Source organism: Myotis yumanensis, unplaced genomic scaffold (genome assembly GCF_028538775.1).
Source record: "Myotis yumanensis isolate MYYU_CA2020_CCGP unplaced genomic scaffold, mMyoYum1.0.hap1 SCAF_13, whole genome shotgun sequence".
In the NCBI taxonomy this organism is placed as follows: Eukaryota; Metazoa; Chordata; class Mammalia; order Chiroptera; family Vespertilionidae; genus Myotis; species Myotis yumanensis.
In genome coordinates, this window is record NW_027223764.1 from 52337354 (window position 1) to 52409442 (window position 72089).

Here is a 72089-nt window from a genome sequence, read left to right on the forward strand (position 1 = left end):
GACTCATGCATTAAGTTTACATAGTTTATTGGGGATACAACACCAGGAAGCACTGCAAGGAAGTGAGGAAGAGAGACAAGAAACAGAAAGAAGCCACAAAACATGTAGTGAAACATGTTACTGCTGTGGTCAGCAAGCTCTTAATCATGGTGGGGACTCTCCAAGCGAGTGTAGAATGTGGGCCTCGGAGTTTTTCCGCCCAAGAAGCAACTGAGCGGGTGTTTATCCATCAGTGAGGACCGCTGCCCGGGGCACTAACTCCTTGGCTCTCAGCCAGGTCCAGCCACAGGTCACAGAGAACGGGGCCCCATCTCCCAAGTCAAAGAGGCACATGTGCCAGCAGCTGGATAAGCACAGAGAACATGAGCGGGGCCAGGACAGCACCTGCTAAAAGTCTGTTTTGATGTAAAACTGAACAGGGGTCAGCAAACGTCTGTTGTAAAGTCCAGATGGCAGGTATGTTAAATTAGGTTTATGTGCCACATATGGTTTCTCTCACATATTTTCCTTTTTTTTTCTATTTAAAGATGTTAAGACATTCTAGCTCATATAAAAACTGGTGCTGGACCACACTTGGTCTACAAGTTGTAGATTGCAGACTCTTGAAATAGAGAATTGTTTTTTAAAAAACACTAGTTCAAAAGGATGTATGTACCCACCACTATGTGCACTCCAGCGTTATTTGCAATAGTCAAGATTTGGAAGCAGCCTGAGCATCCATCAGTAGATAAAAAAGCTGCAGTACATTTACACAATGGAATACTATTCTGCCATAAAAAGGAAATTTTACCCTTTGCAGTAGTATGGATGGACCTGGAGAGCATTATACTAAGTAAAATAAGCCAGTCAGAGAAAGACAAGCATCATATGACTTCACTCATATGTGGAATCTAATGAACAAACTGAACTGCCAAGCACTATAGAGACAGACTCATAGATAGAGAGCAGGCAGACAGCTCTGGGGGTGGGTGGGGATGTGTAAGGTGAATAGATAGAGCAAAAAGAAAGAAAAAGAAGAGAGAACTCATGGACATGGACAAAAGAGTGGTGATTGTGGAGGGTAAGGGGAACGGAAGGTGGAAGAGGGCATAGAGGAGATAAATGGTGATGGGAAAAATAAAATTTCAATAAAAATGTAAAAAACAGACTAAAAATTTAATCTATTTGATAATATGATCAATCAAAATGAGTAAAATCTTTGGGATGAAGTTAATCTTTATATGAAAAGCATTTATTTTATATTGTTTATATAATACACTTAAATAAAATGATTATTTTAGAAAAAACAATTGTGCAGATGTTGGATGTTATAACAGATAGAGAGAAGGCAAGAACAAACCAGATAGAGGTTAAGATATTAAAAGAGATGAGTCCTTTTATAGTAGTCAGTGTAGTAAAATGTAAAATCCACAATGAGACATTGTATCCACAGTCTTTTATTCAACATGTATATATTCAACAAGAAATAATGGAAGACAGAATAAAACAAACAATAACATTATTAAAAATAGAGATAAACAGAAATACCATTGAAGTGGTAGGGTTTAGTACTATTCCAAGTCTTTAACATATCAACTATTAACAAAATTCAAAAGGATATAAAAGAGCAGGCTTATTAAATTATAAGAAAATATTGCTTATCAATTTCAGTGTAGAATTCAAAATTTAAGGAAATATTATTACTGGTGACTTAACTACCTGTGATTCCTAGCCTTCATCTGCATGGTGAAAGAAACAGTCAACTTTGACCTCCCATTAGGCTTCTAGCTTTCAGGGTATGGAATTCTGGGAACCTCTCTCAATTAGTTGGGAAGACTTCTCTGTCCCCAGGCATCAGTCAGCCTGACAACCATGAGATGTCATATTCTTCCAGTTCTAATTGTATTCAAACCCATAGATTATCTGCTGGAGGCCAGAAAACTCACTGCTACCCTTCCCTCCCGCCCACCCCCATCAAGAGCAACCTCTTTCTACATCTCTTTCAGCCTCTTCACCCTCACTCTGTTCTGAATCATACCTGGAAGTTCCATATAATCTCCTAAACAGGTTTAAGATTTTTAAAACCAAAATAAACAGGAGAAAGAAAGCTTGCAGGTGAATTCTGCTCTCTGTTCCACATTGTTCTTGCTTAAAATATGCAAACACCCATTCCAGCAATTTGTTTTTGAATTTGGATCTTTATAAAAAATGGCACATCAGGCTAAATCCAATGAATGCTAGATCAAGGTTAAAGATCATTTACTTTCTCTACATCCAGTGAGTTACAGCATCACTTTAACAATGATTAAGGTTTTGAAACATAATTTTTATTCTTCACTAAGTTTTATAAAGTAATGCAAGAGAGCAAATAAATGATTCTAATAACTGCACTAACACTCCTGCCCAAAGAGATCGATAGTGCTAGAGCTGATAAAAGAGAAAGCTCCGCGTAATAGATCATGGGGTGTGTTAGACTGCTCGTCTAGGTAGGTGTGGATTTGGTCTTCGAAGTGCAGTTCAAGAGTGACAATGTGTGTGGAACCAAAGTGCTGAAAGTACACAAAAGCAGAAAATCCCAACAGAGCGTATTATCTGTGAGAACAGCATATGCCTCATTAATATGTTATTACTTTAAAATAGAATTATGCAGCCATGGCCAGCATTGGTTAAAGCATCAGCCCACAAACAAAAGGGTCACAGGTTCGATTCTGAGGAAGGGGACATAGCTGGGTTGCAGGTTCCCTGCCCCAGTTAAGGTGCTTGTGGGAGGCAACCAATTGTGAGTCTCTCACATTGATGTTTCTCTCTCTCTCTCTTCTCTACCCCCTCCTTTCTCCCTTCCACTCTCTCTAAAATCAATGGGAAAAAATGTCTTCCAGTGAAGATTAACAAAACAACAAGAAAAACAAAAACAAAGCATAAAATAATTATACAAGATCATTTATTTTTCAAAATAAATATTAGAACTTTTTATTTCTATAAAAGAATGCAGATATAATTTTCATAGCTGAGTTTGATAAGAATGTATATCTTAAATTACATTTCCTAAATTTCCATTGTTTTATCATATATGGCTCAGTAATTTGTTTTCTGCAGATAGTCACTATAATTTTCTCCTATATTTATTCTTACATATTTTCTTATAGTTTATCACTGATCACTATTACACATAGAAAGATAGTTGATTCTGTAGTCTTCATTTATAAGCTGTTAACTTACTGAAATTTCTTACTGTGGTTAATACTTTTTGTTGATTTATGCTCTTAGGTTTTTATGGTAGACTCATATAATTTTCAAATAATGATAAATCTCCTAGCCATTTCCAATTACATATTTCCTTTTTCTCTTACTTTGCAAATTAGACTAAATACAATTTCCAGAAAATTCTTTAAGAGGTTTATATATGACATGTCATGGACCTGATTTAATGAGAGGGAATGTTTCAAACATTAAAGTGATTATTATAATTGTCATTATTATTACTATATGGTTTCAGAGTGACATTTATCATCTAAAAGAAGTAGTGTGCCTCATAGTATTACTAGAAGAAATAGATAATTTACTTTGTATTGTTGAATGTCATTTTATTGCAAAACTAAATAACCACATTTGTTTTCTTCTTGATCCAATAAAATATCTTTAGCTGTTACCAGATTTCTGAGTTCAACTACTAGTAAACCTTTTATTTATTGGATAAAAAGTACTTGGTTATGATGCTTTGTCCTTTTAACATATTATAAAAATATTTGGCTTATTTTTAAATAACTATTTGATCTCTAAAATAATGAGAAATGCTTTAGATTTTTCTCTTTTGTTATCTTTCCCATATTTTAAAGTAGTATGCTCATTTCTTACAATGAATTGAGAAGCATTCTTTTTTATGTAATCCATAATGTCTATAAACATATTAAATATTTGGTTTTCAAAGTTATAATCAATTTTTGTCTGAATTAACTATTTGGACTGGGCAAATTTTTTAAGTGATCATATTTTGAAAACTTTAAAAATTGCTCTCACAGATGCCTGGTAAATTTTGGGGGAAATGAGCTGTTTATTTAACCTTCTCTCTTCAAAGTAATACTTTTGAATAAGTATAAAACGTATTTTGCTGTACACAGTAGCATTAAAATTAAATGATGAAAGTGCCCAGGTGTTATAAAGGAGGAGGACTCTAAGAATTAGGGTGTGGATTGGAAGCTGAAGCCAGCATGGCTCACAGACTTACACATTTTGAATCTGAAGAAACTATGGGCAGGGGTTTGCAGATTATAACTGAGTAAAGTTAGATGATCAGGAACATTAAAATAAAAAATAAACATGCTTTACAAAGACTAAGGTATCAAATAATATTGGCTATGAGTGAAGTCTCAACCAATTTCAAAGAATTAACACCATCCTGATCATATTATTATAGTATTACTTTTAAATAAAGGTAGGGGCAAAAGTAGGTGTACACTTGTGATTATGTGAAATAGAGTTTATTCTTGTATCACTATTAATTATTGTACTACTTTCCATTAGAATTACTATAAACCTACTTTTGCCTACCCTGTATGATTATGCTAGATCATTTATTTTTCAAAATGAATTTTTAATTTATTTCATTTTGATTAAAAATAATATTGCAATAACTAAAAATAATATTGTCAATAACTATGTGTGGTCCCAGGTGGGTAACGGACATTTCGGTGGGGGACTGGGTGAGCACGGCGTGAAGTGTGTGATTGTCTGACCACTGAACACTTAATACAAAATAACACTGCACACACACTGTAATTTTAAAAAATAATGTAATAAAAAATAAATATTCAATTAAATGACAAGCTAAATTTTATATAGTGCGGAACTAAAAAAGTATACCTTAATTATTTCATGGTTTAAAAAGAAAGTGTAATAGGAGTTATAAAATTTCCCAATTTAAATGGTAACATAAGTAATTTATGTTACAACGTTGTGACTTGCACCTGAAGCAATGCATATACATTTCAACATTAATTCAGTTCATAAGAAAAAAGGAAACTGCTAAAAGGGTTATATTCATCACTCACCTTATCTCCACTTAAACATGTATAAAGAAAATGATAAAGAAAAGAGTGAAACTTGTATTATAAAATAATAAAACATTTAAAAATACAAAATAATAAACATTTTAAAAACCAAACAATTTGAAAAAAGAGTGATACACAAAACTGAAAACTTGTTTTTAAAGAAGACTTTAAAAATGTACAAACATTTAGAAAGACTGAAGAAACAGTTGAAATAAAGAAAATACTGTGAATGAAAATGGGATCCAAAACTATGTAAACATTACATAGAATTTAGAAGACAAATACACTGAGTGGCCAGATTATTATGACCACCCCATCAGTACTTCGTTGGGCCACCTTTTGCCTTTAATACTGCAGCGATTCTTCTTGGCATTGACTCCACGAGATGTTGAAAGGTGATGCGAGGAATCTGACACCATGCCTGATGAATAGCACCGTCCAGTTCTGTGAGATTTGATGGTTGTGGAATCAGCTGCCTGATGGCTCTTTTAACTTCTTCTCACAAATGCTCAATTGGATTGAGATCTGGTGATTGTGGGGGCCACCTAAGCAAGGTAAAGTCTCCCTCATGTTCCTGAAACCACTCCTGCATAATACGTTGTCTTGTTGGAAGAAGCCATCTCCATTGGGATACGCCATCAACATGATAGGATGAACCTGATCAGCTATGATACTTAGGTATGTTGTGCTACTCAGACGTTGTTCCACATGAATTAAAGGGCCCAAATCATGCCAGGAAAACATGCCCCAAACCATAACACTGCCCCCACCAGCTTGAAGGGTTGTACTCATGCATGTGGGGTGCATGCTTTCATGCTGTTTCTGCCAAATTCTCACTCTGCCATCTGCATGATGCAACTGGAAACAATTCATCGGACCACGTGACTTCTTTCCAATGCTTGACTGTCCAATCCTTGTGTTCCTGTGCAAATTGGAGACATTTTATCTTGGTAACTGCAAACAGCAAAGGTGTTCGAACAGTCCTTCGTCTGTTTTGCTGATACTCGCTCCATGGCTCAGAGCGCCAACAATCATCCCACGTTCAAAGACTGTTAAATCGCTTTGTTTACCCATATCTTCAGAAAAAAATCACTTCTACTGTTGTGATAAACAACCTGCTTCCCTATTTATAATGGCCTGGCCCTCTAGCAACTTCAGCGAGAAATCATAGCTAATTTGCCTGCAAACTTCAGGTGGTCATAATAATCTGGCCACTAAGTGTATATTTCAATATGTTTGAAAATAGATTGAATAGGACAATCAGTTTTTAGAACATAAGTAATAAAAATGATGAATTTTAATTTATAAGAGAAGTAGAAATACAATACCAGAAAATATCAAGGTAATTAACGGCATTAAGTTTTAAGGAAAATAAATATAATAATCACAGAAGGAGAATAGGATGTTAAGGACCAGAAAAAGTTGTTTTATAGATGCTCACATACAAATGGATGTCCTACTACAAAAGATTAATTTGGCCCCCTGTCTCACATCACACATAAAAATTAAGTCAAAGTCCATCATAGACGTAAATGTAAGGGTAAAGCTGTAAAAGTTTTAGAAGAAAATACAGGAGTAAATCATTATCTTGCACTAGACAATATTATCTTAGTTATGACACCAAAAGCAAAAGTTACAAGATTGGTGAGTTGGACTTAATAAAAATTGAAAACATTTTTGCTTCAAAGAATACTATCAAGAAAATAAAAAGACAACCCACAGAATGGTAAAATTATTTGCAAATTATATATCTGATAAGATAATTGTATTCAGAATATTCAAAATCTTATAATCCTATCTAATAAAAGACAAAAGGGTAATTGACCATATCTTCTCTACACTTCCCATTGGCTAATCAGGGTGATATGCAAATTAACTGCCAAGAAAGATGGTGGTTAACCGCCAACAAAGATGGCGGTTAATTTGCATATGTAGGCACCAAGCGACGGAGCGAGGCCGGCTGGCCCCGGGCAGGAATAGCGAACAAAGGCTGGCGTGGTAAGCCAAGAGCAAAGAAGGAAGCCCGTCGCGCCAGCTTCCGCCACGCCCCCAGGGCCCGTGCATGGCAGGCGAGGGGCTTACGCCAGTTGCAGGCACTAATGGGCTGGACTGGAAAGTAAGGTGTGAGGTGATAGCTGTCAGGAAGCTCCCAGGGTTTGGCCCAAGCCTCGGGCAGAGGCGGGTGGGGGCAGAAGCCAGGAGGGACCCTGTGGCGCCGGAGGCTGGCATGGTCATTAGCAGCCTGTGGTGTTCTCAGTGCACAACTTATTATCTTCTGAGATGCTTCTTTTTATTTGATAAGTTTCACTAACTACAGGAAAGTAGGTAGCACCATTACGGGGTGACAGGCCAGGCAATCATTGACCTCGGAATCCCAGGGACACAGCAGAGTGGGAGGCAAGGCTGGGTTGGAGAAACCAAGTCCAAAATTTGAAAGGAAGCAGGAGGTAGTGAGGGGCAGAGGGTGACAGCTGCACAGGGGCCTAGAAAAGCTGATGGGTGGGGGCAGCGGAGATGCCTGATGTCTCTCCCAGGAGACAGGTTCCACGTCGCTCCCTCTCCTCTCCCAACCCCCCATGACCCGTCAACCCAGCTCTCCTCCAAGGCCCCACCTGGACTCGCCCTGCAAAACCCCACCCCACCCTACACAGCCCTGCCCTGCACAGCCTCACTCTGCCCCCACCCAGCCTTTGGGGAGCTCTGCCCCTGGAGGAAATAGGGGGAGGCTGCAGACAAGAGGTCATAGGAGGAGGGGGCAGAGCAGGGCTCACCAAGCTAGATGGAGGGGAGGGAGGGAGACCCCACAGGACTGGGGACAGAGATGGGCGGGGAAGGAGGGCCGTGCAGAAACATCGCCCTTGGTTGAAGTAGAAATCCTGACCCCATTTTACAGACCCCAGCAGTGTGTGTGTGTGTGTGGGGGGGGGGGGAGGGTGTGGGGAGGGGGGGCGGCTATGACAAAAGAGGGTGTGAGGGGACTGGATGGATGGAGAGCAGCGACGTTTAATTCATGGCCTATTTATTTTTATTTTTGTTTATATATTTTTATTGATTTCAGAGAGGAAGGCAGAGAGAGATAGAAACATCAATGATGAGAGAGAATCGATCTGCTGCTTCCCACATGTCCCCTACTGGGGATTGAGCCCACAACCCAGGAATGTGCCCTTGACTAGAATCGAACCCAGGACCCTTCAGTCTGCAGGCTGGGGCTCTATCCACTGAACCAAACCATCTAGGGCGATCAATGGCCTATTTAAAACCGCTGCAGTAGGCTGAGCAGGGGTCTTACCACGATGGTGTTACCTGATAATGAGGGTGTCACTCCTTATGTTGGGGTAATAAGAACTGCAGCTAAGTAAAGACACACACATGGAGCCTGCAAAGGGTCTCCACGCACACGATACAATTTACTTCGTGTGGCACCTGAAGAGGGTGAGCAGAGCCTAGGAAGGACATGAGGTCTCCAAGACCAGGGGCTGGAGGGAAAGTGCATGCTGAGCATTCTGCATTGTGAGTTACAATCTATATATATGAAAACCTAATATGCTAAGTGTCTGAACAAGCAGTGGACCCACCGGTCGCTATGATGTGCACTGACCACCAGGGGGCAGATGCTCCAACCGGTAGGTTAGTTTGCTGCTGGGGTCCAGCCAATCGGGACTGGGCAAGATGGCCCTGATCGGCCCTGATCGCCAGTCAGGCAGAGGGAATCTACCCGTGCACAAATTTTGTGCACCTGGCCTCTACTTCAATAATAAAAAGAATTTAATTTAAAAATGGGAAAACTATTTGAATAAACATTTCTCAAAAGAAGATTAAATATGATAACTAAGCACATGAAAGGATGCTCAATCTCATCAGTCATTAGCAAAAAATAAAATGAGATGCCACTTCATAAACACTAGGATGGCTGTAATAAACGAGTCTTGACCAAGATGGGAAGAAATTGGAACTTTCTCATACATTGCTGGTGGGAATGTAACATGATGCAGCCATTTGGAAAACAGTTTGGCCATTCATCAAAATGTTAAGCATGGAGTTACCATATGGCCCACCGATTTCACTCCTGTCTCCATTCAAGATAAATGAAGATACATGTCACACAAAAACTTATACACAAATGTTCATAGCAACCTGAACTACAATAGACAAAAGGTGAAAACAATCCAAATATATATCAATGAAGGAATGAATATATAATAGGTAGACTGCATATTCATGAAATGTACTTGGTAATAGCAAAGGATGAAGTACAGATACATTCTACAACATGAGTGAATCTAACACATAAAATATTCTGCTTGGCTGAAACCGGTTTGGCTCAGTGGATAGAGCGTCCGCCTGTGGACTGAAAGGTCCCAGGTTCGATTCCGGTCAAGGGCATGTACCTGGGTTGCGGGCACATCCCCAGTAGGAGATGTGCAGGAGGCAGCTGATCGATGTTTCTCTCTCATCGATGTTTCTAACTCTCTATCTCTCTCCCTTCCTCTCTTTAAAAAATCAATAAAATATATTTTTAAAAAAATATTCTGCTTGGTGAAAGCAGTCAGCAACAAATATTGTATATTATGTGATCTTATTGATATGAAATGTCCAGAATAAACAAATCTATAGAAAGAGAAAGTATATTAGTGGTTGCTTAGGGCTATCTAGGAATTTTGTGGGTGGAAGAGAAAGAACTTGTTTAATTTTAACAAATTGAAATGTTAATGGGTACAATGTTATTTTTAGGGTAATACAAATGATCTAACATAATTGTGGTGGTGGTTACACTACTCTGTAAATATATTAAAAAACATCAAAACACTTTAAAGTGAGTAAAGTTTATAGTATGTAAATAATATCCCTATAAAGCTGTTTATTATTTTTTAAAGTAAGATCTATTTTTGGAAATTTGTTATAGGATCTAATACTTATTAAAGTTTTCTGCTATATAACACTGAAAATGATCAGCAATGGTATTTGTTTTTGAACTAACTACTGGTTCTCTTGGTTGCAGGAATAAGTTAATATAAATTAAAGAAGCCCAAGATTTAATATATATAATAACATTTAAGGGATAGTTGTCATTGAAAAACATTCTCAGAAAAAAAGAAATAGAACAATTCCTTAACTGATAAAGTATATCTCATAAAACATATTACAAATATCCTTCTAATTGACAAAAGAAACAACAGTAAAGGACTAGATAAATGTGCTGTACTCATAAAGTGAATAGACTTAATTTAAATAATTACAATAGAAATGTTGTATTAACTTAAATTTATCTCAAAAATATGTTTAAATGAAAAAGGGAAACTGTAAAAATTCCACAAATAAACACACACACACACACACACACACACAAAGATATATTATTTATGGGTTGAAAATATATAGTAACAGTTTTAAAACATGGACCAAAATTATGCAAAACATGGACACATCAATATTTGCTTTTGAGTTAAAAAAAGGAAGGGATGGAACTAAAGGGAGTAAAGAATAGCTTCAGATTTATCTGTATAATTCTGTATATTTAACTTAAAAGTTTAAGATATAAAGATATAAAAGCCAACATCTATCAATTTTTGCAGTTATACCTGGGTATATGTCATCATCTGTAATTTACTGTGGTTTCAATTTTACAAATTAATTCTGGATGGTTTTAATACTATTAAAACATTATTTCAGATTGGTAAATTGTATATTTAAATAATTGTGCTATTTAAAATTATTAAATTTCTATGTTACAGCTTTATTAATGAGTATTATTAATCTAAATGCCTGTGTGTATCTATTTCCTCATATAAGCATAGCATACATTTTTTTTGGCTCTATCACATTAAGTCATAAAAATATTCAGATATTATAGTATTTTTACCACCAGGCACATTGATGACACAATTTTGTTAAATCATGTGTAATTAAGTGCATCATGTTCAACCAACTGAGCCACACCGGCCAAAGCGCAATTTCGTTCTTGATATTTGCATTTTTTAGTAGACAGCGAAATTAGGACATTCAATGTTTCCCGCCCTGGAGCCGCTGCATTCCAGGCATGCTTGTCTTTGTGCCTTATCCTTCAGTTAGGCATTGTGTGCTAATATTGTTCTTTCAGGGTGTTCTCCACCCGCTCCCCTAATCTCTGCTGCTTCACACAGAGGCAAACGTGCATGAGCCTGACTGTCCTATTAGGTCACATTGCCTCAATAGGACTGCTTCAGGCAAAACATTTTGATGCTTGTGGCACAGGCAGGCTTTTAAAAAAAATAATATAATGCAAGAAAGTATATTCATAGCACCTAGCATATAATAATCAAAGCAAGCGTTTTGCTATTGCTTTACTAGTTACTTGAAAGAAGATCAGGGAGAGAGAAAGATATTCCATGTAATTTAGGCTCCTTACTTTCAAAATGTAGAAAATGGAATACCTATTGTATATACTTAATCAAAGATGAAATACATGTAAGTACAGATTCAACACAACTGTCCACAACACTGGGAGGGAAACCTATACCCTACTGTTATGTTTAATGTTCAGGCTGGCCCTGACCGGTTTGGCTCAGTGGATAGAGCATCAACCTGCTGACTGAAGGGTCCCGGGTTTGATTCCAGTCAAGGGCATGTACCTTGGTTGCGGGCAAATCCCCAGTAGGGGGTGTACAGGAGGCAGCTGATAGATGTTTCTCTCTCTCATCGATGTTTCTAACTCTCTATCCCTTTCCCTTCTGAAAGGGCGAGGGCCATGCCCTCCATCTTGCCTGTATCCTCCATGTTGGGGCCACGTGCAGCCTTCTTCCCGGAAGCCCAGGCCTCTGCTGGCCACGCCCGGGATTTTAAACTAACAATCAAGGGAAGTGCGCGCCATAGATATGACCACATCCTGTGTAATGGGTCACCAGCTCGCACCTGGCCAATCGGCGGGGGGCACAGCCCCCTCTCCCGCCCCTACTCCAACCCTCTATGAAACCCCTGGTTCGAGCAGACTGCTCTCTCTCCTCTTCCTGCTGCTGTGTCGGCAAGGTGGGGGAGCCGAGCTAGCTCGAATAAAGATTCTTATGCTTTTGCATCGGATTGGCTGGCTCCCTGATGTGGTTTCTTGGGAATCTTGAAATCTGGGCATAACATTTGGGGGCTCGCCCGGGGTTCCCAAGACCATGTAGGGACTCCCCCAATTCGTAGAATCTGCATGGCCACGGTAAGTGTCTGTGTATTGTGTTTGTCTGTTCTGTGTGCTTTATCTGTTCTGTGTGAGCTCACTTCTGAAATCTGTATCGCCCACATTGACCGTGGACGCACAAGGGGGTCAAAGGGCGGGAGGAGTCGGGGGATGCCTCGATCCTCCATCTGTATCTGTAGGGGTGTAATTTTGCTTCCGAAAAGGCGGAAGGTCTGTAGAAACCCCAATCTGAGACGAGGTGGGTAGTTCCCGCCGGTTTGGCGTAAGCCATCGTCTGTCTCTTCCGTGGAAGTGGAAGGCTGTTCTTTGGGGCCCTGTTTGTCTGTCTGTGTTTTTGTTTTCTGTGGACTTACTGGACGGATGTTATGGGACGGACTCAGACTGCTCCTTTGGGTATTGTGATTGATCAGTTCAAGGAGATCGCGGGAGGCTTTAGAGCTCCCTCAGAAATTGGGAAGTTGTTAGGAATTGAATGGATTGTTTAAACTCTGAATGAATGTCTGGTGAAAGTATGTGAGTTTAAAGGCAGGGGATCCCTGTGCCTCGGGCCGCAGGAAAGGAAAGATGCGCCTGGATGCGGAGGCTGAGGCCGGCGCGCGGCTGCCCCGGAGCCCGGCCGCGCCGCGGGCCCAGGCGGCTCGGCTGCGGCAGCGGCCCTGGGGGCTCGGCCTCCGGCCCGGTCGGTGGCGGGTGCTGGGCCGGAGCTGGAGCCCGAGCGGCGCAGCCTGGGAGAGACCCCGAGGCCACGGTTTTTCCCATTCGGAGCTTCCTCGAGCTGCACGCGGCCAACGGTCGAAAGGGTTGGGGTCGCGGGGCCCGTCGCAGCGACGGGGTCCCCTTCCCCGCCCCGGTCCTGCCGGGGTTGTGGCTCGCGCCGAGGCCGAGTCGTGCGCGGGGTCGCGCCCCGGGGATGAGACGGGAGAGGCGGCGGCAGCCCAGGCAGCCCGAGCCCCGCAGCTTGGGCCTGCGCTCGGCGCCATGGGCGGTGGCGCGCCTTCGGGGGGCGGCCCTGGGGGCTCGGGCAGGGCACGGACAAGCTCGTTCGCGGAGCCTGGCGGCGGCGGCGGCCTGCATTGGCCCCGGGCTTGTGGCGAGTGAGTGGAGCCAGGTGGAGTGCGGGGGGCGGGGCCGGTGCGTGGCTCACGGGAGGCGGGAGCAGCGAGGCCCCAGTCGGCATCGGGTCGGGGGAAGGTCCCCCGCGGAGCCTGAGGGCCGGACACCCGGGAGGCCGGGGGCGGCGGCGGCTCTGGATGCGAGCTGGCCTCTTCCCTTGGAGATCGCCCCAGCTAGAAATGTAAAAGTTTTAAAATGCATCTGGGATTTCTGTGCACTTGTAAAGGGAAAATACCAGTTTAAAAACGAGTGCGCATAGTTTTGAGTTGAACCTAACCATTTGCTGTGTACAGAATAAAAACCCGAGACTGTTTTGGCCTTAAAAATGGCAGAGATGAACCTGACAAAGAAATGTTCGGATTGAATTGGGAAAAATTGTGTTATTGTGGTAACTAAATGCCTTTGCTTATTGGTACAGCCACCATTTTGGGCTCCAAGCCTTGGCAGCCGTGGCCACATGGTTTGCTGCTCCCCTGGGGGCCGCCATCTTGAAACAGCAAAGGCCCCGCCCTCTGATTTACTCAGGGGTGGAGCTTTAAGGCGGAGTTTTATGGGGCTGCAAGCGTGCTTGCTTCGAGGATTTATTTTTAAACTAATCTCTTAAATCTAGAAAACCCTGCTTTCCTTAAACTAAGGACAATCAAAGGTTATGTCAAAGTCTTTAAGAGGAACTGATAGCAGTAATCTAATTTCTAAAGTACGATTATTTCAGGTAGAAACTGGTTTCTGTAAATTGATCTATCCTTATTGCTTAAATATGTATCCTTGTTAAATTTGAATGTATTGTTAATCTGAGGAATGTTAATTATTTACATGTCACCTAAAAATTAAGGCTAAAAGTTCTAACTAACTAAAAAGCATGGATTTGGTGTAATGGAAGGAAAGAAATGTTAAATGAATGTTAAAAAGCTGGAACTGGTCACTGGTGGTGGATTGTGAGAAAGGCTGGAACTTCTCCTTCCTTGGTACCCCTAAAACATCAGAGGGTACTTCTGGCCTTGATTTTCTTGGTTTTGTATTTGTTTGTTTGTTTGTGATAAAAACCGTTTCTATCTAAATAAGACATAGGTCAAGAATCCTGTCCTGGGATGTGGGAAAGGGAAGAGCCCCACATCTGTTCCTGTCAGGCCCCCATCAGGGGACTTGGGGGCGGTGTTCCTGTTATCTGCTCAAGAGCCCAAGACTGTAAAGATACTTGTTCACTGAAAAGGTGTAAGTATGTTTGTAAACACCTCTGTCTGTTTGTTTACTGGGAACTTTGATTTTCTATGTAATATTCTGTGCTGGGTTGGGATTTTGGAATTCTAATCTGATTGGGACATTTGAGGATGGGGCTCACAGTTCCTCAAGGCAAAGACTTAATGGGCCCTTCCCCCTGCCTGTGAAGGAAGACAATGGGCCTTGAAATCTGTAAAGATAGGCGAGAATGAAGCTGGTCAGACCCCACCCCCTATCATTCCAGACTTTCTTGCTGCAAGAATTGTCTCTTTTCTTGAGAGGGCTCCAGAGGGCGCACGAGGACATTTGGCTGCGCCTTGGCGCCACCCAGGCAAAAGGCACCTCCTGGAGCCTCGATGGAAAGGTCCCTACACCCAACTCCGTGGTGCTGACGACCCCCACCGCTCTCAAGATAGACGGCGTCGCGACCTGGGTCCATCACACCCACGTCCGGTCAGCGGACCCATCCATGATCCGGAAAGACTTCATCAAGCTACGGCGTGATCGACCTGCCTGATGCTGGTAACATTGAATAGACTTAGATAATGCCTGCATCTTCATGGACATGGCTCCAAAGAGACAAGGACAATTTATAGAATCACATGTTTAGTAGCAGATATTATGTTTCATTGTATTGATGTGTTATATTAACCTTTAATTCTCTTGCAGGTTTGAATGTATGTTGGCTGTCCTGGAAGGGTACTATGTGGGGTGAACCCCAAAAAGTAAAGGGTGCCTAGCTGCCAAGAGGGCAGGTGCCCACCTGGGCAGGGAACAGTGCCCATCAGGTTTTGGTCTCTGTTGAGAGACAGGTAACAGTTGGCAGCCTGTGTACTGCTTGCAGGCCTTTGTGACCATGCCCATGTCAGGGGTAGTCTGAAAAAAACCTGTTTAGAGTAGAAGGTCTGAGGCATGGTTATGCATAGAAAGAAAGTTCAATGCCAACAATTAAAAGGAATTGGCAAGGAAAGTCAGAAAATCTTAAAGTAGATCAGTATGTCTTTCTTCTTATGTAATTCCTCTGAAATTTGGCAATGCTAACATGGCAATACATTTCTTTGCATAGATTCAATAAGACCGGTTCCTAATAGTGGTTTTATTAATAGAAAACTTTGACTGGAGTATCATGTTTTAAAGAGCCCTGTCTAAGCTCTAAAGACTTGAAGCCAGTAAAAATGCCACGAAGAAAGCCTGGTATCCTGCTTGGAAGCCCTGAAGATGGCTGGCGCTGGAGCGTCAGGCCCATGCCCTACCATCACTGGCGGTTGGTAAGAGTAGAAGGGGAGCAGTAGGGATGCCTCTACGTTCCTGCGGAACCCCCACACACTCTGGACTGCAACGGGTAGGAGGGCTACTGAGATGGGCCTTAAAGCCTGGAGCGTGGGCTCAGGTGGAGTTGCTACAGGTGAGGGATTCACCTAACTCAGCAGATACTGCAGGCGGGCCTGATGGCAGCTGGGTGGCGTGGCTTCCTGGCCCTACGGGGCACATTAAGATTCAACCATGAGATTCCAGCAAAGGTAGTCAGTTACCATTCTTGTTGTGTTTATGCAAACATCAGGACAGTAGATAAATTAATCTTGATTTGGCTTTTTGATAGCCATGGAGGAATTTTAAGAAGAAAAATCCTATTTCAATAGAAGTTGTTAAAGCTAAAATGGTTTCTTTCCCTTCCACCAGAAGATATGTCCAGTATGGGCCTCTAGCAACGGTGGAATGGAAAAGCAGTCCGTCTCATGATTGAGCCGGAAGTTCCAAGACAAAGGGGGGAATGAAAGGGCGAGGGCCATGCCCTCCATCTTGCCTGTATCCTCCATGTTGGGGCCACGTGCGGCCTTCTTCCCGGAAGCCCAGGCCTCTGCTGGCCACGCCCGGGATTTTAACACTACGGTGTCGGGTGAATTTCCCGCCAAAATATAAGATGGCGCGGGCAATTATTTAGGTTTCCCACGCAAAATCAGAGTTAGTTTAAAATGCCTATATCTTTTGAAGTATGGGTTCGATTGAAATGAAATTTTCGGTTTCTTGTGTAAAAAATGAAAATTTATTCAATCACAGACATTTTTTTTATCTATTCAGTACATAAATAATTCGATATATATAAACTAAATACGAAAAACCCAAAAAATACTTATTACCTAAAAATATACACATATTTTTAAAGTTTAAAATAAAATTTTCATAATAAATCAAAACAAATAGAAATTAATAGGTTTTTAGCGTATGATATTTTTCAAAACAAGCCCCTTTATGTAGAGGTATATTGCAAAATTTGCACATGTAGCGTGTCTCACTGCGCAATTTATGAACGGAACATACGCGACACCTTCTCAAAATGTTTTTCTTTTTTCCACTTCCGACAATTGCCTGTAACGTATGCTTTCTCATGTCCATCGATAGCCTGCATGGTGGATCAGATGTAGGTGGTTTAGCCCGCATTCCAGAAGTAGACGGTACTGGTTGAAGGTCTGGAACAATGTCCATGTCCTCTGGAATATCATCCGTCAACCAGTGGATAGCTGTTTGTTTCAAAAACATTTTAAAACCCATTTTTCTTTGCCTCACTGATTTGTAAACTGCATAAGAATTAAATAATGCGCAATTTATCATATACATTGCCAACCTTTTTGTCCATTTGACCGTCCTCCGCAATATCGAATAATATGAAAGGTATTGGTCAGCCCGGTCAACACCTTTCATATGTTTATTGTAGTCAATGAGTGCATTCGGTTTGACAATTTTCTTTTTTGATGTTCTGTCAATATTCTGACTTTCTTCCATCTCCGCAGAATGAATCAAAGAAATCAGGTATACAGGCTTTTTTGATTGCCACACTTGTAACAATATATCATTTTTCCTTATAAATTTTGTTTCACCTTTTTTCAAAGAAATTGTTTGAAAATCTTTAGGTATACCTCGATTTTTCCGGATTGTTCCACATATTCTGAATTTGTTTTTCATAAGTGCTTCACAATTTGTGATGCTATTATAATAATTGTCCATATATATATGGTACCACGAATCAGTGTATGGAGACACTACTGTTTGTATCGTTTCCAATAATCGCTTTCCTTCGCCGCAATAAATTTCCATGTTACAGATATATCCTGTATCACTTTCGCACAACAAACGAACCAATATTCCATATTTAACGATCTTGCCAGCATTATATACCCTAAAGAATAATCTTCCCCTCCAAGGTACGATCCCTTCATCTAGTGATAATTGCTGATGAGGTTTGTAAATATTTATAAATTTAGGCACAAAATAATCTAGTACTGGTCTCACTTTGCAAAGTCTATCTGATTCATTTACGATATCCGCATTATTATTGAAGTGCCAAGCTTTCCATATCTGTCGGAACCTGTCTCTCGTCATCGTTTTACCAAAATATGGCGTCTCCGTCCATGGCTCCGTGGTCCAATAGTCATCTCTTCTATCTTTGCGCACCTGTCCCATGAGAACAATTAACCCTAAAAACTTCTTCATCTCTTGAGGGGTTATATCTTTCCACTTTAGGCTTTTTTTTGAAAGTTTGAAATTATTCCTATTTTGATTATAATACCTGTTTGACTCCTCTACAAGAAATTCAAAAAAATCATCTCCGATAAATAATTTCACGGCATCTTCTATATTATTTATAACAGCATCTGTGTTTAATCCTTGATGCCCTAAAAAATCTTCTAAGACCGGTGGATTATCAACATGCAACCATTCTTCTCTCCCGCCTTCTATATCTGACTCTGAGTCAGAGCTGGAGCTTGAAATTCTTCGTCGCCTCAATGTCCTGGGACGCACCATTACTTCATCATCACTAGAATCTTCATCACTTGTACTCGCATTTTCAAGATCGCTATCACAAGAATAATTGGACAACTTGTCTGCACAAAACTCATCATCACTATAGTCTGAATGCTGTGACATTCTAGGTTAAAGCAAATGAAAATAATACTAACTGAAAATAGCGGTACTCCGATAGATATCTGATATAAAAAAATAATTATTATGCGAACACTTTGCGGAACGATTTTATTTTATTTGGTTAAAAAATTCTATATGAATGTCTTTATCACAATATATTTAAATATTTAAACACGTAATAATATTCACAAAACTCAAAACTAAAGACGTCCGGACACAAGAAGTATTTCTCAATAACTATTCTCTTTGCATGGTGAGATATCCAGGGATATCGGTTATAAAATGAGAAAACAATACATTGGTACCCTAACAGTATTGTACTCGACCAGCGCCATAAAGTGTTCTCTACTTACAACGGATTTTTATGATACCTATTACCCCAATGGGTATGAAACGGTTCGCATACGCAGGTAGGTATCTTTGTGAACGGCAAACAAACAAATATTTGGTAATACGCAGTTACAATCGGCCCGAGTTTACACGTTTCCCGCACTCCACCGCAAATCTATATGAACCGAGTTAAGACGGCTCCCGCGGAGTACGCGCAATTCACGCGAGCCGACTTAACTCGTTTCCCGCAATCCAAGTGTTAAACTAACAATCAAGGGAAGTGCGCGCCATAGATATGACCACATCCTGTGTAATGGGTCACCAGCTCGCACCTGGCCAATCGGCGGGGGGCACAGCCCCCTCTCCTGCCCCTACTCCAACCCTCTATGAAACCCCTGGTTCGAGCAGACTGCTCTCTCTCCACTTCCTGCTGCTGTGTCGGCAAGGTGGGGGAGCCGAGCTAGCTTGAATAAAGATTCTTATGCTTTTGCATCGGATTGGCTGGCTCCCTGATGTGGTTTCTTGGGAATCTTGAAATCTGGGCATAACACCTTCCTCTCTGTAAAAATCAATAATATATATATATATATATATATATATATATATATATATACATATACATATAAATAAATATGTGCAGGCTGGAACTGGTCCCTAAATGTCTCAGGATTTAGGAATAACATAAGTAGTTATTATTTATACAGAAATGTGGAGTTTTATCAATGCCTACAAGTATTAAAGACTGCGTATATAAAATGTAGATCAGAACCTTCCATTATATCTCATTGGATCCAAATATAATTTTCTCTCTTTCATTCTCTAAAAGAGCCTAAAAAGATCCTCTAGACCAGCGGTTCTCAACCTATGGGTTGTGACCCCTTTGGGGGTCGAATGACCCTTTCACAGGGGTCGCCTAAGACCATCGGAAAACACATATATAATTACATATTGTTTTTGTGATTAATCACTATGCTTTAATTATGTTCAATTTGTGACAATGAAAATATATCCTGCATATCAGATATTTACATTATGATTCATAACAGTAGCAAAATTACAGTTATGAAGTAGCAATGAAAATAATTTTATGGTTGGGGGTCACCACAACATGAGGAACTGTATTAAAGGGTCATGGCATTAGGAAGGTTGAGAACCACTGCTCTAGACATTCTAGAAAGACTCAGGTTCTATTGTGTCTACTGTTTTGTATTTGCCTCCGAAAGTAGTGTATTGTGGATACCTTTTAAATAAAATAATAACAAAATAAAATTTTTCAAAGGTTGTTATATTTAAGACTTAAGTCCTTTTAAAATTGCAACTCTGTGTAGAACAGCTTTGCAGAAAATTCAGCAGCTCAGCTAGAAGAACTTTCTGGGGAAGAATTTTTATAAGTCACACTCAGATCTGTGCAACTACACCTAATTCTATTGCCACCCAACTGCTGTGTGTTGAATATCAAATTTCAGTGTGTTATTAACATATCTTCAAAATACAGATATATTTAGCTTCTAAACTCAAGCCATCTAAGAAAAGTCCCAGTAATTGCTGAGTTTTGTTGTTAAGGCCTTTTGAAAATCCTTATATAAAATTATCTAAATGTCTGAAGTAAAGTTGCCTACAAACGGAATTAAATTAGATGTCAAGAAAGGAAAGAGGTTTGATTATTTTTACATCTCACCTACCCAAATGCCTCCCTAGCATTTCTTACATTCCTTCATATGTTCCATTGAATCCAAGGTATTTAGAGAAGGTTTGTGATGCAGTACAAAGCAAAAGATGATGAAGTTAAACCCCGCTACCTGCTTTCTCTTTATTAAATCTGACTTCCTTCAGGAGATTACATAAGGGCAGGGAGGTCGGGAGAGAGCGATTGCGGTATAAGCCAGGTTAAGCCTGACTGGAAGAGAGAGTCCCAGGTCCTTGCACAGGAGGCATCTGAGTCCAGGAACTGCAGGGTGGTGTGAGTATGCCTGCCCAGGCCAAAGCAGGGTCTGGCTGCCAGGGCACCCAGGGAGGCGAAAGTGCCATGCTCACCTACTTCTCAATTACCTAAGCATAATCGTGTCCTTATTTTTATTGTTAACACCATTACAGATGTTCGCATTTCCTCCCCCTGTGCCCCTTTCCCTCTGGCCATCACCACACTATTGTCTGTGTCGATGGGTTATGCATACATGTTCTTTGGCTAATCCTTTCACCTTCTTTCACCCAGTACCTGCCTCTCCCCTCCCCTCCGACAGCTGTCAGGCTGTTTCATCAATCCATGTGTTGGTTCTATTTTGTTCATGAGTTTATATTTGTTCATTATATTCCACATACAAGTGAGATCATATGGTACTTGCCTTTCTCTGACCGGCTAATTTCACTGAGCATAATACTCTCCAGGCCCGTTCATGCTGTCCCAAAAGGTAAACGTTTCTTCTTTTTTACGGGTATCTATCGTGCCGTTGTGTAAATGTACCACGGCTTTTTTTTGTTCACTCGTCTACTGATGGGCATTTTGGATGTTTCTAGATCTTGGCTATGGTAAATATCGCTGCATAGAATCTTTATGTGTCTCTAAGAGGTTAAAACAATCAATCATTCAGGGTTAAGCTAAACTTAACAACTGTTGAGAATAATTACTTAAGAAGTGCATTAGGATGGATTGTGTGTGGGAAAAGAGAAGTGGAGAGTAGAAAAGGAATAGAGATTGTGCAATGCAGCCTTGGAAAAGATGCAGAACCATGGCCCAAAGGCCAGCCAGACATTGGAGACTTGTGCTCAGGTGAGTGTCAGAGGACCGACTGAGCCAGGTCAGCATATATTGCTGAGGTCCAATGGGTCATGGGGCGATGTTCATGGCAGAACATGTTCATGGTGGAGTCCCTGTGTGCATGGAGAACCTCCAGGTGTGGGCTGCGCTAATAAGGCTAAATTAAGCTTTTCCAAAATAACCTCTTTTTTCATGTCAAGTATTCAATGTACTTTGTATTTTGAACTATAAAGTGCCTGGGTGTCAGGTCCAAAAAACAAAATTACTATAACTAAATGCTAAAAACATGAGGTCAAAAAAAATACTCTAAGGAATCATTATACCCATACCCCTACCCAAACTTCCTTGTCAAATCATCTGACACTCTCAATCTCAGAAAGTCTGTTCTGCATCACTGGATGGGCTGGTTTCTTCTCTTGACCTCCTCCAGCCATATTTGATAAGGAAGGTAGTTATGGAATCAACTTAAGGGAAGCATAAAAGAAGCTCTGAAGACATTTCTCTTTTGGCTCTAAAAATACTTTCCATTAAATCTGTACATTTCCCCAAATCATATTGCCTCTCTCCCTTCTTCCCTGTCAAAGCCACCCTTTATCAACAGACCCACTTGCTTGGGAACTGGCAGCTGAAACTAGAAATGCATGAGATTCTAAGCCCCATTAGCTGGAGCAGCCAGACATTTAATAATATCTGTCATTTTAACTTTGTTCTCTGGTTCTCAGCATGTCTGACTTAAGAAAAAAAAGGTGGAATGGAATTTTAAAATAGACAAGCATGATGTATTGTACAGACATACTGTGCAAGTGCACCTGGTTTGATGTCTCCTGTAAAATTTCAGTTAACTTTGGAAAGTCGGACCTAAAATATATCCCAGGAATGTGCCATTTAACAAAGAATTTGAAAGTATAAAGACTTTAATTGATTTTTCAGTTTGGTTTGTACTACTTAATCTTATATAATAAAAACCCAGAGACGGAAACGGTGGAATGACCAGAGACCAGGGCGATCAGGCAGGTAGGCAAGTGGTTAGGGGCCATCAGGCAGGCAGGCAGAGTAGTTAGGGGCAATGAGGCAGGCAGACAGAGGCTGTTAGGCACAATCAGACAGGCAGGCGAGTGGTTAGGGGCAATCAGGCAGTCAGCCAGAGGTGGTTAGGGGTGATCAGGCAGGCAGGCAGAGTGGTTAGGGGCAATGAGGCAGCCAGGAAAGTGGTTAGGGCAGGGGTGTGCAAACTTTTTGACTCCAGGGCCACAATGGGTTCTTAAACTGGACCAGAGGGCAGGAACAAAAGCATGGATGGAGTGTTTGTGTGAACTAATATAAATTCAAAGTAAACATCATTACATAAAAGGGTACGGTCTTTTTTTTTTTTTTTTAGTTTTATTCACTTCAAACGGGCCGGATCCCGCCCGCGGGCCGTAGTTTGCCCACGGCTGGGTTAGGGGCAATGAGGCAGCCAGCCACAGGTGGTTAGGGGCTATCAGGTAGGCAGGCGAGTGGTTAGGGGTGATCAAGCAGGCAGGCAGAGTGGTTAGGGGCAATCAGGCAGGTAGGCGAGTAGTTAGGGGCAATCAGACAGGCAGGCAGTGTGGTTAGGGGCAATCAGGCAGGCAAGTGAGCAATTAGGAACCAGATGTCCCGGATTGTGATAGGGATGTCCAACTGCCAGTTTAGGCCTGATCCATAGGGATCCCTGCAGGATCGGGTCTAAACCGGCAGTCAGACATCCCTCAAAAGGTCCCAGATTGCAAGAGGGTGCAGGCCGGGCTGAGGGACGCCCCCCCCTCCATGAACGAATTTTGTGCACTGAGCCTCTAGTCTTTAATAAGAAAATGATATTTATTAACTATGAATTTTAAAAATGTTGAATAAAAATACAGAACAACAAAGTAAAAAGTATAGAAAGTAAAATAAACAGCAATTTGTCTATTGTCTAAGAAAGTAGTGTGAATATTTCAAATTCATGTCTTTAAAATCATATAATATATGAATTATGAACACCTAAATTTTATGTAAAATTAGTATATAATGAATTGCAAAATATGTCATTGTTGAAATGTAAGTTGGTTTCACTATTTTTAAAAGCTATTTAGGAATACTTAAAACTAGAAATGTACCATATCCACTATTATCACTACCAAAAACCATTTATAAGAAAATAATCAAAGATGTTCATAGAGAATTAATATTTAATAATAACATTTATAATAACAAATAATTTATAAATATTTTTAAAATACCAGTTAAAATAGAATGATTATGTTTTATAAATATATAAACAAAACAGTGGATGTGCACCAAGTTTAATGGTAAACTTTTATAAATATTTAAAAAATCCCAAGGTAAAATAGTATGATTATATTTTGCAAACACATAAACATATGCACATACACTAAAACATTGGAAATGTACAAAAGGTTAAGAGTTTTCATGACTAGGTGGTAAAATTGCAGGTTTCTCATTTTCTATTATGTTTTTCAGTATTTTAATAAGCATAAACAAAATCTATAATTAAAAAATAATGTAAAACAAAACCATAACCACATAGGTGATGAAAAGGCATTTGAAATGGTTTTAAAGATAATATATTCCTTAATTAGGTGGTTGACACTTGATTATTTGTTTTTATGATGATGATGATGGTTTTTATGATTACATGTATTACATAAAGTACTTGAAGCAATTTATAATATTTTTGGGAAAAGTCATTTCATGAGAAACTCATCACTCTTCTTATTTAAAATTAAGCCATCTGCAAAAATAGTAGAAAATGCATATGTCCTTAAAAGTAATATTATAATTAATATACTAAGTATTACTTTTGAAATATTAAATATTGTTTGAAAGTATCCTATATAATAAAATGCTAATATGCAAATCGACCAAAAGGCAGAATGACCAGTTGCTATGATCCGCACTGACCACCAGGGAGCAGACACTCAACACATGAGCTGCCCCCTGGTGGTCAGTGTGCTCCCACACCTTATACATTTGTTGCTCATTTGTTTTTATGTTTTTATTATAGAAAATTCCCATTGTATACAAAATTAGCCATACTAGTGTAATTAACCTCCAACTACCCAACATCCAGTTTTACAATTTCAACTTATGGCTAGTTTTGTTTTCCCTATACCCCTAACTACTTATCCCCCTACAAAATTATTTTAAAGCAAATTCCAGATATCATATTTTATCTGTACTTATTTCAGTAAAAAATAAGAATTCTGTTTTTAGCATACCGTTAGACCATTATTCAACTAAAAACAAAAGACAATATTTTTATACCATCAGATATCTAGTCAATTTGTCCGATGGATTTATGTCTTAAATTTTAACAGTTTGAATCAAAATATAAATAATCTATATGTGCTTCTCTCCAATACTTCTCATTCTCTTGCAATTTTAGAAACATTTCTGTAGAGATTGTAAAGTGATTGTATCATCAAAGTGTGAATTGATATGCTCCTCTGCCTTCGTGTTTCCTCTAAATAATATTTGGGTAGAAAGGTTTGACCAGATGCAATGTCAATATTTTTGAGAGAGTAAAAATACTTACAGAATGTATTTCTCCATTAAAGCATACATAATGTCTAGTTCTCGCTTATTTTGTGATACTAGTAGCCATTGAGAAACAATGCTTAGATCCACTAATAATTTATTAAGTGTGGCAAAATGGGGATAACCCAATTTTATTACTTTTCTTCATGCATTGCCTGGGATGCTTCTATAAAGAACCTCCCCACTTTCATTTGGTTATTTACTGGTATATTATGAATTTAAGCATGTAGACAAAATTTTCATTCTTTCCCATTAATTTCCTGTGTTTCAAAATAATAATTTGGTTCATTAGGATTCCCCCAAACTGGCCAATTTATTTTTAGCTTACATTTTATAACATTACTTTTTAAACTCTAATGGATTTGGGTCCATATTTCTTAATATAAATCAATACATAAATTTCTCATTTCATGTCCTGCTTTTTAAAAAAATATGTTGTAATTAATTCTCCACCATTATTTATTGGATCAAGGTATAACTTTATAAAAGCTTCATCAAAGTAGATTTAGGCAATCTATCAATATTAAATATTTTCACAAGTTTTCAAGATTTAATTATTAAACATATGATGGGATAAAAATTATTTAATGCAAACCTCTTAAGTCACTTCTTACTTATTCATTTTTAAAGAATAACCAGAGAACAGTTTGTTTCTAAATCAAATGTTATAAGCAATTTATACCAAATGCAGTGTAAAATAATCAAATTTCCTTTAAGAAACTTTGTACCACTTTAAATTCTCAGGTGTAGGGGTAAGAAATTTCTTGTTTTCCAGTATATAATCAATGTATTATTTTTAATCAATGTTATGGTTAATACAAACATTGGTTACTCAACTAGCTATTTTTTCTGAGCTTTAACATTTCAGCTCTAATTGTGATTCCTTCCATAAATGTCTATCAACACTCATAATGGTAAATGTGTATATTCAAGTTGATACTAGGTAAATTTTAGGTCTTCCAGATACAATTCTGCACCCAATTTCAATGTGTGGTTGTTTTTCCCCACAACACCCAGCAGTTATTTAACACCAGTGAGGCATCTGCAATTCAACCCAATGCTGGGATCATCTGTTCGGTGATAACATCAGATTTTAGGTTAAGGGCTCAGTTCTATAAGACTGCCCTTCACTTTCAGATGTTAATTCCAAATCTAGGTTGTTACCTGTGCCTCTAACCAAGTGGCTATAAGTCAGAAGTTTTCACACACCCCTTCTTGGATTCAATTAGTTTGCTAGAGCAGCTCAGAGAATTCAGGAAACTGGCTTACTCACTAGATTACCACTTTATTACAAAGGATATTAAAGGATACGAATAAACAGCCAGATGAAAAGATACATAGGGCAAAGTATGGAAAAAAAAGATGTGGAGTTTTACAACCTCTTCCATGTCTCTCTCCCTGTATCTCCATGTGTTCACCAACCTTGAAGCTCTCAGAACTCTTTGGGGTTTTAATGGAGATTTTCTAATGTAAGCATAGTTGATTACATCATTGGTCATAGGTTATTGAACTCAATCTTCAGCCCCTCTCCTCTTCTAAGAGGTGAGGGTGGGAAGAGAGTGGGACTGAAAATTCCGCTGACAACCAAGATACCTTTATTGGTCTCATCACAGGAAATTTCAAAGTACTTAGAACCATGTGACTATAATAGGCATGAAGACCAAGCATATATTTCTTATTATAAATCACAGTATTACACCAGCCAAAAATGTGTTTATGCCACATCATGACATGGCTTCCTGCAGAAATGCTCTGTGTTTCTTTATAAGTCTTGCCAATGAGAGGTAGCTATGGAAGAACTGTCATGTAACCCCTGGACCAGGTATAAGTGGAGAACAATAATAATAGAATGTTATTAATTAGAGTGAATATAACTAGCTAGTTTAAGCCATTATGTACTTATTTCTCTAAAGTGTGTAATGGTGTATGACTTTTCCTAGATCTCTGTCTACATACGTTTCATAATATGAGGTTCTGGCATGGCTCACTACAGTTGTGTTCGTGATTAAGTCAGAAGCTGGATAAATCCATTGGTGCTGACACAGTGCTCAAAGCCTGCAAGGAGATAAGAACTTGGGCAGATTGACTCTTTTTACATATTCTAAAGCCCTGGGAAGCAGTCACTCTACACATTTTATCAGTTATTGACCCAGTAAAGAGGAGAGGGCAGGATCGGATTGGATACTTAAAGAATGTTTAATAAAAATCTTGTTAGCAAACCTGTCAGAGTTTTAGGGAAGCCAGTAAGAAATGGTACGATATTCCAGGGTCAGTGACAGCAGGAACGTACCATCATTCCCTAAACCTGAGTAGGTTTCCTTTTCTCAGTAATATTACTTATTAATTCTGAAACTAATTTCTATATATTCTAGGATTGTGCAAATGAGTATATACTAAGAATAATGGCAGTCAGGTTGGAGAAGGGAATTAAACATATAGAAAGGGGAAGACTGAAATGAATGCTATAGTCTTAATTAGATGTGGAGTTGTCAGTATGAACTGGCAGACTTTCCTTGGGTATATTTGCTGATAGGGCCTAGATGCATCACAACAGCAATAAGCACCCCTGAATCACTAAGAGGAACCATATCTCCATGGAGAAATGACCAATTCTAGAGCTGGGGCACTAGTCACAGAAGAGGAATCTAGAATGTTGTGTTGAGCCTCAGAGTAAGGAGGGACGTGTCAAGAGGACACTAGAGCTTGAAGGACCCTCAAAAGCCAAGATACTAAAAATACAACTTGAAAATAAATACGATGGTAGCAGATTACAACCCTATTGAATAAAATTAGAAGGCTTGATCTACACTGATGTAAATGATGAATAAATAAATATATGAGGGAAAGGAAAAAGGAAGAAATGACCCAGAAGGAAGGAAGCCGGAGGCCACACATAGCTCAGCAGCACTCTCTTCCACCCATCCAGTCTCCTGCTGGGCTGCCCATTGATGTAGCCTTACCAAAACCAGCAGTCATGGCAACATATTTGATGCAATCTATGCAGGTCAGATTCCCGGGAACTGGGGAGCAGGATGACAAAATGGTCTGTTGACTCACAGGAACAAAAAGAGACAATCTAGCAAACTCTTTTTGACCTGGTTGCCACAGAGAGTTTTCTAAAATAAGTATTTAGCCATTTTGTTTTCTTTTATTAAACATGTATTGCAAAAATAGAGTTTCATGAAAGTCAAAGCTTTTCACAACTTGGCCCTAACCTATCTTTTTTTTTTTTTTTTTTAGCTTTTCTACTTTTTAAGCTACTCTGACTTATTTTCCCTCATAAATTAAGCTCCAATCTTATCAGACTATGTGATGCTTTTGAAGCCACTCACCACTGTGACTTTACTTACCTATGCTTCTTGCATGGAACACTCTTTGCTTACTTATTTCTCATAAAATTTCCTACTATTTCTCTTGTTGCTTTTTTTAATTATCACCTGAGGACATGCTTTTATTTATTTTAGAGTGAAAGGAAGAGAGAAGAAGAGAGAGAGAAAAACATCAATGTGAGAGTGAAATTGATCTGTTGCCTACTGCACACACCCCTCCCAGGATTCAAACCCACAACCGGGCTTGTGCCCTGACCAGGGATCAAACTGTGACCTTTCAGTGTCTGGGACAATGCTCAACCAACTGAGCCACACCAGCCAGGGTGCAATTTCCTACTATTTCTTAATAGCATAGGTCAATTATAACCTCACTTCTCTCTCCCCACCATCATTAGACAGAGCGAAGTTCTCACTGACTTTCATTAGGCAAAGCTAATTGATGAGGTATTTGTGCTTCAATAACACTAATTCAACAATCAATTAGCACATACCCTGTGGTGTTTTATTTATATACTGAGACCTTTCTATTTCCGCCCTGTTGCTGATATATGGTTCAGGCACTCTACAAGCAGTTGTTGAGGTGAATATATGATGTCTCAAGCTATACAGAAATTTGATTTTCACATTGTTCTTCATGCATTTAGTTATAGGGCTTAAAGTATAAATTCCTCAGATCATCCAGCAGGAAATCACCATGCAGCTAATTCAAACAGACCAAAAACTCTTTTATTTATTTAGAACACAATATTTTCTTTCAACAAAACATTCCACTTCTAAAGAATATTGAAAAAAGTACTAAGACACCTCAGGATATTAGGACTATCTTGCATTTATATAACTAACATTGAAAATTAGATATATGTAATTACATATATTATATATACTGGTATATTATATATATAATTATATATATATATAAAATTGGTTTGGATTATGGCATGCTGTCATATAGGAGAGATGACAGGCTTTTATGTCTTCCCTTTATAAATAAAGAAATAAAGAAGCAGAAAGGTTAAACCACTTGCTTAAAGCCAGATATCAAGCAATGAGGCAGGGCAGAGTGTTTATGGGGGATACTACTTTTTTTAAAGAAGTTTATGAAAACAAAAGAGAAAATGTTAATAAAGAGACAGACTTTCCTGGCAAGGGTCTTGGGTAAAAAGGCAAACTTCCTGAATTTAAAATAGGAATATCTACATTAAACCCCCTCTCCTCCTCCCTAGAGAAGCATCAGCAAAGATTGCCAATTCTGCCTGTGAAAACGCAGGACCATCTCCTGTGGACATGGCTTCTTCCCTTTGTACAGGTCAGGAGTCAATGACCCTTTTCTGTAGAGGAAGCGCCATTCTCCTTGCCTGATGAACCAATGCATGTCCTAATGGGAGTGATCTGCTTTTCCCTGGCAGACCAGCTCTGGCTGGGGAAACGTGTTGCTGCCAATGTTATGCACAAGAGATATTGTTCCTCTTAGGGATCGAATTGGAGCTTTGTATCTGCTAACTCCTCAGTGATCGCTACTGCAAAGTCTTTTATGTTGGCAACTTTTGTTGTAGGCAACAAAGAATCTCAAGTTGGTTCAAAGAGTAGGGAGTTCATTGTACATATCTACATGAAAGAGGTGACTTGCATGGAAATTTAAGAGCAGATACTTTGCAGGAGGAATCTGAACACCTGGAACTGGAAGGAGAGTCTAGACTTGGGGTAGTTACAGGCACCTCAGTTGCAGGAGTAGTCAGGGGGTTTCTATAGAACTAAATGGCCATGAACATGAACATAGTAATATTTTGTATGTGTCTGTTTCTTTCCAGTTATTAACTCACATGTTTTTTAATTTAAATTCTCAAGACAGTCAAACCTGCTAAAATTTAATATAAATATGAGTCATCTGAGAGTCTTGGTAAAATGCAGGTTGATTTAAGAAGTCTTGGATAGAGCCTGAGATCTTGCATTTCTAACAAGCTACCAAGTGATACCAAAGACACTTCTCCATAGATTATGGTTTGGGTGGCAAGGTAGCGTTTCCTACCAGGTCACACAAGTAGGTGTATTAGGCCAGTTAAAAGGCTTGGCCTGGCCAGTGTTGCTCAATGGTTGGGTATAAACCTATGAACCAGGAGGTCACTGTTCAATTCCTGGCCAGGGCACATGTGCAGGTTTCAGTCTTGATCCCCAATAGGGGGCATGCAGGAGACAACCGATAGAGAATTCTCTCTCATCATTGTCGTTTCTATCTCTCTCTCTCTCTCCCTCCCTCTTTTTGAAATAAATAAAAACATGTTTAGAAAAATAATAAAAGATTGATTATTCATAGGTCATGTGCCTATCACTTGTCCATTACTTGGAGACAGGGTTTGCGGACAAGTTTCTTTGTTTCCTTATTTTTGTTAATCCTCTCCTGAGGATTTTTTTCCCATTGATTTTTAGAGCAAGTGGAAGGGAGGAGGAGAGACAGGGAGAGAGAAACATTGATGTGAGAGAGACACATCACATCAATTGGTCGCCTCCCCAACAGACCCTGATGGGCCAGCGATCTATCCTGCAACTGAGGCACGTGCCCTTGACTGGAATGGAACCTGAAACCTGTGGGCCAAAGCTCTAACCACTGAGAAAAACTGGCTAGGTCAGGGGATAGGTTACTTATAGTGCCAAATATATAGGGGCTGTGAGATGGTAAGTTTACCAAAGAAGGGGCTAGGATTGGACTGACACTCTATAAGCCTCCTATAAGCAGTTCCTTTCCATTAAGAACTGGTTTTAGTTTAGTATCTTTGTTTGATCATAAGTATCATCACGGAAGATCAAAAGAGAGTCAGACATGCAGAACATCCTACTCACTATATTACCTCTTGCTTTAATGTTAAGGTATGCAAAAATAACCTCATTTTCCTATAGCCAACTGTAGAGTGGAGAAGTGTACTCATCAGTAATTCCTCTAAAAATGAGTCACTTTTAAAAGCTACAATCTCGGTAATTAATGTGTTACCAAAAACTGTGGTCACAAAACTTTTTTCCTACATCTTTTAAAAAATCTAGAATCTTGGATTTCTAATAGAAATTCTCCATCCTCAACTGGAGTGATCATCCTGGAAAACACACTTCATCTGACCACAGTCATTGGTAATTCACCTCCACCATAAAGACCAAGCTCTTCCACTCCAGGTTCTTCAGAATCTGATCTCTCCTTCTCTTTCTGTGTCATCTCCCACCACTTCTGCCACATGTCATCCCTCTGTCATAACCGATTATTTGTCTTTATCTTTCTCAGATAACCTCCCAGACCCTGTGATTTTTCTCTAGCTCTGTCTATAATTTGCTTTCTTATATATTTACAGTTTATATTTCTACTCATCCACTGATTATTTACCCATAATTAATTATAACATGTTCTGCTCCAACAGCTATCAAAAGATACCCTAAAAAATAACACTTAGCTCAGTACTACATTTATGTATTTGTGTAATATAAATTATTTTAACTATTGTATCTCCATAGCTGAGCATAGTACTCGCTAGCCATTCTGAATATTTATTAAATGAGTAAATGAAGAGAATGAAGGAATCACTTGGTCTGTAGGGGCAGAGCTGGAAGTGCAGTGGTTGGAGGATTCCTAGTAAAAGTCGGGGAGGGAAGAAACAGGCAGATAACAAGAGGCAAGCCACAAATCCGCCACACTGTGCACCCAGTGAGGGGACACACAGGTGTTTCTGCCATCCGCTTCTCGCTTGACTCCGTGCTGTGTCTGTTTGCATCCAGCAAGTTAGCATGATATTTAAAACCCGAGTCCACAGCTGCTGGAATAAATATTTATTTCTAAATGAAACTACTCTTTTTTGTTCATAATTCAGGATTCTGGTGCTGCAACCGCAGTTGAATTGAAAATCAACACCAAAATGTGGCTCATCAAAATGGCACGGAAAGTAAATCAAATATCAGATGAAGCCAAGTCCTCATTCTCCTCTCTGATTACATTTCCTTGAAGATAAAATATGTAATCTATGCTAGAGCTATGGAACCCAGAGGCTGTAACCACCGACCAGCCTATGGCAACAGGTGAGGTGTGTTCATCTTAGCCCTCCGTAGTGTTTGCTGGAAAACAGTTGTGCTCAAAAGGCCATTTGGCTGAATTTTGTTGACTGATATTCCAGAGAATTTTTTTTTTTTTCAGAAGTAGCTCAGTGCTCTTCTGGCTTCTCAGGCCGTCCTTGATTTTATATAAGTGATTACAGTTGAAAGCATCTGGCCCGGAGATCCTTATCTCTATGTGCTTCCCTTTCACACCAGAGGGTGTGATGTGAATGCATCTACTATGTAACATGCAGTTTATTATAAAGAATGATCTAATCTCATCAGCTCAAAGAAATGGTAATAGACATTATGAGTGAATTTCAGGACATGAGAGAAAGAGCAGGGAGAGGAAGAGAGAGAAAAGGAGAGGAAAATGGAGTATGTGTGTGAGTTTCCGTTTGGGTGGTCTGTGTTTATTTCAATAGAACCATCTCCCCTCTCCAACAACAAAAATAAAAACAACGATAAACAAACAAACAAAAATAGATGAAAAGAAAGAGAAAGTCAAGGGAGAGGGAGAGGAGATGTGCCCAAGGGGACACACACCACCTCAGTCTGTGCTGTCCTCCCAGGTGGGTAGAGTGGCTGGCCTGGCAGCCAGGGGCAGCTACCTCTCCTGGTGGCTCCTGGCAGCCTTTCACAGCTGAAACTCCATGGCTGGTATAGAGACAATGTTTTTGAAGGCCCTGGAAATGCTAGATACCCACTATGTGGACGCACTGAGAGGCCTCCCACTCATGCAGCCCTCCGGCCCTGGGAGCTGTGTGCCTCCGCAGCACGTCTGTTTCCTTCAGCTTCACTGGCAGCGGTTTGCATGGAGACCATGCAGATACCCCGATAGACTGTGGGGAGCTTGTGGTTGTCATGCTCCATGTAAAGTATGGCGAGCACCACCGGGCCTTCCAGATTCTTTCCTCATCGCCGGTGCCGCCCACCATGTGAAGTTTGAGTGTCTTCACTGGGTCTCTGCTTTCAGTTCACTCAGGCTCCTGCTAAACCTGAAGCACAGATGTCTCTATTGACCTGGATTTGAACTTGCTGAAGCAGTTTGCAGTGGCCCTCTGCTGGCCTGGCTATTGTCAGAGGGAGAGGCAGGGTCTTCCCAGAGGACAAGTTCGGCTGGTCTTGCACTTGCTGTTGTGGAAGGAATGTCCTGCCTGGGGCTCCACCATTGCTGCTGGTGTGTGGATGGAGGAGGAAGCACAGAGACGTGCTGCGGGCCTCTCCACGGCCGTCTGCGGTGCCTGTCCACACCCTGTCATGGGTTTCTGCTGCGAGGGTGAGGCTCCAGGACCTGCAGCTGAGCAGAGGCCACGGAAGCCCAGGCCCTAGCCGGCTGGAGTTCCTTGCTTTCTGGCTGTAGGCCTGGCTGGGCCTGGCCTTCTCTGAAACAGGAATTCCTGCTTTGTGTATGTAAATGTTCTTGGACAACTTGAACAACAAAATGACACATAACTGTTGAATTGATGAAGGAGAATAAGGGAAGCCTTGAAGCTCATGCATTCCTATGTCATGTATTTCATGCTAAGTTGCATAATTTAATTATTGCTGTTATTCTTGGGGGCGGAATTCAGAGGTGAGGAACAAGCATACAAGATAATATCATAAATAAATAGAAAACACAATATAATTAACATATTTATTATCTTGTAAGAGTCATTTAATACCATACAAGAGACAGACAGACAGAAATCTCTAAGCATATATGATTGGTAGCTGCTAATTGTGACTCAGTTTTCTATAGGGTTAAACTGTTGTCAGGGGATAACTTTTAGTCTCATCCCAGAAACTATTTCTGAGATATCCTGACATAAATCTATGTATTTATAGAAAAAATAAATATAAAACATAATGATATACAAAACATATACATATTATTTCTTTTAATCTATGGATATTGAGGTTATAGGTAATTTAATTTTTAATTTACATATTTTTTAATTTGCATCCAACATAAATTGTATCTGTTATTAAAAATAAAATTAGTCCTGGTGGTGTGGCTTGATTGGTTGGAGTGTTGTCCAGTACACCAAAGCATAGCTAGTTCACTTCCTGGTCAGGGCACATACCCAGTTTGTGGGTTTGATCAGGGCACATGCAGGAGGCCACCGATCAGTGTTTCTCTCTCGCATTGATGTTTCTCTCTCTCTTTCTCTCTGTCTCTCTCTGTCTCTCTCTCTCTCCCCCTTCTTCTCTCTAAAATTAATTTAAAATTTTAAAAATAAACACATAAAATTATAAATCACAATTATTACATATCCTTGTATTACAGAACATATTGCATTGTATACAATGCTTTGTGTTTCCCCAACTAGCTCATGAAGTCTTTGAACATAAATATGTAAAATTTTCCTTAAGTTTTCTCCTTCATTGCAAATTCTCAGACCACAAGACTTGACTTGGGAGTTCAACTGTGACTAAGAAAAAAATTGATTTTTGTTTATTTTTTTTAATCAAGTTGACCTGTGGTTGAAACATGGCTTCAAGGTTTGAACTGAGTGATCTTGGGCCAATAACTTGCCTTCATACTGATATTCTCATAAAAATTTAACATAATGATGCTTAAATCTTAGGTCCCTTCCCTTTTGTAATCTATAAGCCTGTTCCTCTGTACAATGTGGTCCATGGACCAGCCACCTCAGCAATACATGGTGCTTGTTGGCAAGTAGACTCTCAGCCCCATTCCTAAACTACTACATTGAGATTTGCATTTTAACAAGATCCAGGTGAATCACTGTACAAAGTATGTTGAGAAAAATGTATGCTCTAGTATGTGTTTTCAGAACATCATTGAGTCATCTAAGAAATTAAATACACAAATTTATCCTCATCCTGTGTAAGGCTCTCTTTTGCACACCGTTTCTTCCACTCTCGCTGCCCTCACCACAAACAATGATTTCTGATTTAGAAGCCTGGCACTGCTAATGAATTGAGAAAGCGAGCAGCCCAAGTAAATGTTGAAGTTGGCCCTCAATAGCTAAAGCCAAATTTTAAGAGATCCTTTCATAATATTGTTTCCTAAGAAAGAACTCAAGCCATATCTCTACACACCTTTAAGATGAAATGTTCTTCCACTCTTGATGAAAAAGATCCCAAAATTCAGACATTTAATACTATATTTAGTGTCAATTCATTCTCAAAGCCATATAACTTGAAGTACAGTGAAAACAAAGCCTAGAGATTTCAATAATTTTAATCCACTTCTGAAAGTTCTTAATTTCCTTTCATTTAATGTTATCCAATATTTTTAGGAGATTTGAGAATAGCATAATCATTCACCATTACTGGTGGTATAACTTGGTACAAGTATTTTTCAGTGGGGATTTTTATAGTCTATATCAAATTAAAACATACATATACTTTGAACTTGCACTTCCATTTCTATAAATCTAGTCAACATTAATGTTTATATGGACTCAAATGTGTACAAAATTATTATAAAAGCATTATTTATAATAATGGATAATATTTGCAATAATGAAACATGTGAGCTAAGGTGAGTGACCATCCATAGAGAGATGACAAATAATCTATAGTACATTCATACTTGCTTAATGGGTTCCCATCATTTTATCCATCCGGATACCTTTATCTTAGCAATATTATTTTAGGCTTCAATACTTCTGGAAACTACACCTAGCTCCTGCCCTCAGCTATGTGGTTCAAACTTGAAATTAGCATATTTGCAGTTATTCTGCCCCATAGGCCACTGTTGAATATTCCAGGTTTGGATAGCTAAACAAATATGTGACAGTCATAACTCCACAGTCACTTATGTACAGTTGATTGATCCAAATCAGGATAGATACCTAATAAAGTGGAATCAATTGAGTCATGCCACAGATTTTTAAAAATGGAACTGGGAATTGATGGGAGCCACATTTCCTTTCCTGTAGAGATACTTACTTTGCAATGAGAGAGGACAATCAAGGTGAAAATCTACAATAATCTGAAATAGGAAGAGTGTACAGATTTTGGGTTCCAATTCTATCCTTCTGATCCTATAGTTGATCACCCAATCCTTCCTTGGAATACATGAACCGGTAATTTCCCTTTTTACTGAAATAAATAAAATTGAGTTTCTATATTGATGATATATTAGTGAGGCAAAAGTCAGGTTTTATAACAATTGAATAATTTGGTATAATTTTTGTAAAATCTAAAAGCTTATTTTATGTAAATTATATATAAGACACCTCAAAGTGGGAAGAGTGACTTATCCTTGGAGTAGTAGGGAACAGGAGGAGGACATTCTTTTGCTTTTATGTTATATGCTTTTATATTGACTACACTCTATTAATTTTGTATTTGAAAAATATTTTTAAGCCCACAAACTAAACACTTCTAGAAAGACTACATAAAAAAGCAAGTGCTTTGCAACCACTCACTCTCCGATGTTCTATGCCAGTGCACCTGCATTGATTGGTCCCACAGTGAAGCCCGGAGAGAATGAGGATCGCTTCTGATAGCAAGCCAAAGAGGCACAACGACTTCCCAACTCACAAACGTCTAATTTATGAACACCTGTCACATAAAGAGAACGGCTGCTGGCCCCCGCTAACTTGCCAGGGGACAGTGTAGCAGTGTGGGACACGCTTGAGCTTTGCAGTCAGACGGCTAAGTTTTGAGTTTTGCCCCTCTACTTACTAGCTGTGGAGTACCCGGTGAGTTACGTAGCCTTCCTGCACCTTAGGTCCTCATCCAGAAAATGTTCTGACAGTGGTTCTTCACTCAGAAGATTGCTATAAAATTTAGTACAAACAATGCAGCACCAAGTCTGGCACACACTCTGCCTATACCAGTGTTGCCATTAGTGTTGTTAGAGGCAGCTGCCCACTGGGTGCTCACGATGGCACTGCATCACGGTGCTCTGTCCCTAATGGCAAGCCCGGTGTTTGTTACCAGGTACAGACAGCAGATCCCTTAGAATAATGATTGTCTTGTCACGGTGACAAATTTCAACTTGTTAGAATCAATTTCCTTAGAATTAATTATTGTCCCACAAATCTGCACATCATTTGATTGAAGTAGAGATACCCTTAAGTCTATTAAATTCATCACAATAAAGGCAGAGAGCGTGTTCCTTTTAAAAATGTGTAATATGTATTTTTTCACATAGACCAAATTCCTGAAATCTGATATCCCTCAGAGCCCATGGAGGGTTTCAGTGTGTATCCGCCATGCAGCAGGCCAGGAGGGACCTGTGTTGTAGGTTGCTATTGCTTGATATGGACCAAGTTTTGCTGTAGCTGTCTGTTAAATATGGCTTTGACTGTGTATTACTTGCATTGCTGGTATGAGGTATGTTCAGTTTATCTGCCATTTAAAATGTCCTAAAAATAATACATTATAACCAACAGTGAAACAGAATATATTGTGTATTCAGAAAGTTATAGAATAGACCAGCATGATATACATTAAAACACTATATCTAAAATAAAATTTTCATAAGAAAGCATTGTGTTGAAAGCTAACTACACTTCTTCCTTTGGACTCCATAAAATAATGGCACTGTACTAGATAGTAACTTAAATTCAAATAAATGTAGTAATTGACATCAAGAAATATGTGGTCCTCTTCATCCCTGGGGTTTCCCACTTCACCTTGGCTCGCAGTCGGCAAATGTAATATCTACTGACCACAACCCATGTGCCAGGACTACTGGTGGGTACTGATCACTTTCTACCAGAGGTCAGTCTGTCCTACTGCACTTTATCCAAAACAAAGACCTTTCTCTCACCAATATTTGCAGTGGCTGTAATTTTGCTTGTAATTCCTAGACTTTTATAGTCCTTATGAGTGAAAACATTTAGTGGTCAAGCTGAAGTCTGACTTTGATACAATGGCCTTTACAAGTGGATCCTGCCACTGAGGTAGAGGAGTTGATTCCTGAGAAACAGTATATTAATTATTTCTTATGCTACTTATTATGCATTAAAAATGTGCTACTTGCTATGAGTTAGATATAAGTGTCATCTGGTCCTCAGACATCTATTAAACTCACAATGTAGATGCAGGGCTAATATCAAGTCTCTAGAATGGAGGTGAGTACAGTCTGGGTATATAGGGTCAAGGAAAGCACAGAGAGAACTGGCCAGTGCTGCCCCAGCTGCTGACCCCGAGAGCGGGGAACACGGCAGGGCCACTCAGAGAGTTGCCATAGAATCTGGTTGTAATAAGAATCCAGACATGGAAATTAGGAAATGTCCCTCAAAGAGGGAAGTGACAGTTTTCAGGGGGAAGCAGAGAGATGGTCTCACTGGAAAATCCATTGTGATTAGAGAAAAAGCCAACAGTTCCCAAGAGATAAATCCCAAGTGAAAGCAGCTCCGAGAGCTGGAGCAGAGGCTCTGGCTTCCATCTACAGAAGGACTGCCCCGCCTCCTAAGTCAACGCCTCCTGAGCATCTGTCACTCAGGAATCACCATCAGCAGTGGAGACTCAGGTAATGAAGGGTCGGTGCATGGAGACCAAACCCACTGAAGGCACTGGTCTCAGGCCGCATCTCACTGAGTTCACTCCTGGACATAATCTCTTTGAATTAATTGTCAGATGCAACTAGAAAAGAGCAGAATATGAGACCCCAAAAGATGCCACTTCAGCAGGTAGCTCGTTTCGAACTGAAGACCATTAAGACTCCGTGGGCTCAGAGAAACTTCTGTCCCTGACTTAACTACCTAGAAGACCCTAACTCAGGGTCTTTTCCAGAATGGGAATTATTACCAGAGATACATTTCAGCTGAGTAACCCATCTGTTTGACTGGACAAACATCTAAATACCCAACATCTGCTCTTCTTCTGATGAATTACCCTCCTCTGCTTAAAACCCCAGGCCTTTATCCTATCCCTTAGCTCAGGATGTCATGTATACCTTATTTTACCTTTTTATCTCTGAATCTTTCATTTATTTGGGGTTTCTGACTTTCTCATGTATGTGGGTTTGATTTTCTCCTGTTAATCTGTCTCATGTTGATTTTATTATCAAACCAGCCTTTGTAGGATAAAGTAAAATTCTTCATCCCCTGCAGGACCAATGGTTGCTATTAAATGTTTCTCTTTATTTCTGCCCCATTCTAACTTTTTCCCTAGTGTTGTTTAGTTGAATTTCCAAAGTAAAATGAAACTTCACTATAACCCAATTAATGCTGAATTTCTAAACCAGAGCCCTCTGGACATCATGGGAAGATTCACTGCATATTTGTAGTACCACTGACAGTTTCATTCCCAGCCATATTGGGGATTAATGAGGTATTTATGGAGGAAACACTGAAACTTTTGACCATGCAGGGCATTATGTGTTTTAGGAAATATGATTTGCTTTAAAGAATTTATAACCAAGCTTTACAATTTCCCTCATATTAAAGTGAGTTCTTCATGTGTGATGTTACACTTGCAGAAGCTAATGTGAGCCTAAGGATTTCACATTCAGGTAAGTGGAAAAAAGGTTTCAAATTCTTAAATTGCCTGTTTTCCTGACCTTTCTGCCAGGAGTTTTTTTTCACACAAAAAATTTGTCTTTCTTCCTTTATATTTTTCTTTTTTCCCAACACTAAACAACAACAACAACAACAACAAAAGAGTATCTTTGACCTTGCATGTAATAAGTTTTCAAATGTTTAAATGTTATTGCTGATTAAACAAATAAATGCATATATGAATGAATGAATGAATGAATGAATGAAAATTCATTAAAAACTTGATTCTCTGACTTAATTAGAACTTATTCTTTTATTTGAAGCATCAAGGAACATAGTTACAGTGACACTGCTGTGGTCCATAGGTGGCATTTCTTTCCTTCATTTCTTTAAGACACGTAGTCACACTTCACCCCAAGCTTCCAGGACCCCCTCCTTCTGAAAAGCTTTGCTTCCGGAAAATTGAAGAGTCAGGCTACCCTCCTGAGTAGCCCGTCCTTCCCCCTTGTTTTACTGCCTTTTGAATATACATGACTTTGCAGCTTTCCGTAGAAAAAGAAGACTAAATCAATATCTCGTGCATGACTAAATCAATATCTCCCCTCTCTTTCCCCCACTCCCTTTTCCTGCCTCCCACACCCCCTTTCATCTTTCTCCTAATTCCTCAGTGTAGTACCTAATCCTGATTCTGACTTTTCAAGCATAGCCTCATTATTTCTTACTGATTCAATCACACACTTCTTCACAACTTGTTTCTGAATTCTACGAATGCCCTTTCAGCCTCCTAAATCTCTCTGCTACATTAAAACATGTATTGGCACAATATTCCGTGTTACAAGTGAACTTGCTTTTATGGCACTAAAGCATAGTGAATATTTGCCATTCACTTAGCTGCCTATTGTCATTTCGGTGTATTCACTTTCCTGGTGAGATGCCCAATGCCAAGGGAAGGGCAATGCCAGGGGAGAGCTGCTGGAGAGTTAATGTCCAACACACGCCGACTCCACTTTAGGTTTCAGCCACAGAGACCAGCAGTTGGGATAAACTGACATGTATTAAGTGTCCATCTTGTGATGTTAGACACACACAGTAAGATTTTTTATCACAACAACTCTATACTTTTGACACAATTATGCAATTGATATTAGGCCATGAAAGACGTCTTCCACAGATCTTACTCCTGGAAGCACAGGATGAGATCTAAAGCCTCCCCACTTACACTTTGTTTTGTTTTTGTTTAAGACAACTTTTGCCAAGCCCTGGGAAGTGTGGCTCAGCTGGTTGGAGCATTGTCCTGTGTACAGAAGGGTCAAGGTTCAAGTCCTACTCAAGCCTCATACCCAGGTTATGAGTTCGATCCCCAAATTGGGGCATAAGGAAGGCAACCCAAAGATGTTTCTCTCACATAGATGTTTTCCTCTCCCTCCCTTCTCTTCCCTCTCTCTTTGAAACCAATGATAATCATATTCTTGGGTGAGGATGAACAAAAATGCCAAATATACATACACCATTATCTAGTTCTAGAATTTTTTTCATGTCAAATGGAAAGCCTGTACTCACTTAGCAGTGACTTCCCATAGTGGGGTCCCTGTGAATATAATTAATGCCACTTTGAAATGATTAAAATGGAAAATTTTATGATTTTTTATCCTATCTAATAAAAGAGTAATATGCAAATTGACCATCATTCAACACACAAGATGGCCACCCCCATGTGGACACAAGATGGCCACCACAAAATGGCCAGCAGGGGAGGGCAGTTGGGGGCGACCGGGCTGGCAAGGAAGGGCAGTTAAGGGTGATCGGGCTCTCAGGAGAGGGCATTTGGGGGTAATCGAGGCAGCAGGTGAGCAGTTAGGCATTGATCAGGCTGGCAGGGGAGTGGTTAGGGGGTGATCAGGCTGGTAGGTGAGCAGTTGGGAGCCAGCAGTCCTGGATTGTGAGAGGGATGTCTGACTGCCCATTTAGGCCTGATCCCAGTGGGCAGTCGGACATCCCTTGAGGGGTCCCAGATTGGAGAGGGTGCAGGCTGGGCTGAGAGACACACACCCCTCCATGCATGAATTTTGTGCACCGGTCCTCTAGTTTTACTATAAAAATCATACACACACACATTTAAACAGTCTTCCACTTTCCACTTTTTCTTACAACTCCCCTTCCTTAAAAGTTATGTTAATAATTACAGAGTCCAGGATGAAATACCCACGCTGGTTTCATTAAGTTAAAAGATTGCACACTATTTTCCTTTTATTTTCTCCATTATGACTTTACCTGGTTAAATATAGATTTTATGGCACAGGGACAGAGATAGTATTGTCACTAATCAAAAGCTGCACTTCACAGGGGGATTGCAATGAGTTTTAAAATACTAAAGTTTTCTAATATAGGAATGGCATTCCTCAAAGAGGAATGTACCATTTTCACACAAAAAATTCCTGGTATGTATTTGGCCTGTTGGATATAAAATGAATCTTGGAGCTTTCACTTGAATTTCAACTTGACAAGACTTTGATAAGATGTTGATGACTTCCCAATCTCTTTTTCCAGTCCACGCCTCCATCCAGAGCACTAGCCCATATATCTAACGGCCTGGTAGACAGCACCTTGATAGCCACCAGACACCTGAAACTTAACTTGTCCAAAGCTGTACTCATTATTTTGCACTCTCAGACCTGCTGTTGTTTCTGTACATTTGATTTTGCTGAAGATATAACTATCTCCTCAGATGTCCAAACAAGACATCTAGGCATCATTCACAAATTGTCCTTCCCCACCCACATCTTATTAATCATCACGTTCTTTAGAGTCTATCACACTGTGTCTCGGGGCCTATTTAAAAGGATCAGCGGACACACACCTACACATGCATGCACAAGCAGAGCCTCCCGTTTTGATTGCTTCCTTTGACAGGTTCAGCTATCCATTTGCTCCAGTAAATTGATCTCGGTAGCCACAGAATCAGTCTTGGATCTCAGTCAAAAGAAAACCTGGAAAGTTAAATCACTGAAAGATAAAGACAACGGCACTACATCCCTGAAGCCTTTAGTACACATTTTCACTCTCTGATGTTTTCTGTTCTTGTTATGTCAATGAATATTTAAATGGCAGCAGCCAGTCCCAGGCTCTTTCTGCCTTATATGGGGCCTAGATAGATACCTTCCCCTCAACTCTCTTGCCAATGACCTCTTGGAAAAGCAATTGTAGACCATCCAGAGAAATTATTGTGAAGTAAAGATGTGTTTATCTGATATCTCATTAGCTTTTACCCATAGGCTAAAGAGCCATTTCCCTCCTTCTCATAGCTAAGCAGGATTCTCAGAAAATCCAGAATATTACACTATCAAAATCTTGCCTCTTACATTGCAAAGCCTGTGGTCTAGGTGTATTTGTAAGAATACACAATAATTTTTCCCAGACTTGTAAATCATTTTTGAGAACTTCTAATTTAAATTGAGCATGTAAAAAATAGCCTTTACTTCATTGTCTAATGAAAAAACATGAAATAAAAAGATTAATGAGAAATAGCATCTCAAGATTATCATTCAAAAATTTTGACATTTGTGAAAAGGCTTTCAATAACAATGGATAAATGAAAAAGAGTCCATAATCAATCCTTCAACTTCCTGCCTATCTCCATTTACTAGTGAAATACAAACCCAGATGTAATATCTTTATTCTTTTTTATAATTTTTAATATGCTTTTATTGTTTTGGGTTTTTTGCTTTTTTGTTTTGTTTTTTAGAGAGCAAGGGAAAGGGAGAGATAGAAAACATTGTTGAGAGAGAAACATGGATCAGCTGCCTCCCGCATGCCCCCTACTGGGGATTGAGCCCAAAACTCAGGCATGTGCTCTGATCAGGAATCAAACCGGTGACCTCTTGGTGCTTGGGATGACTCTTATCCACTAAGCCACACTGGCTCAGCTAATATGTTTATTCTTAAAGAACACTCCTTTTACCATGACACAGAGGCTTGACCTCTCCTTCAATGAAACTTCTGAAAATAATGGTTTCAGAAAACAAATTACTTACTTCAAAAATATTTAATCAAAAAAGAAGAGCCACAGAATCAAAGATGGCACAAGAAATAAATAATACATAAATAAAAGGACATGAAAAGAATACTTACCATAATAACAATAATAAAGCAGAAAATTTTAAAGTATTCCACCATGAGTTTTAAAAGTATCATAAAGCAATGAATACAAACAAGATAATATGAGTAAAGATCCATGAATTTAGGACAAGGTGATAAATTAGAACATAATGAAATATGTATATAAGAACTAGGAAAAGAAATGAGAGAACAATAAAAAACCACAGAAATAAAGGCAAATTGTCACTGATAACAGGAGAATACATATTTCTCAGTAAGGTCATAAAAGACAGGATTTAAAAATGCAAGTAAAATAAAGTGGATATAAATATGTGTTCCTAAAAGAATTTTGAGAAAAGAAAAGGTAAGGGAGAATAGAATTGTGCAAATTGTGTAACTAAGGAAAATATTTAGAATAAAATCTATTTTTAAAGATACTATTCAAGAAAACTTTCCAGAAACAAAGTCATAAAATAGAGACTAAACTTTATTCTGTGTGCCAGAAAAACTTGACATGATAGTCACCACAAATAAGTGCCCTCCAAAACTGAGGTCTGGGCAGGCAGATAAAGATGAGAGCAGAAAGGTGAATTTGGCTTCAGATTTCTCTATAACCATAATCAATGCCAGAGGACAAATGAACAATTAAAAAGTCTCAAGAAAAAAAATAGCCCTGACTCGATATTTATATACAGTCATTCACATATAAAGATAACAAGTAGCATGTTGGGAATGTGCAAATATTAGAAATATTATTACTTTTGGCCCTTTTTAAAGAAATCACTCCAGGATGTATTTTTGCTAACCAAGAAAATAAGAGGCAAAAAAATGTGTAGAGACCATTAATGTATTTAGTTATAGAATTAATGTTTTAGATGTAGAAATAATGTTTATAAAACAGAATAAAATGTTATACACATTGACAATGTAAATATAATAAAACTAACAAAGTTTTGGCCATTTGTTTTTCAAATTTTTATCTGTACTCTCTGTCTTCTCCTTCAGGGATTCCTAGAAAGCATAAATATTAGGACATTTGAAGCTGTGTTAATTAACTCATATTAACTTTATTTTAAATTTTGTTCTCATATTTTATTTTAAATGGTTATTATTGGCATTTTCCCCATTGATATGATTTCTGCTTTTAATTCCATTTATTCTATGTTCCTGAATCAGTTATATACATTACTGATATCTATGCCATAATCTTAGATGCAAATAATTAAACTTTTTGCATTTGTCTTAATTTAATATCAAATTAGTTTTCACTTTTTGGAGTATATATTGAGCCAATGGATTTTTGAGTCCTAGAGTGCCAAGATAATTCTTAGAAATCACCTATCAATTTACCTCACACGAATCTCTAGTTCAAGAGTTAACTACAACCGGGCCAGTGTGGCTCACTGGTCAAGCTTGTACCTATGAACCAGAAGGTCACGGTTCAATTCCCAGTCAGGGCACATGCCTGGGTTGTAGGCTTGATCCTTAATAAGGGGTGTTCAAGTGGCAGTTGATCAATGATTCTCTCTCATCATTGATGTTTCTATCTCTTCCTCTATGAATTTTTTAAAAATGAACTACATTTTATGTGCATGTGTGTGTGTGCATATTTATATTTATTCTATGCAATTTTTCACATGTAAACTCATAACAGTCAAGATAATGAATGGTTCTATCACTATAAGGATCTGTTGCATCGATCTCCCATAACTACACCTACAAGCCCCCCTCCCCTCTGTCTCTCAACCCTGGCAAACTTTAATATGTTTCATTTTAAAAACGTTTCCAATTCTCTATGTAAGGAGTTTAAAAGTCAACACTCCACTCTAATAACAAGTTAAAAGCTAGCCGACTGAAAATCCACCACTCTTGTAAGATCCATAAGAGAGGTAAGAACATGGGACAAACTGCTATCCCCCAAATTGGACAGATGGGTGAATAGAGGGAGTCATGACTACTAGAGCAGAGATTCATTAGCAGAAACTGCTGTGGGAAGAGTGTCAGGGCAGGCAAACCTGAACTGTAATTGACAAATTGCTGCAAGCTCAACGTGCACAACTCTGAATGTTAAAAACTCTAGGGGGACCCATTCATAGCGGGGCCTCTACAATATTTTAAGATTTACCTCCAGGAGCTTGACCAGATTCTTGCAGTAAATATCTGAGGAAAATCCTTTCCTTGTTCTGAGAGAACAGGAGAAATAAAGTATTTTGAAATACAGTCACATGCCACATAAGAATATTACGGTCCAGAACGAACCGCATATACAACTGTGGTCCCATGAGGCTACAATGAAGCTGAAAAAGTCCTATAGTCTAGTGTAGCCATGAAAACGGCATAGTGTAATGCATCACTTGTGTTAGTAGTGAGGCTGGTGCAAACAAACCAGCTGCATTACTAGTTGTATAAAAGTACAGCACATATAATTATGTACAGTACATAATACTTGATGATGATAATACATGACTAGGCCTTCTCATTCACTCATCACTCACTACTGACTCACCCAGCGAAACTTCCAGTCCTACAAGCTTCATTCATAGTAAGTAGCCTGCACAGGTGGACAATTTTTTTATCTTTTATACTATATATTTACTCTACATTTTCTATCCATATAATAAAAGCCTAAGTGACTGTTACAGCAGAACGACCAGAACGACCAATCGCTATGATGTTCACTTAGCACCGGGGACCAGACGGTCAGTGCAGGAGCTGCCCCCTGGTGGCCAGTGCGCTCCACAGAGGGAGCACCGCTTAGCCAGAAGCCAGGCTCATGGCTGGTGAGAGCGGTGGTGGTGGCAGGAGCCTCTCCTGCCTCCACGACAGTGCTAAGGAGCAGCAAGCTGGTGGGCAGTAAGAAGTGAGGGGTCCCAGAATGTAAGAGGGTGCAGGCCAGGCTGAGGGACAACCCCCCCCCCCCCCAGTGCACGATTTTCGTGCACCAGGCCTCTAGTATTTAGATATGTTTGGCTACACAAATACTTATCATTGCATGCAGTACTCAGTACAGTAACATGCTGTACAGTTTATATCCTAAGAACAATAGGCTATACCATATAGCCTAGCCACCTAGGTTAGTGAGTGCACTCTATGATGTAGCACAATGAGAAATATTGCTGAGCAATGCATTTCTCTGCACATATCCCTGTCATTAAGCAGAACATGACTGTACACCAGAGCACTCTGTTCTTCATAAATAGATCTGCCCTGAGAGGAAACTAGTTAACCAGAGCCTAACTGACCTGGAGAAGGGAAATACCCTACTTCAACCTACTCTTGCACAACTTTCCCAAATAAAAGAGGATAAAAAAAGCCTAAGAAACATTTGTAAAATTTACTGTCCAGAACATAAGCTCACTAAGAGACTAATATCTAATCATAAAACTATATACTTCCCCTGACACCTCACCACCACAATACTAAATGCCTACTTATAACAGTATTTTCCCCCATTACATCATGCCTGGTTGTCAAGAAACATCACCAGGTGTGCCAAAGGCAAAAAACACAAATTGAGGAGACAGAGCAAACATCAAAACAGACATGGCAGGGATGGTAGAATTATCAGAGTGGGAATTTAAAGTAACTACAATTAATATGCTAAGGGCACTAATGTAAAATATAGAGAGCATGCAAAAGCAGATGGATAAAATAAGAAAGAGATAGAAATATTAATAAAGAACCAAAAAGAATTCTAGAGATAAAATGCACTATAACATAAATAAATAATGCCTTTGATGAGCTTATTAGTAGACTGAACATGGCCCAAGAAAGATTCTCTGGACATATTTAATACTATAAACAATAATGACAAATTTTAAAAGAGATAGATTCTCTGAGCTAGAGGATATATCATCAGAATCCTTTAAACCCAAAGAGCAAAGAAAACAAAAACAAAAACACAGCAGAATATCTTAGAACTGTGGGACAACTACACATACATAACATGTGTGTAATGGGAACAATAGAAGGGAAGAAAAGAGAGAAAGAAACAGAAAAAAATATTTGAAATTATATTGACTGAAATTTCTCTAAATTAATATAAGACATGAAACCACAGATCCAGGAAATTAAGAGAACACCAAGCAAGATAAAAAACTATTTATATTAGGTACATGTTTTCAAATACATAAAATCAAAGACAAATAAAAGTCTGGAAAGAAACTGTGGGGGAAATATATCTTATCTGTAGAGGAACAAAAATAAGAATTACATCTGACTTCTACCCAGAAATCATATAGTCAATAACAGAAAACAGGGAAATATTTAATGTGTTAAGAGAAAAGGACCACCAACCTGGAACTTTATATCCTACAGTATTACCTTTCAAAACTGATAAAGGTAGTAAAGTAAACGTTTTGTTTTGTTTTGTTTTCAGGAGAAAAAAAATGTGGAAATTTGTTGTCAGTAGGCTAGCTTTGCAAGAAATATTGAAAGAAGTTCTTTAGAGAAAATTAAAATAATAGCAATTTTAAACTGAGATCCACATAAAGTAAAGAAGAGCATTGAAAACAAAATAAGTAAAGACAGAATAAAAACTTTAATTTTTTGCATGGTTTATTGATATAATAGATAACAGTTTGTTTAAAATAATACTAAAAATTTATTTGATTATATATGTTATATAAATATCTATCTATCTACTTATATATTTTTATACTAGAGGCCCAGTGCATGAAAATTTGTGCACTTGGGGGGATCCCTCAGCCTGGCCTGCACCCTCTTGTAGTCTGGGAGCCCTTGGGGGATGTCCAACTGCCAGCTTATGCCTGCTCCCCACAGGGGAGCTGCCGTGGAGGCGGGAGAGGCTCCTGCCACTGCGGCTGCACTCACCAGCTGTGAGCTCGGCTTCTGGCTGAGCAGCACTCCCCCTGTGGGAGCACACTGACCACCAGAGAACAGCTCCTGCATTGAGCGTCTGCCTCCTGGTGGTCAGTGTGTGTCATAGAAACTGGTCGTTCCACTGTTTGGTCTATTTGCATATTAGCCTTTTATTATTTTTATATGTAAGGAGAAATGAATGACCATACTAACACTACTCAAAAGAAAGCAGCAAGAGTAGCTATTAATTTCAGATAGAGCAGTTGTCAAACCCAGGGAACTAATCCAGAATAAAGAAAAGCATTAAATAATGATGCAGGATCAGTTCTCCAAGAAGGCATAACAGTCCTCAACATGTATGTAACTAACAAGAAAGCATCAAACTGTGTGCAGCAAAAACTAATAGACCTGTAAAGAGAAAATGATGTGTATGATGTCATACTTGGAGACTTCAACACCCATTTATGAGAAATGGACAGACCCAGCAGGTAGAAAATCAACAAAGATATAGTTAAACTCAATGATGTCATCAAACAACTGATCTAAATTGGCATCTATAGATTACTTGACCTAACAACAGGAAAATACACATTTTTCTCAAGCTCATATGAAATAGTCAATAAGATAGACCACATTCTGGGCCATAAAGAACATCTTAGAAATTTTAAAATATAGAAACATACAATGTCTGCTCTCAAACTAGAATGTATTGAGCTAGAAACCAACAACAGAAAGATAGCTGGAAAAATAAAAGTATGTGAAGATTAAAGAAAACACATCTAAATAACACATAGGTCAAAGAAGAAACCACAACATAAATTCTAAATATTATGAATTAAATAAAAATGAAAACTCAACTTATTAATAGTTATGTAATAGAGTGAAAGCAGTGCTTAGAAGAAATGTATCGTAGAATGAATATATTAGAAAAGAAGAAAGACCTAAAAGCAATAGCTTAAGTTTCCACCTTAGAAAACCAGAAAAAGAAGAGAAAATTAAACCCAAAGTAAGTAGAAGGGAAAAATGATAAGGATTAGAGAATAAATCAATAAAATTAAAAACAGAATATGGATATGAAAATGACATCACATATTAAAATAATCTTAAAAAGAACAAAGTTAGAGAACTTACACTACCTGACTTCAAGCTTTTCTATAAAATGACACTAATCATAAGAGTGTGACAACTAAATAGGATAGTTAACCCTGAAATAGACTTGTACTTATAAAATTACCCTTAAGAAAATGAGTAACTAAACCAGAAACTAAAAAATTACTAGTCCATATATCTGAGAAAAGACTAGTGCCCAAGATTTATAAATAATCCATGCGACTACATATTGGATTGATAAAAACCTCAATTAAATAATGGGCAAAATATTTAAAGAGAGTTCATAAAGCAACATACATGAACAACCAATACTCATATGGAACATTTTCAATGTTTTGTTGATCATGGAAATGCAAATTAAAACTACAGTGAAATCCATCACACTGTCACCAGAACTCATAAAACCTAACAGGCTGACAATCCTAAAGGACGGAGAGGATGAGGAGGAACCACAACTCTCATACTTTCCTGGTAATAGTGTGAAATGCTGGACAACCATAACTCACACACCAGAGAAGTAAAAAATTACAAACCACAGGCTCTAGCAAATGTTAACAAGCATGCGCAACGACCATAGCTTTCATCCATTATTGGTGGGCTTGTCACTGAGTACAACCAGTTTGAAAAACTGAAACTGAACTAGCATGTGCCTTCTGACCTAGAGATATTTTCTCCTAGGTATAAGCCCATATATCCAGGAAAAGGGGTGTTCCAAAATGCACATAGTAGTAAAATTGATAATACTCAACAAATGCAAATACACAAATGACCATTAATAAGAGAAAGGGAAAAGCTGAAAAAAATGTTTGAAAATAAAAATTAATGAATTACAGCTACACACAATTTCATGAATAAGTCTCAAAAACATAATGTTGAATAAGATGGGTTAGAAAATATCAGAATACATACAATCTACATTGTTAGAAGTTAGAGAGTGGTTACAGTTGAGATTTGCTAAAAGTGGGCATAAGAGGGGTCACGGGAGAACAAGTGATATCCTATTTCTTTATTGGATTGCTTGTTATACAGGTGTAACCAGATGAAAAGTCATCAAGCTCTATACTTACACTTAATGCACTTTTCTGAATGCATGATTTTCCTCAATAAAATTTTACTTAGAAACAAAGCATGTCAGCACAATGGTTCAATAGGCAGCCTCAAGGTCTCATTCCCCTTTCTCCTTGAAACATCACTAAACAAGCAAAACTGTCAGGACCAACTTTGTCAGAACTCCAAGCAAATGATAAATCACAAAAAAAGCAACTTTAAATGGTAGGAAAGCAGTGTGTGTGTGTGTGTGTGTGTGTGTGTGTGTGTGTTAACTTGCCCCACAGCCTCTTCCCCATAGCAGGTTCTGAAGCAGCAGCAGCCCTGGGTGAGAACCTGTTCCTGGATCTAGAGGCAGCAGAACAGATCTTTTAGTTAAATTATTATGTACTACAGGTTTGGTGCACGAATTCATGCATGGGTGGAGTTCCTCAGCCTGGCCGGCGATCAGGGCTGATCAGGGCCATCTTGCCCAGTCCCGATCAGGCTGATTGGGGCTGGCTGACTGGCTGGCCAGCCAGGGGGAGGGACCATGGGAGGTTGGCTGGCCATGAGAGGTTGGCTATGGGAGCACACTGACCACCAGGGGGTAGTTACTGCTTTGAGCATCTGGCCCCTGGTGGTCAGTGCACATCATAGCAACTGGTCGACTGGTCATAACAGTTGCTTAGGCTTTTATATATATAGACTAAAGGCCCAGTGCATGAAATTCATGCACTGGTGGGGTCCCTAGCGGTTGTTGGCTGCCTGCCAGGTACTCCTCCCTTCTTCTGGCTGCCTGCCTCTGAAACCACAGGCCAGGGCCACTCTCCCTTCCCCCTGCCAGCCCCACCCCCTGGTTGAATTCCCAGACGAACTACTGGTCAAGAGGACAATTTGCATACTACACTTTTATTATATAGGATATCTGTCCAAAATTGTTGGGGGGCTGCCTGAAAGAGTGATGTGAGCTGCTCAGCTTTTTAAATCTAACTTGGAACTCAGGATAGAAAAGTGGTAAGAATTGCTCAAAAACACTGCAAGGTGAACTGCAACCTGTAGGTGCCTAGGGCAAAAGATTATGGCTTTAAAATCTATTTGACTCTCTAAAGCCCTGGAGGAAAATCTGGGGGAATTTTTTGAAATTAGAATAGTCAAAAGCACCCATGTATAGATTTTTAAAATCCATATGCATGCCCACGGCAAGACACGTACTCATAAAAGATCTGAGAAGACTCTAAGCTCTCACCTTGAGCATATACCTGAGGTTAGTGCAACCCTGCTGAGTGTTGGAGTCCCCAGCATAGAGACAATCCACAATGACTGGAAGAGGTGTTTGGTTTTCCTTGTCTGTTTATTTTTCCTCTTCTTTTTCGTAGCTCCTGGTGTTCAAGAAATTCTCTATCAAAACATTAGCTGAATACAAGCCAGAGAATTCAGTAACCACACACAGAAGGCATACCATCTTCGTAAAAATAGCTTGGAAAATTCACTAAACAAATGAACTCCTATAGTCTTCAACAATCAATAGAACAGAAAAATCTGGTCGAGGGTGGGGTGGAATCTGATTTCCAGAGATACCACGTTGTCATATTCAAAAGTCCAGTTTTCAGCACTTCAGTCCTCAGACAGAGGAGGTGAGAGGTTCTGAGGAAAATGCTGTCCTGTTGACCCAACAGGACCCAGAGGTGAGCTTGGTCCAGCGCCAGCTTCAGCCGCTGTGGGGCGAGGCGACCGCCAAGGTGTTGATGCTGAACCTGGCGGTGCTGGAGAACCGGAGCCCTTCCACAGCCCCCTTCCGGTTCCAGGTCAGCTTTGAGTGCAATGAGACTCTGGCGGACGGCCTGCAGTTGCAGATCATTTATGTTGGCTCAGCTGAGAGTAGGAGTTTGATCCAACCCTAGACTCAGTGCTGGTTGGTGGTGCAGGGAGACACGTGTTCATCTTTCAGGCTGATGTCCGAAACTCATCCCTCCTCCGTGAGAGCGATGCCTTCGGTATGCCCTTGGGCCTCATCACCTGCACCAACCATGGACTATTAAGGAGTTCATCCCCGTGGGCTATTAAGTCAACAATGAGTACCCCAACCCAGAGATATAGAAGAACCCAAAGCCAGACCTCTCTCAGTTCCAATGGATCATCTTGGCTGGAGTCCCTTGGTGATCCGTTTCCACATCCACATCCACACAGACAGGTTGGAGGTCATAGAAAACTAGGACCCACCCTAACCTCAGCCTCCCCATCAACTGCACCTCTGTCAAGGGCTTGGGGCACCCTGTTCATCCCTGGCCTCCTCTGGAAGAACTTAATGGACTACATGTAACTGTGGAACTCCAGGCCCTACCTGGGCCCAACTGGGACTAAGGCCAGTCTCCAATACACCTGGAGGGGGCAGTCAGGCCTCCCGGAGAATCCTGTGGGGGCCATCTGGAAGACTTTGGGGCCATCAACTGCATTCAGGCCTGTCAAACTTGTCTGCAAGGAAAAAATGGGCCTCAGATCTCTCCCAGTCTTATCCCAGAAGGATTGGCTCACCTTTACTGCCCAGTCCTATAAAAAGTAGATACTTAGTTCTTAATTCTCCCTAACTTGTGTTCTTTCTCTCTCTTCCACATGCAGGCCATGTGTCACCATCCTCCCCATATGAGTACCGTTGACCCAGAGCACTTCCCACAGACACCCCTGGCTTATCTTGAAGCTTTCTTGGTCAGTGGGTGGCAAGGATCTGGTCCTGTGGGGCCAAAGGTTCTATCATTCCTTTCCCTTCCCAAACATCTGAGTGGACCCACTCAGCTTTCTGGAGTCACAGAGAATCTGGGTTAGAAGGTGGACTCAGGCACAAGTTCTGTCCTCTTCCCAGGATGATTTTTAGTGTGTTTTCTTTTTCAATCTAACAGCCTCTGGGCAACTCTTTTCCCAAAACTGTGATCTGTGGAATGCTGAGAGATGATGGTTGAGTCTCCTCTCAGTCACAACCACTTTCTCCCTGCCTCCTCACTGGATCTGGATTCCGCTGGAGGTACCGCTGTGGGGAGATGGCATGCTGGAGCGGCCAGCCTGCTCGGTCTCACTGTCAGTATCAGGGCCCCTCTGCCTCTGGCTGCCTTGATGGGCCTTCTGCTAAGACCTCACACTCCCACAGGCAACAAACAGAGTGATTGCAGGCTCAGGAAGCAGCAGGGCCCCTGAAAGCCTCCCTCCCCCTACCATGCTCTCTGCCAGGTTTCCCATCCCCTCGCTGCCCTATGGATGCTGTTGTGATTACAGTTTGCATATTAAAGGGTTTTTATATTCAAAAAGTCCAGTTTTCAACAACAACAAAATCACAAAGTATACAAAGAAACAGGAAAGTATAGCCCATTAAATAGAACAATTTTTTTGATAGAACCATCTGTGAGGAAGCCCGGAAATTGGACCTATTAGGTAAAGAGTTTAATTCAACTGTCTAAAATATGCTCATAGAACTTGCCAAAACCGGTTTGGCTCGGTGGATAGAGCATCGGCCTGCAGACCGAAAGGTCCCAGGTTCGATTCCGGTCAAGGGCATGTACCTGGGTTGCGGGCACATCCCCAGTAGGAGATGTGCAGGAGGCAGCTGATCGATGTTTCTCTCTCACCGATGTTTCTAACTCTCTATCTCTCTCCCTTCCTCTCTGTAAAAAATCACTAAAATATATTAAAAAAATAAAATAAAATAAAATATGTTCATAGAACTAAAGGAAAATATGGACAAAAAAATTTAAGGAAATTCAAAAATTACAGAAACAAAATGAAAATATCGATAAAGAGATAGACATTATAAAAATTAATCAAACAAGTTTTGGAACCAAAAAGTATAAAAACTAAAATAAAAAACCACTAGAGTTCAACAGCTGATTGGAGCAGGCAGAAAAGTGAAACAGTGGATTTGAAGATAGGATAGTTGAAATGACTCTATCTAAGGAGCAGAAAGAAAAAGGATGAAGAAAAGTGACCAGAACCTAAGGTCTCTGTGAAATACCATAAAGTAGACCAACATATGCATTATTAGAGATAGAAGCAGAAAGAATAATTAAAATGATGGCCAAAACATCCCCAATTTAATGAAATACATAGATTTAAAAATCCAAGAAACTCAATGAAATCTAAATATAATAAACTCAAAGAGTCTCATATCAAGACACATTATAATAAAATTAAAGCCAAAGACCAATAAAAACCTTAAAAACAGAAAGAGAAAAAGAGATGTTCAGTAAGATTAACAGCCAATTTCTCATCAGAAGCCATGAAAGAAGGAAGACAGTAAAATGAAATATTTATTTAAAGTGCTGAAAGAAAAAAAAAAAGTCAAATAATCCTATATCTGGCAAATCTCACCCCAAAGAATGAAAAACAAATTAAGACATTTCTAGGGAAATAGAAGCTAAAGGGGTTCATTATCAATAACCCTGTCTTATAAGGCATCTTAAAGGGAATCTTTCAGATTGAAATGAAAAGATACTGGACAGTAACTCTACTTTTTCTCACATGATTTAAAACACAAACATAAAAATAATTATAAGTCTATAATTACTGGGCATATAATGTATAAATAGGCATTTGTATAGGCATTTGTCCAAAGAAGATATACCAATGGACAATAATTACAGGAAATTATACTAACCATCTTGAGGGAAATGCAAATCAAACCCACAACAAGATACTGTCTCACACCTACTAGGATAGTTATGATTTTAAAATACAGCAGGTGCTGGTGAAGATGTGGAGCAGCTGGGACCCTTGTGCACTGCTGGTTGTAGTGTGAAATGCCACCCCAGCTCTAGACAGCAGTTGGGCCCTTCCTCATCTAGCTGCGTACGTCATTAACATTGGCCCAGCCATACCGGTTTGGCTCGGTGGTGGATAGAACATCGGCCTGCGGACTGAAGGGTCCCAGGTTCAATTCCAGTCAAGGGCATGTACCTTGGTTGCGGGCACATCCCCAGTGCGGGGTGTGCAGGAGGCAGCTGATTGATGCTTCTCTCTCAATGATGTTTCTAACTCTCTATCCCTCTACCTTTCTCTCTGTAAAAAAATCAATAAAATATATTTAAAAAAACAACAAACAAACATTGGCCCATGCTTCATAGCAATCTCATGACAGTGTTCTAAGACCACCATATCCTGCAACTCGTTTCTGCCTAATCATATACATCTTCTATTACTAAACATGTAATGCATGGTTTTGCCTTATTAGTAATAGGTTTTTAATTTTATGTCTATCATGTTTGGCAAATATACAAAGAAGAAAAGCCAAACCCCAATGAATGAAAAAGAAGGAATAGGCAGCTACGGGGAACCAGCTGTAGATGATCAAGTGAAGAAGCCAGAGCTGAAAAGTGTATGAGCAGACACCCACAGTTCTATTACTTCATCAATCCTTTTCCTCTGCATCATAAAGATTGATTAAGCCATTACCATCTCATGCCTGGAATGCAGCCCACATCCTCTGTTCTTCCTGCTGCCTGGGCAGCTCCCTCCATAGCGTTGCATTTAGAAGAATCTCTGAAAAACAAGTCTTATGTCATCCCTGCTTCACAGCTATTTGGATATCCCTGAAACATGAGTAACACTCAGCGCCTTAGCATGCCCTGGACCATCACAGAACTATCCTTGTAGTTGGTAATTAGTAAAAAAGAATTACTCAATGGATGGTCAGTGTCTTCTGCCGAGGTATAAAAAAGAAAAATCAGGCATAATGATGGGAGTAAGCTTCCTTACTCTATACATATTTTCTGAGCATTATCTCTGTGTCGGAAACCGAGAGGGGAAAGGGTATTTTTAACCTCAAATATGTGCTTCTTCTACTGTATCTCTTGCCCCAACCTTGAAGGATTTGAGGATCCAGTAGGGAGTGTAAGGTTTGCACAGAAACTGCCATGTGCTTAGGACTTGATTAATATGCTGAGGGAATTCAGTGAGAGGAGATTTATTTATTCATGCTGGGGATTCAGAGAAAGTTACAGACATTTGATCTGGGCCTTGATGAAGGGAGTAGGGCAGGTGGGAAGAGACAGGTCTCCAGCCTGTGGGGGAAGGCCCTCTGGTGTGTGAAGGTCAGAGAAGGACATGCAACCTGCTAGTCAATTATAACATGTGCAATTCAGCAATCAGCATTGAGGTCAGAACACCAGTGTGGCTGGATTTGGAGGCTCTTGATTGCGAGAAAGAGAAATTGTAAGTTGAGCCTCCTCTATGGAGACTCTTGAGGCCCCAGCTAATTCTCTGCAAAGCCTGATCCCTGCTGCTTTCTCTTGCAGCCTGCCCTCCCCACCTGTAATTTATTCAGACTCATTCTGCTCCTCTCCATGCTCCTGCCTCCAACTCTGTGACAACAGGCTTCAATCAGCTTTATAAGACAGGGACTCCTCAAACCATTCTTACATTGCTCTGTACTTCCCTAAGCCTGGGCATTTCTCCCCAGTAGGCTAAGGAACAGGAAAAAACAGCTTGCCTACAGACAGATCTGCATTCTAATAACTGCTCTTATACTTGTAGATATGTGACCTTGGGCAAATTATTTAACCTCTCTGAGCCATATGTGAAAAGGTGATAATTAGTCTTATCTTAAAGAGACGTCATGAGGGTAAAATAAAATGTTTAAGCTTCTGGTTCTCAGATGCTTCATGAAATATTAGTTGTCTTTCCACTCTAGTCTCTAGGCTCAATCAGGTCAAATTGTGGGCTCCAATACCCTCTCCAAAGTCCTCAATTAAGGCAGTTAATAAATTCTCTGCTGTCATCATTACTAACCCTGCCAGTTTCCTGCTCAGAGACCAAGAGACCGCATTGGACATCAAGGCTTAAAGGCTCCTCTTCTACTTCCACTAGGCCCCTAGGGGAATCTGGAAGTTAAAGATTTGACCTGCTCTGGCATTTGAGCTGATTCACAGAGGAACTGGAGGGGCAAGAAGGCTCTAATCCAGTGGTTCTCAACCTTCCTAATGCCGCGACCCTTTAATACAGTTCCTCATGTTGTGGTGACCCCCAACCATAAAATTATTTTCGTTGCTACTTCATAACTGTAATTGTGCTACTGTTATGAATCGTCATGTAAATATCTGATATGCAGGATGTATTTTCATTGTTACAAATTGAACATAATTAAAGCATAGTGATTAATCACAAAAACAATATGTAATTATATATGTGTTTTCCGATGGTCTTAGGTGACCCCTGTGAAAGGGTTGCTCGACCCCCAAAGGGGTCGCGACCCACAGGTTGAGAACCGCTGCTGAGTCTAATTAGTCTAAGCAAGCCTGGAGGGGAAGTAATTGCAAATTTATGGGAACAAAAGCAGGTGTGGGAAATGGGGTGTGCCTGAGCTTGCACAATCTCATAGGATAAGAGTTCCCTGGGAGCTATCATGCTAAAAAAGGCATAGGAGTATCTTGGCAAGTTTGTGTCACAGGAAGTACAGTATCTATTCAGCACACAGATAATCAGTGGATGCCCTGGAATTGCAGTGCAGGCTTTCTGACTTTATTTGGGCTGGAGTGTTATTTAGAGACTTAATCACATAATGTCCAGGGGTCCCAAGGCCCCATGTGAATCTGATTGACTCCTGCTAGTTTCAGGGTGCAGATAACTGAGGGTGGCTAGTAGAACATCTGCTGACTTCAATCACAAGTTGTCAGCTCCTGGCTGAAGAGATCTACTACAATGAGAACATCCCTGCACCCAGGCATAGAAACGTTGCTGGACCCTGCAGATCTTACCACTCTTTGTGGCAACTGCATATTGGTCAGCCTGGGCCGACGGTACCTGCCAAGGTTTGCTTAGGGACCCTTGAATCTACACTATTTCACAGATTCACAGAATATTAGAGTTGAGGGAATAAGTTTATCTCATTTTGGAGATGAGCAAAATGAGACCTGAAGAGAGTGTAGCTCATCAGGATCACAGAGATGGTTATTAAAAAAGCCTGTGTAAGAACATAGGTCTCCTAATTCCCAGAGTTACTCTTTTATGATAGTAACCAACATACATCAGTAGACAGTCATGCTAAGTTAATTAGTTGTTCTGCTATTGACACAGATAGTAGGACTATTTGACTATTTTCTCCAAAGTGCTCAGCTATGGGTATATAAAGCCAGATTGTAATTTTCTAAATTTTTCCTGAGCTTCTAATAATAAAATTTAAATCCCTCAAGGCTCAGTTATCATATTCTTTATAGCTTAACTTTAAAGCGTTAAGAAATAAAGAACATGGGAGGGCTTTGATATACATTGAGGGAATAAGGAGAGGACTGTCATGGACACACTTTTATTCATAAAATGATTAAGAGGAGGCTCAGAAATATGACTAAAGTCTTAGCACAATAAAATATATAAGAAATCAATTTCAATTATTTTTCAAGCAATTGGAATTCAAAGTCTTTGGTTACATCCCTAATCTACTCTCATATAATATTAAAACTTCAGATATTGAGGAGCTCTATGGATCTATTTTGATGAACAGACAATTGTTCCTAATGATTCTTTGGCCAGATAACCCTGAAATCCTTCTTTTTACATTTATAAAAATGTTCTGGCTTGCCCAAGTTTATTTCTACTTAAAATGCCATTTAGTATAGCCTGAGAAATATCCGATAGCTTTTAGTACACTTAAGTATGAGGAACTTTAGGTGTTAAAATCCCAAGATAGCTTCAGAGATGAGTAGAAGATTGGGAGTAATGTGAGGAGATAAAGGGCAGCAGCATTATTTCAATCCTCCTTGATCTCTGATCCTGCACGGTAAGTATATGAGGGATCCCAGAGGGAAGGGGGAGGTGGGGAAGGAAGAGATTAAAGAATTTATATGGATACTAGAGGCCAGGTGCACGAATTCATGCATGGGTGGGGTCCTGCTGGCCCGCTTGATGTGGGCTGATTGGGGCTGGGCCAGCTGGGGAAGGGGCCATGGGTGGTTGGCCAGCCTGCCCCGCCCCATATCAGGGTGGGAGGGCAATTGAGGGTGGGGTTGGCTGTGGGGAGGGGCCACTGACAGTTGGCTGGCTGGCCCCACCCCTGATCATTCTGGTCGTTCCGCTGTTCCGGTCCATATATATATATATGCATAACCTATGGACATAGACAATAATGCTGTGAAGGCCTGGGGCGGGGGGGGGGGGGGGAGGGCAGGTGGAGAGAGAAAGGGAGTAAATGGGGGGAAAAGTGACATCTGTAATATTTTCAACAATAAAGATAAAATTTTTTATAAAGTTTATGTCTGCAGTGTCTATCTGTTTAGCTGTCTACCTATCATCTCTCTATTTACTTTGCTATTATATCTCAATTTAACAAGGAAATGTGGGCAGAGAAGGAAGTGGCCAACTTTCTGTGGTCATGTCCATTCACTGAAAGAAGGATAGTCCCAAATACCCGGCATCTGTCGCTGGTGTGAATACAATGCATAGCGTTAGGACGTATATACCATTGGTTGCTTTCTGCTGTGCTCCTGGCTCAATTGCTTTCATGAGACAAGTTGTTGAGGCAGATACTAATACATCTTTCAAACTATCCAATACATAACACAGAATTCTGTCCATGTGCAGTTTTAGTCTTACAATGTTCTCACCCTTCTACCCTCTCGCGCCCCCCCCCCCCCCCCCCCCCCCCCGCAACCACACACCTATTTTTAAAAGAAAAGGGCTGCTTCATACTGGTTCAGCTTTCCCAAGGAGGTAACACCATACCTACTTAAGCACTCTCTACTAATGTTGCTACATCAGAACTAGAAGCTTATTTCTCCTGGATTTTAGCACACAGTAGAAATCAATGCTCTTTGTGCTTCTATGAGGCTTAATTTTGGTTAAAAAACAACTTCAGAACTTTTGTATAACTATGCCACGTTTTTCTTGGTGCGTGGCAAGTGAAATGGTGTGTATTTGTTGAATGAAGGCCTGCGATGTGCTCACATTTTCCCATTTGCTAAGATGAGGCCATTGTAGCAGAATTCAATAACTTTGCTCTATGAAAATTATATCCTTTCATAACTTCTGATTAAATAACATCACTTTGTCTTTCCACTTTAAATATTCTTCCTGCACAGTCTCATCCAGCATTATGGCTCTCACTCCCATTTGTATAACTTTAAGTCATTATCTCCAGCCAAACATCAATCTTCATTTCCAAGACTCTGTGTCAAGTTGCCTGCTGTATGTCTCCGCTTAAAGGACCCACGGTACCTCAACACTGGCATTCCAAAGGATGAGCTCACCATTCTATACCTTTCCCTCTCCATTACATGCATGTACACACGCACACACTCAAATGATCTCCCTCTGGTGCTTCCCATCTCAACGTATGTCACCATAACCCATCTACCTAAACAGGTTAGAAATCAGAAAGCCAGGCCTAGACACTCTCTTTCTCAGAAACTATTGAAGCCTTTTCTCTCAGTGGGGCCCATTTCTATTGCTTCAGAACAGAGTTTCAACTTATAGGTATAAATTCTCCTTAAGTTCATGCTTACCTCTCTTTTCAGGCATTCCCCCATAAATGAATTCCATTCTCTTAAGCATGTTATTTTCTAGCACAATTCTCTATGATAAATGGGTTTTTTTCCCCTCTCAAGTGTTGCCCTGTGGGCACTTACGTCTTAACTCAAATATCATTTCCTCTATGAGATTTTCTTTCTGCAATTATATTTTGTTTCTTGCACATGTCTCTCTTGTAGCACTTCACACATTATATAGTGATCATTCAATTTTTCCTTTCTCTTGCATGCATTGCAAGATGTGTAATCATGCTCTTCTCTTTTCCATTTCTCCATTACCTAGCATGTTTGTAGTAGGTTTCCAGTAAATATTTATGGATAATCAAATAATAAATGGTAGTAACAAAGCCCTGGAAAAACACATCTAGTGGGTGGTCATTGGTGCAAAGAATAGGAAGCCATTTTCCTGGATGACAGCTCAGATAGATTGAGGGGAGGAGTTAATTAGAAGCAATATGCCCTACAGCAGTGGTTCTCAACCTTGGCTGCACCTTAGACTCACCTGGGAATCTTCTTAAAATCCTGATTTCTGGGCCTCATCCTCCGGAAATTCTGTTTCTTTGTTACTAATGTTGTGGCCCCACCCCATAACAAAAAAAAAACAGAATTTCCGGAGGATGAGGCCCAGAAATCAGGATTTTAAAAAGATTCCCAGGTGATTCTAATGTGCAGCTAAGGTTGAGAACCACTGCCCTACAGGATTGCTCAGTCCTGTAGACACCTGATCAATGGTAGGTCTTCCCTACTTGAATGAAAATTGATACCATGGCCCAGCTGGTGTTGCTCAGTGGTTGAGCATCAACCTATGAAACAGGAGGTCACGGTTCAATTCCCGGTCAGGGCACATTCCAGGGTTGCTGGCTCGATCCCCAGTGTGGGGCGTGCAGGAGGCAGCTAATCAATGATTCTCTCTCATCCTTGATGTTTCTATCGCTCTCTCTCCCTCTTCTTTCCTCTCTGAAATCAATAAAAATATACATTTTAAATTAATGCCATGATTATAGCAAAATAAGAAAAAGTTTTGACACCAAAATGTAGACTAAAATACCTTGCATCAAATATGTGTTTAATTTAAGAAATGAGCATGGTCTTAAGACAAGCATACCTTTGGTCCAGGCACCTGGTTAAAAAGCTAAGTGATAGATCCTCAATGACCTTACTCCCCTGAAGATATCATTATACTAATATCCATGAATTCATATACGTTTTCTAAAATGTATCTCTATTTTAAAATTTTCTACTTATTTCTTTAGTGATTTGCAGGGTGCTTACCAGTTTTATTACTCTAAGATTGGGTGAACTAGTCATCATTCACCTCATCCATGTAATTATAATTTTATGACTTATATCATATGGCCTTTGCAATTAAATGTGGGGCCCAGTAATTTCTCAATTTCATCCTTGAGTACCTTTCTAATTCTTCAGTAGAAGCTAGTTTGCTTCCCCCAGTAATTTTTCTATAATTTCTTTATTAGTTACATGCAAAATCAATGGAATACTAATATCAGGAGACTGGTATTATTTAAAACAACAAAACAAAATAAGAGTAAAAAACTTACATAATAAGTATAGGAGTTATTATTTTAATTCCCGCTTATTCTTTTATTATCCTGGACAGTTTTTATTTGTTTGTTGTTTGTTTTACTTGTTTGAATTATGGTTTCACATGCTCTATAATTTTTCTTTTGGTCTAAGAAATAGTTTGCTTAAATGTCTTGCCTTTTTTGAGGAACAAATTGAGGAGAAACGAATGAGAATGTTTAATAAGGATGAAAAAGTTGAGTCCTTGACTTTGCTATATAATTATTTCTACTCTCTGCAAGGAACTGTGTAAAATTTTGGCTGCATCGCAGTAATCAAACAGGCATGGACCCTTCCCTCATTTAAAAAAAACACAATAATAAGCATGCACATCAGGGTATAAGGCATTGTGTTAAGCATAATAATAATTTTTTAAAAAAGTTATTTGAGCCAAACAATTGCGTGTGTCCCATGTGAGACTAGGCTATCCAGCCAAGCCTCTCTGAAGGAAGGACATTTGAGAGGTTTGCGCTGGAATAACACAGGGCAAACAGGAAGGACAGCACTCCAGTCGGGAAACGCCAGGGGAAAAGACCTGCACCAGGAAGCATCTTGCTCCTGCCAAGTAACTCAGAGAACGTCAGTGAAGCCTCGGGAGGGAAGAAAGGAGAGGATGAGAGGAGAGGAGAGCAGATGAGGGGATGAGATGAGATGAGATAAGATGAGATGAGATTACAAAGTTATGTCGTGGGCAGAAATGCCTTTTAGAAATATAAATTGCATAAAGGATTTAAACATGATAATGGCATGATTATATGTACATTTTAGAAGACCAGTCTGGATGCTTTGGAGACTGTTGGTAAATAGTGTAGTGGAAGGAGGGCTGGTTAAAAGACAGCTGTATTACACGAATGTTATAAGTACCTAGCTCATAAGATCAAAGAGATTATATGAGATTATGCCTCTAAAGCACAAAGGACCGTTCTGGCACATAGCAAGCATATACATGTTTATTATTAATACTGCCACTGTTATGACTACTACTGTTGTTTGTAATCATTTGGTTTGGGTTTAGAAAACAATTCGATAGAATTATATCATCGTGTACTGTCTTAGGGGGTGGTATTGAGAATGATGGTAGGTGATATTTATTGAGTATTAAAAGGAGAGAATGAAACAGTTGACTTTTTAAAAATAATGATTCACTGACTCGGGCACCAACAGAGCCTCACTATCTTTCTCGTTATTTCTCTTCCCTCCAAGAAGTTTCTCAGTATTTTTAAACCTTAGAGCCTCATTCTCTGAGAATTATACAAATATTGTGGTAATTTTCTACTGAGGTTAGCACAATTTTTTTTTTCATGGAAATTGTTTTAGGACCTCTTTTAATGTCAGAGCAAAAAGGAAACCTGGTGGTACTTTGACCTAATTCTCTTGGTTACAATGCAGAGGCAGAGACTGAGAGAAATCACTGTGATTCTCAGAGGTACCGGATTGTGTGTTGAAAATGCCCAGGACTGGGAGTCAGAGTGAACGAAGTTCGAGTTCTGTATCTATCATCACCACATGATATTGAGCAAATTGCTTGAAGTTCTGGGGTTCCACTTCCTCAATGTAAAAGGAAGATCCTGACCTCTTTCCTGCTTAGCTACAGAGTTACCATAAAGAATGAGTATTGATGTACATAAAAGCATTTCATGAACTATACCGTGTATTTGTTATCATTCCTTTGCCATGTTTACAATCGCCAAAGCAACAGATGAGCATATTGACTCTGTTACAGAATTTACCAGGCAACTGGAAAATACACACACGAGTACTCAGAGATACAGGAAAAACCCGTTTATTTTCAGATGTACTAGTACTGTGACTCAGGGGAGCCTGTTTCCAAATCCCGATCAAGCCAATATGGAGGAAGGTTTCTTTATATCCTCTGGTTTCTTTGTCCCCCAGATATGGATCAGACTTCCGGACCTTTTGTGGGCTTTGCAAAAAACCCCGTGTGTTGGGATGGGGGCTCTGAGACCACACCTATAGGCCTGGCCTGGCGCCAGCGCTGATAACCTCCTCCAGGGGTTGTGCATGGTTCATGGTTTATGGCCTCTGTAAAATGGGAGTATTTAGGTAAACAGGTCTTGCAAGACCAGAGCATTAAGGAAGGGGCAGTGACTAGAACAGTGATGGCGAACCTATGACACATGTGTCAGAGGTGACACGGGAACTCATTTTTTTGGTTGATTTTTCTTTGTTAAATGGCATTTAAATATATAAAATAAATATCAAAAATATGTCTTTGTTTTACTATGGTTGCAAATATCAAAAACTTTCTATATGTGACACGGCACCAGAGTTAAGTTAGAGTTTTTCAAAATGCTGATACGCGGAGCTCAAAAGGTTCGCCATCTCTGGTCTAGACTATAGGCTAACAGGAATGTGCGTTAGGGATACTGATTAACTAGGTACAGAGTCAGGCTGCTAGTCTACATCCTTTCACAAATGGAGTTAATTATCAGCTAGCAAGAGTGTGCGTTGGAAGGCAGGTTACTGGCACAGATTCAGATTGCTAGCCCCCCAAAAATGTCTTATGTTCCCCATAAGCACAACTGTTTTCCTAGAGGTAGTTAGTGTAGCTCAATGATGCTCAAAAGTTCCTCACGTAAGTTTGTTGGGAGGGAGTGTTCTGAGTACCTGTGTCACTTATGTAGGTCAGCTGAAAACTTTCAAGCGCACATTTTATGAATTCTTAAAGTGCTTAAACCACAATACCACCTTTGGCTAGTATTGTTATTTAAATTTTACTGTGAGAAAGTAGTTCCAGTCTCAGTAACTAGATTAATTAACAAAACCTACACAAGGTCACACAGCCATTGGGCAGCAGAGCCTGATTTCAAGCCTGGACCCGACTTCTTTAAAAAGCCATAAAATGTTAACTACTAACAGGGAGCTTACATGTAGTCACTGAGATACACTGATGTTGTTTCTGGGGGGAAATCCTTAAATTGGCCAAAGTTGACTAGGAAATTAGATGCACATTTTTGTTCTCCAGCACGTGTTGAAATGCAGCTCATATGCTATTGCAATTGAGCAATTGGGTGTGAAAATCACTGGTAAAAACACCCTGCAGATGGCAATTAATTACCACACGGCCCTGCTCTATTACTCAGTGAATGATTGACACAGGCGCTGAGACTGAACCAGGACATGAGCACACACTTGAACAACTGCCCTCTGCTGGTCAAGCTAGTGCTCCGTCCTTGTTAAACAGGGACGTTATTCAAAGTTGCAAATGAGGTATTTTGCGCACTTTTATATTTATGACTTTATTACGCTGAGAAGGCTGGGAGTTTTAATTTTGTGGTTAGCCCACCTGCTGTTTCTTTATTAAAATCTTTGTTCTGATTAATCAAAAGTGCTCTTTGCAGTCAGGTCACATAGATTCCATAAAAAAGGATGCAGTAGTTTGCCCGGGATTTGTGTGAGGTTTATCTTTGAAAGATGCACCTGTGATTTATATGTGGGCTCACAAATGTGGCAGCGAATTGAAATATGATGGCGAGTGGGAAAGGTTCATGGCTTTCTGAATGTGGTCATAAATACAGGATTTCATGACCACAGTGCTCCGTGTAATAGCCTTGTCTCTCTTCACCTATGGGCATATTGGGGTCACTCTATTGGTGGTATCCATGGTAAAGTAGCATTGGTTTTGCATAGCTTTATAAAATCAGCATAAACATCCACAGTCTATCAGCTGCCACGGTTTTTTATACACACAGACTAAAGCATGTGAATTCTTCTAAGCAACAGCCATATTATCTTCCCATCACCACGCAGATTTTTGTTCACTGGCAGTGGTAAGAGAGCAGCTTTGAGCTTTCTTCTATGCATCTTGAAAAGCAGCAGGGACGGGGCCTGGACCTGAGAGTCAGAGAGAGGGTAGCACAGCATGGAAGCTGTTCAGCAGACTGAGTAGAGAGAGACTCTGAACAGGGCGGAAGGCGTCTATGTGTTTTCAAAGCGCACTTTAGATTCTAGTTTACCCCACTGATTACTTATTAAATTCCCATGTGAAAATGATCCTCCGAGAGATTTGATATGCCGATTTAATTACAAGTCTCATTGTGGCAACTTCCAATATCCACCCCCCAAAAAAACTAATATTGCTTCAAACTCACACATAATGAAATGCAATTTAAAATCTAGAACTATGAAACAGATGAGACAGCCAAGATTGAAAAAGCACTGCTGTTTGCACGGAATAAGAGAATTTCCTTATGAGATCACCTTCACTGCCAGCTGCCTGGAGACTCCCTGAGGGAGGAAACGTCTGTAACTACAGAAAGCAGCAAAGGAGAGGCGGCTACCATTGCTCAGAAACCATATCTCTGTCTACCACGTGGCTTTGCACATGTTTCTTGACCTGTCTGAGTCTCGGGATGTTATGGGCATAATGCCTTCCCCACTGGAGTCTTTTGAGAATTAAACTTCATGTGTGAAATGCCTCACACACAGTAGACATAAAACAATGTTAGTGCATCTCCTCTTCCCTGAGCAAACTTAGCTGGCACTCTTCCTCAGTGCGCCAATTCCTCTGGGCAAATGACTTCATCTCTTCACTACCCCGTCTCCCATGTGTGCATCCTGGGTACCTGGGGGGTGAAATGATCAGGCCTAGAGCCTCTCCACTGTAACCTGGAAACTAGCAAGTGACTGAACATGTCCCCTGGCTTCTGGTCTCCTGCATAACCTGCTTCCTAGGTGTCTAAACTCCTGCACGAGCTCACTCTGCCCCAAAATAGTGCAGGGTGGCCCTGGGATTGTTCCCCCAGTGCTCTGACAACATTTCTCCTGATGAAGTTGCCATTGCTACTCTCTGGGAACTAGCATTGGCCTGCTGCTCACTGCGGTCTCTCAGCAGGCCTCGCAGCCACTGTTTTGTTCTCTCTGGATAGTTCCATGCACACAGTGGAATCCTCACCAGCCCAAAGCTGCACGGAGCTGTGTGGCAGGAGAAGCTGGAGAGATCTGAGAAGAGATGGCCCTCTTTGGTTAATATCGGTAAGTGAGGTCCCAAAACATAGATTCTGTGTCCCCATCTTCTGCAGAGGCTCCTGGGAATCTCAGGCCAGGCTTACTACTAACATCTCCTCTGCATGAGAACTGGGTTTGAGTGGCAGGCACCCTACTCTGTTGCTATAGTACACTGTATTGACAACCTGTAATCTTTTACTGACAGAGACTTTCTTACTGGCTCAAATGATTGCATCTGTTTGATGAGTTACCTCCTTAGAGGTTGCTCAAGGCTACACTGCCTGTACACCCTGACAGAAAGGCCCTGCCCTACCCTCAACCGTATACAATTGGAATTTGAAATTAAGAACACAATAACATTTGTATTAAAATAAAAAATCAAATACTTAGTATAAGTCTAACAAAATATGCACAGGATCTATCTGAAAAAACAACAACATACAATATGTTAAATAAAGAAATAAAATGACATCTAAATAAATGGAGAGATGTCACATGTTTGTGAAAGGAATATTTAATATTTTAAGGTGTACGTTCTCCTCAACTTGGTCTACAAATGTAACACAATCCCAATTAAAACCCCAGCAAATTACTTTGTGGATATTTACAACTGATTTTAAAGTTTATGCAGAAAGGCAAAAGACCAAGAATAACCAGCACAGTACTGAAGAAGAATAAAGCCAGGGGACTGTCCCTATTCAACTTCAAGACTTACTATAAAGCTACAGTAATCAAGGCAGTGCGGTAATGGTGAAATAATAGACAAAAATCAATGGGACAATATAGAGCGCTCAGAAATAGACCCACAGAAACACAGTCAATTCATCTTTGACAAAGGAGCAAAGGCAATTAGGTGGAGAAAAAGCAGTCTTCTCAACAAATGGTGCTGTAACAATTGAACATACACCCATTCCCCATGAGTCTAAAGATAGGCCTTCCTTATACCATTCACACACATTAACTCCAAATAGATCATAGACCTAAATATAAAAAAAAAAAAACTTGTAGAAGATAACAAAGGAGGATAACTAAGTGAACTTGGATTTGGCAAGGAGTTTTTATTTTATTTTCTAATCTTTTAAATAATTTTGTTTTTATTTTCAATTATAGTTGACATACATTATTGTACTAGAGTCCTGGTACACAAATTCATGCCCTGTTGGGGGGCAACTGGGAGCTGGGCCAGCCAGGGGATGGGAGAGCCAATTGGGGCTCACATCAGGCTGGTTGTCTGCTGCAGTGCACATCATAGCCACTGGTCATTCTGGTCGTTCCACCTTTCTGGTCGCTGGGCTTTTATATATATAGATTAGTTTCAGGTGTGTGCCGAGCCAGCTCAGCCAAGGGTTCGAAAGCCTGAGTGAGGGTGGTGAAGGATGAAGAAATGACAGACAGAGAGAATAAACTGAGTCTAGGTGGGTCTTTCTGTGCCTGGCTGAGGTCACAGAGAGAGATCCAGAGGCAAACTGAGCCTTTATTTTATAGCCAGAGGTAAACAAGGTAGTGGTCACCATAGTTACAATGTTCTTGTGAGTTTCACTTGTTTTGGCAGCACTTGCTACATCTCCCTCAGCCCATTAGCTACCCAGATAAGATCTAGGGAGCGTCATAAGGTCCAGCCTAATTATGCTAAGAGGACTCTGCCCTCTAAGCTAGGACTTGTTTGTGGCTTTGCCAACAGGTCAGTCCGAGGCTTAACCCTATAGCCACGCCCTACACAGGTGTACAATCCAGTGATAACACATTATATAAGTTACTAATGATCATCTGATAAATCATGTACCCATATGACACCATATATTGTTAATGAGTTTTTACATGCAACACCAAAAACATGACACATACAAGAAAAAAAATTTAATAAATTGGACTTCATTAAAATTAAAAAATTCCACTCTATGAAAGATACACCTAAGGGGAGAAAGAAGGCACAGAGTAGGAGAAAATATTTACAAAATGCATATCTAATAAAAGACTTACCAACACTCAACAATAGAAAAGCAAGCAACCCAATAGAAAAATGGGCAGGAGATCTGGACACCTCACCAAAGAAGATTTACAGAGGGAAAATAACCATATGGAAATATATTCGATACCATATTAGGGAATTGTAAATTAAAACATATCTGAAATACCAATATACACCTATTAGAGTGGCTAAAATCCAGACACTAATATCACCAAATGTTGACAAGGATATGGAGCAACAGGCCTATCATGGTAGCCATTTTGGAAGCACTTTTTACAAAGCTAGACACGGGCTTATATACAATGTCGTAATCATGCACGTATGAGTTGAAAACTTATGTCCACACAAAAACCCGCACATAAATACTTATAACAGTTTTATTCAGAATTTCCCAAAACTGGAAGCCACCAGTTGCTTACCTATCTGACTTTATAAACAAACTTAGGTGCATCCATTCAATGAAATGTTATTTAACAATAAAAATAAGTAGGATATCAAGCCATATAAAGACACGGAAAAATCTTAAATTCATATTGCCAAATGAAAGAAGCCAGCCTGAAAAAGCTGCGTTCTGTATAATTCTAACAATATGAGATTCTGAAAAAGGCAAAATTATAGAAAGAGTGAAAAGTTCTATGGTGGCCAGGGTTGGGTGGGGAGAAAGAATGAGGAGGCAGAGCATGGAGGATTTTTAGGGCAACTATGAAAATAGAAACTATTCTGTGTGATACTGAACTATTAGATATATGGCATTATGTATTTGTCAAAGGTCATACAAATGAATGACATGAAACATGGGCTTAAGTATAAAGTATAAATTTTAATTAATAATACTATATCATTATTGGTTCATCAATTGTAACAAATGTACCACTAATGGAAGATTCTAATAATAGAGAAAACTGGCGAAGGGGTGATTGGAGAGGGAGTATATGGGAACACTCTGTACTGCCTGCTCAATTTTTCTGTAACCTGAAACTGCTCTAAAACGGAAGTCTACTTAAAAATAGAAAATGTCACCTCAAATGATCTTCCGTTAATCTCTGGCAAATAAGGTCTATGATATACTACAGATGACAGCACTGAACCGAAGCTCAAATATGAGCAATAGAAGAAAAAAGTGAACATCTGACTTGTTTTGCAGTACCCATTTGACTATAATGTCTCAGAGGGGGCCATCCAGGAAAGGATAAAAGCCTAGTGTTGTATGGACAAGCATGTCCCAAGACTCTAGAGCTGTGTTATCTAATGTGGTTGTTACTAGCCGTACCTTTATGGCCTGTCACAAGGTGATTTCAAACCACAGAGGTTAGAGAGCTCTTTGGGGAATACAGTGGGGAGGAAAAAACTTATAAAACCAACAAGAACATAGATGAAGAAGACCACTAAATTTTGAAAGATTAAGACCATTTTGTAGTGTTTCTCAGTTCTAAAAATAACTTGAATTAAATTCTTGTAAGGCACTTGTAAACAATGTATATTTCTGAGTCCCAAATGAAGACAAACAGTCTCATTCTCTAGGAGCAGTTCTGGGACTCTCTATGCTTAACTAGTTCCTCAAATGAGCTTTACATACAGTTTAAAATTTATTCTTTAGCTGGAGAAAAGAAAATCTTAAAATAAAAAGTGTACATTTGTTTGTTTTAAAGGTCATTTTGTTGTTGGGAGAGGGGGATGTCCACACACCAAAATATATAGTAGATGATAGGGGCATTAATGTGATGAAAAAATACCTGAGTCCCTAGGACTTGTAATGAGGGAGAATATTCCATGTTGTGGTTGTGGGGATGAATGTGGATTTATGAAACAAAGAAATGAAAAGGAACAAAAGCCTTTGGAACTGCACGATAATATTGAGTTATCCAACAGTTCTTTATAATGCGTCATTTTTCACATTGACTTGGACACTCATCATAATGGAGAGGAAGAAAGAGGAAAGAACTGTTTTAATTGTTGCTTTATCTCTTCAAATTCAGGTACTAATGGCTCAATCATTTAACCTCACTAAATATTTACTTCAAACATAAAATCAGTGTGGGAGGAGCTTCCCTATATCACTGGGTTAGACTAGTGAGTTCAGGTCTAGAATACCATATGTAGACGTGGAAAGTGATACCTAATATTTTAAGT

The 72089-nt window shown here is 39.7% G+C and overlaps 1 pseudogene; it reads left to right on the forward strand.

The window, feature by feature from the left end:
* The first annotated feature begins 21484 nt into the window (after positions 1 to 21484).
* On the forward strand, positions 21485 to 53265 carry LOC139021543 (histone chaperone ASF1B-like; annotated as a pseudogene).
* Positions 53266 to 72089: the final 18824 nt, after the last annotated feature.